Below are 72,089 nucleotides of genomic sequence, written 5' to 3'. Positions count from 1 at the left end.
TATTGTGATAACGAGAAATCTCTTAACTCGCACTCTGTCAAGACTACGCTTAAAAATACTTTCAATATCGACATCGCGAACGCCCCACCACTACACAGTACGTCTAACGGACAGGTAGAGCGATTCCACAGTACACAGCTGGAAATATCGCGCAACTTGCGATGACATTTCTTGTATCATAACGAAGGCATAACATCATACCTATATCACTTTCCCCTGTCACATATGAAGAAACTACTACAGGCAGACATAGCTCAGAAGAGTAGATTAATAAACACAGTAAATACTCATCATAGGCAAGCGAGAAGCATGAATGCGATAGGGACGGTCCTAAAATACATCGCTGGGACCCCGGATCATGACGACTTTGACAGATTAAGAAATACAGCGGAAAACCTAATTGACTCCCAAGACAGACAGATTACTATCAACACTGAAATTAATAGTCTCACTGATACAGTAAATAAAATTTTGAGAACGCAAAAGCAAAAAGAAATGGAAACTGGAAATCGTTAAGACCTTCTTTTAGCTAGAAACAGGGCAATAATAATGGCATAATTACCTCAATTACTTTCGCAAAAATCGGAGTTCTGAACCCTATCCTTTTAGACAACAATGAAATAAATTCTATCATAAAAAAAGAACACTCCACAAACCTCTCTGTATCTGATGGTATGACCATAGCTAAAATTAAAATTTTGCAATGTAATAATGTAATATATTTCCTAATTCGTTATCCTATTCCTAAGTTCAGATGTAAGAAAATTATCATTTTATCAGTAGCTTAGGGATATCAAATGCTTCACCTCAAATGCTTCACCTCGAAGAGTCCACCCTAGCAGTATGCCACAACAATACGTTAGCAGTAAGGAACTGCAGCGACTCAATGCCAAGGTTTTGTTTATCATCCTCAACCACATCATGCGCTCTACAACTAATGACTCGAAGCACTGCAAATTGCAGCACAACATTTAATAACCTAACACCGGTCACAGTGGTAGGTGACGGTTTAATAGCAATTAACGATCAACTGGCCGTTGTGGAAGAAAAGAATGAAATTCCTCTTACAATCAATGGTACGTACCTAGTCATTTTCAAAGATAAATAGTGTAAAAATCAACAATACACTTTATTATAATGAAAATTCGACTACAACCCTCCGACCCGAAACCCCTTGGGCTTCTTCGATTAACTTAACACAACATACCGAGATACTGAATGCACCCTATCTTCATCATGTCAACCAACAGAACCTACAACATATCCGTCATTTGCAGCATGTGGTAAATATGGGTCATTTTGTTAGTTTGTCAACAGTGAGTGTTATAATGGTTATGGGACTGGTTGCATATTTCCTGTGCCGCAGAGTTATCACAAACAAGAAGACACTTATAACGAAATCCGTGGAAGACGCAATAAGGAATACTACCACGAGGACCTAGTACGGTCCCCACTTAGAAGGGAAGGAGTTATCATGAGAAACCCTCGTGTCTCAATATTCTCACAGGCTAATAACACTAAGTAACTTAAAACTCCACACGAGTTACAATATCAGCATATTTCTACCTGTGAATTCTACCAACCAACCATTTCCCACATTCCTATATTCCATCATTTCAAGATAAGCATAATTGACGTTTTGCAATATTCTACACAAGCCGCTGAATCAGCGGTCAAGCAACGCAGGTGGCTTTAGTGTAGGTTTCTTTAGGCTAAGTAGGAAATGTTTTAGTTAGTTTAGTTTCTTGATTGCCAGCATCATCGGCTTGATAATTCTTTAGAATCTTATTATTTTTATTTGAAACCAGCAACACCGGATTGGTTTGTAGTGAGACACGGTTTTATTTAATTTTGCTGTTTGCTTTATTAATATAAAATCCGAACTAACTCTAAAAAGCATAATTCCTCATAGCTAGACTTATTCTTATAAAAGCGCTAAGTCAGCGGTTGGCTGCTGTGTGTTGTTGAATTTGCTGTCAATGTTGAATTTAGTGAGATATTAGGTTACCCATGCAATTTCGCACACAGTATGGTCTTGATTATGTTAATTTGCAATTCCGCGAACAGTTTGCTCTTCTTTCTAGTTGACTGTGTTAACACCTCCCTCGCTTAAATGAGGGACGTCCCCGGACATCTTTAAATGGTCAATAACAACTTCAATATCATGTTGTCGTCGGGTTCTCTGGCGTTTCTGCCAATACTTACAGAGAGCGTAACAAGTGACCAAGAAGGCTATTGTTGTCAATCCTGATATTATAGGCCTTTTTAAAAGTTCATTTTCTATTTCGCCGATATATCGCTAGTTGTTCATGTTAATTTTGTGTAAGTACGGCAAGCTCAACATTTCTTCGTGACCCGTTATGTTAAGGAACGATGACACCGCCGGTGCAGGAGATTTTTTAACGTAGCTCCTTAAATTACGATATACGGAGTCGTTAATCTTTACCTCATCGTCGAATGTTATGAGGAATGTCCCATTTACTGGTCGTCCGTTGACGGTAACCCTTTCATCATTGATTACGATGACACCGTCGTCAATAATTGTTAACGGTTCGAGGTGACTTGGGCGAGTGGTGCAGTGTGCAATGCCTCCAGAATGAAGTTGTTGTGCGCAGGTTGTATTATTCAGTTTTCTACAAAAGATTGTTGTAAGGGTAGCGCTGCAGTCTACTATTGGCATTACTTGATCATCGCAGTCAGCTATATTGTTGTTTTCAGCAAAGTTGAGAATAGTGCCGTTGTGTTCAACTGGGTGCAGGGTTATTCTTTTACAAACTAACGTAATCTTAGGATATTTGATTATAAAATGTAAAAAATTTTTGTTTAACAAAACTTTAATATTAGCCACTTCCATAAGGTTATTAGTAGAGCGTTCGTTGATGTTTTCCAAATCGTCGGAGTCTAAAATTGCGGGATTAATAATTCTCAATTTTGAAAGAGTGACCGATAAAATTAGATTTTCAAGCTCAATGATAACGATTCTATTTCTTGCAAGCAGGTTTTCATATAAATATTCCGTATCAATCTGTTTTGTTTTTTCATTTCTTAAAAAATTATTTATTGCTTCCGTTAATTCGTTTATTTTTTCTTGTGTTTTTGTGTTAATTGTTATCTGCCTGTGTTCTGATTCTATGAGCTCTTTCTGAGTAAATTTTAATTTCTCAAAGTCGTCAAAGTCCGGAGTGCCGGCAACGACCTTTAACGCGGTACCCAGAAAATTTAGGCTTCTAGCATGCCTATGATGAATATTGATTGTTTCCAAGAGGGTCCACATGTGTCGTGCGTCTGAATCTAATAGCTGCTTCATGTGTGACCTGGGAAAATGACTTCTCATTTCTTCTGTTGCTTTTATAATCCCTGAATACATAGTTAAATTTCTTGAGTGTTTAAGGTATTCGAAATCCTCCCAAATTACGGCATATCCGTCCATAATTGGTATGTAGTTCGAGTTTGTGTAGTCTGTCATTTTCGCCGATGTCGACACGGCGAGAAAGAGCATTGTCAAGATCCTAATGAAAAGAAAATAAAATGAACTTAATGTTAATTACCTCAAATTATCTTTATGGACCACCCTCCCTTTTATTAAGACTGTGGTCCCCAAGTTTGCTTCAACTGTTTCTTCTGTATACAGGCTCGTAATTTTATTTCCTAATGTCTTATTTGACCTCACGAGGACTTTGTCACCTACATTGAAAATTCTATTTTGTCGTGCTAAACCAGGCACGCGCCTTTGCAACTGAATATTCTGCGCATTTGTAGTTTTTTTCCTTAATTTCTGTATTTAGTTCAGTGGTTAACAGATGAATTATATCAATGGATCGTTTATCTGTTACTGAATGGATAGTTCTGTTATATTCTATGGCTGCAAGAATTATTAATTCCACTGTGTCTTCTATGTTTCTTTCGATCTTGAGACATCGTGCGATATCTACCAAGGTGCCGTGAAATATCTCTACCTGTCCATTTGAGCAACTATGAAGGGGTGGAGCATTAGAAATTTGTGCATTGAACTGGTTTTGTAAATGTGATTTGATCGTTTCCGAATTAATAGATGGTTCATTGTCTCAATATATTGTCTTTGTTCTCGAGTAGAAATTCATAAGTTGTAAGATTGCAACTTTCACGTCTATTATTGTTCTAGAAGCGATGTTTTGGACGATAGCAAATTTTGAGAATTTATCTATACAGGTGAGAAAGTATATCTTGTCAGTTGAAAATATATCAATATGCAATATTTCACCCGTGTATGAAGGAATGGGCGTTTTACCAAGAATTTGCTTCCGCGGGTGTCGATCATATTTTGCTTTTTGACATATTTTACAGTTTGAAACGACCTCATTTGCAATGGTAGTCATTTTTGGGAAAAAATAGTCCTGCAGAATTTGTTTTACATTTTCTTGTGCGGCTCTATGTGCTCTATTGTGTTCCAGGACTGTAATTTCTTTTTGTTCGTTTCTGTCGTAAATATCAGTTACCATGCGGTCGGTGTAACGGAATGTAGTTGCCGGGAATGCTTCTACCAATTTGTGTTGATTGAGTGCTAGTATTGACAAATCACAAAAAATCGCATTGACTACATCGATTTTGATAACATCAGATACTCTTTGAATAAGTGTCTCTCTATCTGAGAAATTCACGAGATGTCTAGTTTTGTTTCCGAACATAATGATAGTTCTTACCGTGTCACTTCCGCTTTTTTCTATTACTATTTGGTTCCGAAAACAATTTACAGGTTTGTCTGTCTTTTCAATTGTGTAAGTGAGCGACAATTCACTGTGCACCGTAGCAATATCTGACTGTGTGTCCTCTTCTAAGGCATTAATATGCTGTCGGGACAACGCGTCAGCTACGAAGTTTTCTTTTCCGGGTTTGTAAAAAATGTTTACATTAGGTTAGGTTAGGTTAAAGTGGCAGCCCGATTAAATTTCAGGCTCACTTAGACTATTCACTCCATTGTGATACCACATTTAACTAAAAGTACCTATTACATATGGGCACTTCTAGTCTTAACCACTGAACATTCTCTATTATTTACTTTTCTGGAACCAACCAGATTGCTCCAAAAACATTAACAAACTGCTTAAGTTAACGTTTTCCAGGTCAGCCAGTAATCTAAAGCTATATGCTCCTTAAATTCGCTTACGCTTTACACAAAAGCAGCAGGCAGCGACCCGTTATAGCAGATATCAGGAGTGCTATCTGACGCCTTGAGAACACTAGCATATCTAGTGTGCGGGTTAAGTTTAAATGGGGCCATATTTGCTTGGTGTCGCTACAACCCTTGCAATTTTCCCATCGAGCTTTGGCCATCTTAACAGCCCTCTCACGCAGTAAGAGCTTGCAGGTGGCCAGAGGCATACCAACAGATTCTAGTTCCCCTGGAATATGTATGGTAGTTCCTAGCCTTGCTAACACATCTGCTTCGCAGTTCCCCGGTATGTTCCTATGGCCAGGCACCCATATTAGGTGAATATTGTACTGCTCAGCCATCTCGTTGAGAGATTTGCGGCAGTCTATGGCCGTTTTCGAGTTAAGGAACACAGAGTCTAAGGATTTTATTGCAGGTTGACGGTCTGAGTATATATTAATGCCAATATTTGTTGGAACATTACTTCTCAGCCAATTCACCACCTCTCTTATTGCCAATATTTCAGCCTGAAAAACACTACAGTGATTAGGTAGTCTTTTCGCTATTCGAATTTCCAGATCTTTAGAATATACTCCGAACCCCACTTGTCCATTCAATTTGGAGCCATCAGTATAGAAATCTATATATATTTTATTCCCCGGGGTCTGTGTACACCACGCCTCACTGTTGGGAATTAGAGTTTCAAACTTTTTGTCGACAAGCGGTTTTGCTAGGGTGTAATCCACTACGTTAGGCACATCTGGCATTACTTTGAGGACCGAACTATGACCGTACATTTTTCCGACCACAGCGATAGCTCGCGCAACCGCACAGCCGTTGTTGCAGCTGACTGTTTGGCCAAAATGTCTAAAGGCAATAGATGTAGCATGACATTAAGGGAGTCTGTTCCTGTCTTACTAAATGCGCCTGAGATACATAAGCTCGCCATACGCTGAACTTTATCTAAACAAGTCGGTTTCTGAAGTGCCGGCCACCCTACAACACCATATAGCATTATAGGTCTAACTACTGCCGTGTATAGCCAACACACAATTTTTGGTTTTAGTCCCCACTTTTTCCCTATTGCCTTTTTGCAGGAGTACAAATCTACCGTGGCTTTTCTCGCCATCTCTTCAATATTAAGCCTAAAATTCAGCTTCCTGTCCAAAATAACGCCAAGGTATTTTGCACACTCACCAAAGGGAATTTCAGTACCCCCCAAGGAAATGGGCCTAACCGTGGGAGTTTTGCGATCTTTGCAGTACATGACTACTTCTGTCTTTGCTGGATTTACACCAAGACCATTATCTTTCGCCCATTTCTCAGTCATCCGGAGAGCTCTCTGTATAATATCTCTGATTGTGGATGGGAACTTTCCCCTGACTGCTAGCGCCACATCATCTGCGTATGCCACCACTTTTATCCTTTCTTTTTCTAGGGAAACCAGAATGTTGTTTATAGCAACATTCCAAAGAAGAGGTGATAGAACTCCTCCTTGAGGAGTGCCTCTGTTCACATACTTCTGTATGTTTGCTTGTCCTAGTGTGGCTGAAATGCGTCTCTTCCTTAGAATCAGGTCCGGGTGATTTCAATGGTCCAAAGGTATTTAAAGCCCATTTTATTCTAGATTCCGACACAATTTCCTCGATAGGAAATGATCGCTGAGCCTCTGTTACACCGCCGGAACATGGTTCAACCGTCTGATTTCCAGGGAAGTGTGTATCCAAAAGTACCTCCAACGTCTCCTCACTGGACGTTGTCCAATTTCCCTCCGATGTTTTAATGAAACCTGGAGCGGTGTTAGTGCATGCTAGTACCCTCCGTAGTCTGGAAGCCTCTGACGTATTCTCAATGCTGCTACAGTAATCATCCCAAGAGTTTTGTTGAGACCTTCTCAGTTCTCGTTTATATGCTCTCAGATTCATCTTGTAAGTGTCCCAATCCTCCGGAGTTCTTGTGGGCTTTGCTTTGTTAAAGAGCTTCCTGCAGGATTTCCTCATATTACTTAACTCCGTAGTCCACCATGGCGGCCGATTTTTTCCCCTTGGCTTTTCTCTAGGGCAAGCAGCTTTCAGTGAAATGTTGAAGGCCTTAGTAATCCGCTCCACTGCGTGTTCGATATCTTGCACAGTACTCATATTTGTCTCCGGCATTTCCGGTATCATCAAATTGAACGATTCCCTATACCTATTCCAATCAGCTTTCCTAACATTTGGCGGAAATATGGTCTTTGAAGTACGAACAGCCAATCTGAAACTGATGTAGCGATGATCTGAGAAGCTATGTTCCCTCAAAACTTGCCACTCAGATATCTCATCATTCAGTTCCGGAGAGGTCAACGTGACGTCCAAAACCTCTTGTCTGTTCCTGGTAACGAAGGTTGGTGCATCTCCCTTATTGCAAACTACCAGGTTAGTACGCAAAATAAACTCTATTAGCGACTCTCCCCTTGCATTAGTATCACTACTTCCCCAAATACTATGATGTGCATTTGCATCGCATCCCATAATGAGTTTTGTCTTTGTTTTTAGTGACTCCTCAACAAAGGTCTTAACGGCACAGGGTGGCATCTCCCTATCATGTCCCATGTAGACCGAAGATACCCAAATTTTGCATGTGGATATCTAGACTGGCTACGACAGTGTCTGCATTGCTCAATGAAGGAAGCAGAAACAAGTTTAGTTTATATCGTTACCGGTATTATGCAAAAGTTTGAAACCCGGAGTGCTTAATTCACAGATCTTATTCTTATATGTATGGTTCTTGAATAAGAACTATATCTATGTCTCCTTTCATCAGGAGAACTTTTAACCCAGCACAAGCGGCCTTACAATGGTGAAGATTTATCTGGAGGAACCATCCAAATTTTCAACCACCGTCACATCAGCCGCTTCAATTGAGTCATCAAGGCCTTCCTCTTCACAGATCTCGGTGACTCTCGCAACAATCCGCGGTTCAGCTTTGGTGAGGCTTGAGCCTGTAGAAACTTCCCGCATATGATTTTCGCCATAGTCTGCAGGTTTTATGTCTCCTTCGGCTTCGCTAGGAGATTTTTTCACTGCTGACTCTACCGGAGGCTTGTCCGTTTCGGAATCCTTTGGCTGATCGCTTTTATATACCTTCATATGGATATCATGAAAGCCATAACTTACGCGTCCTTGGGTCTGGGCTAGATGTGGCAGCGACTCTATGTTTAATATAAACACCGCATGTCGTCTTGGTCCATCCACCTCATCCAAACGACCAACCTTCCAATCGCCGGTTGGAAGATCTGGGTTACATTCTTTTAGTCTCTCTAGTATTGACTCAGGATCAGGAGGGTTTGCCGGTATCCATGCATGTGCTCTAGGTTTAGCCGGTATGTCTTTTTTATCGACTAACTCCAAAGCGGCTCCTTCCCAAACTTCACCAATTAGCATCAATGCAGCTTTAAAGCAATACATAGACCTCTGGTCCGCAAAAGCTATTAACTTATATCGTCCTTGATACCATCCAGCATCTTGCCGTCGAGGACTTGGTCCGGGAAACTTTTTTCGCACCTCTGAGTAGACACCAGGCATCGCGTTCTCAATTTCCCTCCATTTTTGCCTTGGAATCATACCGTCCAATGCTCCTTTATTAATAATAGCCATCACAAGGCTGTCTTTTGCAACTGAGGCAAACGATCTTTGATCCCGTTTAGAGGATGGCAGCTCATCCGGTGATCGTTCCCTTTTTCCAGCTTCAAGAATTCCTTGAGTCCATTTTAAGGAATCGCTTTGCTTAGCCGACAACGTGCTTGGGTCGACTGATCCTAATTTCTTTAGGATAAACAAAGCATTTCTTCGTTCCTTGAATCTCTTTCGAGAGGGATTGCCTCCTTTTGATGTCGTCACCTTAGAAAAGGTTCGACTTGCCAAAGTGTCACCGCGTGTCGACCCGTCTACAGGTCGACTAATTGGGCCTGACTCTTGGTCGCTGCCCAAATTTATAACTTCAGTCGTTACCTGTCCACTGGGCCCTGAAGTTAGCAACCCAGTGGATGACTTTGAATTTCGCTGCATGGTGGTTTATTATTTCCACCACACGTGAAATTCCTAATAAGTACTTATCACGATGAAATACTCCGCTATTAGAAAACACGTCCGTTCAGTTCGATGGTTGAATAAAGAATGTTTACATTGTGCTCGCCAATGAAAGCCTTCCAACGTTTAATTTTAGCGTTCGAATTGCGATCCGAGATGGCAAATGTCAGAGGCTGGTGATCCGTGAAAATATTCAAATTTTTTTACGCCATATAGATAATTTCTGAGATTCTTTAGGGCCCAAACTATGGCCAATAGCTCTCTTTTGTTGGTTGCAAAAGTTAATTCCCGATCTTTTAGAGCCCTTGAAATCATGGTTATCGGTTTTCCGCCTTGCGACAAGACTGCACCTAAACCTGCGGACGAAGCATCCGTTGTCAAGTCAAATGGTTTTTTTTTAATCTGGGTATTGTAACATCACATTCTCAGATGAAAGTACATCCTTAAGTTTTTCGAACGTCTGACGCTGATTTTCGTCAAACTTGATCTGTATTTTTTTTGATTGCCCAGCGCTTACCTTGCCATTTTCGCCTTTCAGGGTATCAGTTATAGACTTTGCTATAGAAGTAAAGTCCTTAATGAAACACCTATAATAGCTTGCTAGTCCAAGGAATGACCTGACCTTGAATAACGTAGTGGGTAACTCATAGTTACGAATGGCTTTTACCTTATCAGTGCATGTTCTTATGCCTCCACGTGAAACTAAGAACCCTAGATATTCAACGCTTTCCTTGAAAAAATTTGATTTTTCCCGCGATACCCTCATATTGGCTTCATACAACTTATCCAGAACCCATGCTATATGTTTTATGTGGTCATTCATGTTTTCCGAAAATATAATTACGTCATCGACGTAAACGTAACATGATTTCCCTATCTGTTCCCTGAGCACATCGTCGATTGCTCTTTGAAAAATACTGGGTGCATTCTTCAACCAAAAGGCAAGTGTGCAAAATGCATACTTTGCATTTCCCACTGAGAAGGCTGTTTTTTCCCTGTCATTTTCAGAGAGCAATATTTGATGAAAACCTTACTTTAAATCCAATGTAGTAAAGTATTTTGCCTTTCCTAAGTTTGCCAAAATGAAAACAACATTGGGAATGGGGTATTTGTCGTCTATTGTCTTTTGATTGAGCTTTCTAAAGGCTACAACCAATCGTTTTTTTTGTATTGCCCTGTTCATCAATCCCTTTTTTATCGACAACTCATACGGGATTGTTATAAGGTGACCGAGAAGGTCGAATTATACCGGCTCTTAACATAGCTTGTGTTTCCGAATGTACAAAATCCGATACCCCCATTGGGTATGGATACAATTCTGAATATATTGGTTCTTCATTTTCTGTACGAATAGTAGCTATGATATTGGTATTATATGGAAGAGTCTCGTCTGGTTCCGCGAAAACTCCCATTCGGCCTTCCATCATTCCCCTAAATTTTTCTTGGACAACTTGGGGCACCGTAATGTCTTGGATGTTTGTAAAATTTACGTTTGAACACTTAAAAAATTGGATAGCTTCTGAACCACTAGCAGTAATTAATTGTTTGTTTTTCAGGTCGAGTACACCGTCATTTTGTTTTAGTAGTGTTCAAGAACGCAGCTTCATTATATCTTTACGCTGCTATATTATATAGCATAAATATAATTAACATTAAACCCATAGTAAACAGCATTTACGCTGCTATATTATCAAGCATATATATTTAAATATTATTTGCATTGTAAGCAGCAGAAGTCAATAGCCGACCAATTTAAATAAAAATCTAATTTCACCGTCAACAATTGGACAGGTTGTCGACTTCTGCTGCACTAGTTCATTTACACTAATATACTAAGTCAGCATAAATATTACTTAAGTCATTGACATAGCATAGGCTAGATATACGGTACGTGTTAACTTAATATATCGATTAATCATCAGTTATTTAGTGTAAATAACGTGAATGAAATAAAACATTATGCTAGAACATTTTTGCATTCTACATTATTCAAATCAACATACGGTTCAAGTACCCTATGTTCCATCTACAACTGTTCTTGTTTTGTACATGAACAATATTAGGAAAAGAATATTCCCTGAATATTCAAAATTATTCATTGGTGACCCCAAAGATAAAAAATATTAATTGATTTCGAGTTTCCCCCCACCAGTGGTAAGGAACTCAAAGGAATTCATTAATCAGAGCACGCAGTCGATATTGAAGTCTTCCCGTACCAGCGAAATTCACAAATGGAAAACCTTGAGAATTTGATAATCCGTCAAAAGGAAAGGGCCGCAAACATAGAAAAAGCGGTAGCCAACATAAAGAAAACTCCACACGAGCGAAGATCTGTGGAGTATTACACAAAAAAAAGAAGATTTAATTGCTCAATGGAAAGCCTTTGACACAGCGGAAAATATCATACGCAACAATCCGATGTTGAGCGAAGATGACCCGTATATTGTCGAAGACATCCATAAATCAATAGGAATCGTATACAATACAACTATTGAGGAAGTAGAGCAGCTAATTAAAGGTCTGAGCAGGCAAACGAAGCCATTGCCAGCAGAACGAGGAGCAGGGTTTACCGCAGACAACCCATCCACATCCACATCATCATTGCTAGTAGATCAAGGAGCTGGTTCACACCCAGGCAACCAATCTTCATCATGGTCCAGCAGTACAAACAAAATTCATGGATTGATAAGACATCAAGGAGCACTTAAATCGTCATTGAAACGTCTAGTTCTATGTATCGCTACGAAGGAATCACCAGTCCAATCTCTATCTGCTATAGACAGATTATGGCAGAAGATCGAGACTATCCATTTGGACATTTGGGAAATGTGTGCTAACCCGGCGGCTGAGGGTTATGACAATGAAGCCTTAGAAGAGAACGTAGCAATTCAAATAGCGTCTCTTTCTAAAACACAATCAAGCGAAAGCATAACCTCGGAATCAGTGCAGCAAGCAAAGGATAGTTCCAACCTACAGCTACCAAAGATATCCATACCAAGGTTCAATGGAGATTGCCTATCGTGGCAACCATTTTCGGACATATTCTCGAAAATGATACATGAGCAAGATATTCCGGCAATCCAAAAGATGTGGTATCTCAAGGCCAATTTGAGCGGGGAAGCAGAACGATTAATACGTCACCTGGATCTCACTGAAGGGAACTACACAACGGCATGGAACATGTTGAAGGACAGGTACAACAACAAGCGAGTCCTAGTATCCACAATACTTCAAAAATTGTTTGGCTGGGGAAACTTAACGGCCCAGTCCAAATCTCTGAAAGAGTTCCACGACGTCCTCAACGAAAGTCTGTCCGCACTGACGACCATTGGGATCAACATCGATAACTGGGACCCCGTACTTTTACATGTGTTGGTCAAAAAATTGGATCGCCAAACACACATCATGTACGAACAATCGCTGGAAAACCCCACAGAGCTACAGACGTTAAACAATTTCTTGAAGGTTTTACGAAACCGCTTCCAAGCACTTGAATCTGTTGGTGGAAAGGACAAGGCAAAGGCAATATTGCAACAACAACGTACAAATCAAGTGGATGTCCCCTGTGTGCGGAATATATTACTGTAAACAGTGCTTGGCAATGAACATTACGGATCGCCTTAAGTGGGTACAAAAGAAAGGGTTTTGCGTAAACTGTATTAAACCCGATCATCGTTCCAAGGAATGCACATCCAAGACATGCACTAAGTGTTCATGTAAACACAATTCGCTGCTGCATCTTGAAAAACAACAAATTGCCAGCAACAAACCCTCACAATCTAATAGTGAAGCATTACGCTCAACCTCAGTGGCATCAGCGAACGCTCGCCCGGCAAGGATTCTACTCGCAACAGCAGTAATAGAAATAACAGCCAACAATGGACGATCCTGAAAATTCCGAGCATTGTTGGACTCAGGATCCCAAATCAACATAGTCTCCGAAAGACTAATTAAAGCCCTAACCATTCAACCAGAACGAACAACACTAAGTATTCAAGGAATTAGTGGAAGATCTAGAAAAGCTACACAGCGGGTAAACGTTAAATTCGAGTCACTCACAAGCAAGTTTTCATCCAGGCTGGAGGCTTATGTTCTCCCAAACATAATACCACATCAATCTAGTGTATCGTTCGACATTTCATCCTGGTCTATTCCCAAAAACCAAATGCTGGCAGACCCATCGTCCCAAAATTCGGCAAAAATTGATGTGGTACTTGGCGCAGAATTTTACTTTCATCTTCTGCTATCAGGAACATTACACTTAGCAGACAATTTACCCGTCCTGAAGAACACAAAATTTGGGTGGATCGCCAGTGGACGATTAGCCCACGACAGCACAACCGAAGCAACATGTGCAGTTTTTAGTGAAGACGATACAGCAACAAACGAACTACTTGAAAAATTCTGGAAAATCGAGGAAGTTCCTGCAGAAAGCAATCTCACAGTTGCAGAACAGGCGTGTGAAACTCACGTCATTCAAACCACAACCAGAGAACTCAATGGAAGATTTGTTGTTCGTCTACCCCTGTCTGAGGATGCCGCAACACTTGGTGAATCAGAAACATCCGCATATTCCAGGTTCCTTGCCTTGGAACGACGATTCAAACGCGATAACAATCTTGAAAAACAATACAAGGACTTCATGCAGTCATACGAAGATCTTGGTCACATGACTCAAATCGATCCCAAATCCCTGCCAGGCCCTCGGTACTACATTCCGCATCACTGTGTTTTGCGTCCGGAAAGCAGCACAACTAAGCTTCGAGTCCTATTTGATGCTTCAGCAAAAACGTCAACAAATCGGTCACTAAACGACTGGTCCAACAGTGCAAGGGGATATATTTGGAATGCTTCTACGTTTCCGACTACCCAGATTTGTCTTCACCACCGATATTGAAAAAATGTATCGTCAGATTCTCGTGGACGAACGAGACAGGAACCTTCAACTCATTTTATGGAGGGATAATCCAGGGGAGCCTGTACGACATTTTCAACTAAACACCGTCACTTATGGAACATCATCAGCTCCCTATCTGGCGACAAGGTGTCTACAAAGGCTAGCGACTATCCGGATGGACAAATATCCGCTTGGCGCAACGATCCTGAAGCAGGACTTTTACTTCGATGACGGGATGAGCGGTTCAGATAGTTTAGTAACAGCTAAGGAAATGTAATCTCAACTCACCTCCTTACTTAAGGAAGCCGGCTTCAAGTTGCGGAAGTGGTGTGCAAACCATCGCCAACTCCTTCAAGACATACCGCAAGATGATCAAGAAGTCAACCTTGATTTTGAAAACGCGTCAATCAAGGCATTGGGACTAATATGGAGCCCAGCATCGGATCAATTCTGCCTTAGGGCAATTCTTCAGCCAGTCTCAGTGATAGCAAAGCGATCTGTCATATCAGATGTAGCACGAATCTACGATCCATTGGGTATAGCAGGCCCAGTCGTAGTGGCAGCCAAGATATTCATCCAACAACTTTGGGAGGATCAGATATCTTGGGATGATGAACTCCCCGAAGATCGAACAACAAAATGGCACGCCTTTCGTAATGCAGTGAATACGTTAGACAACACCCGCATCCCACGCCACGTTTTCGACGGTCAAACTGCGCAGCACATTCAAATGCATGTCTTTGTGCACGCAACAGAAAAGGCTTATGGAGCCGCAATTTACATTCGATCTAAACTCCCAAATAAAAGGATAATCGTCCGGCTGTTGTGCGCCAAATCCAGAGTTGCGCCTCTCCAAAGGGTATCGCTGCCAAGGCTAGAACTTTGCGCAGCACTTCTAGGAGCAGAACTGGCCAACAAAACAAAAAATAAACTAAGATACGAAGTCAAACAGCTCTTCTTCTGGTCTGATTCCGAAATTGTCTTGCATTGGATAAATTCGGCATCATCATCACTCAAAACTTTTGTGGCTAATCGAATCAGCAAAATACAAGACCTTACCATCAACAGTCAATGGAGACACGTCGACTCCAAAACCAATCCCGCAGACTTAATCTCCAGAGGTTTAAAACCAGAACAATTACCGGAGTGCAACATGTGGTTCTATGGATACCTTTTTTAACATGGAAATGAAGACAGTTGGCCTAAGGAATTCGCGAAGGAATTGCATCCAACAAGTGAATTAGAATTCAAACGAAAGCCTGTTATTGTCACTACAGCCGCGCAAATGTGATTAGAACAAATCATCTACGAAATCAACCACCGCAATTCGTTCGGTTGTCTTCAACGAGTTGTGGCTTATATGCAGCGATTTATCAAAAACAGCAGGACATCGTCTGCCGACCGACTAGCAACCAAGCTACTAAGCCCAATAGAATTAACTTCAGCTTTGCATCTAATAGTCAAAACCATACAATCAGCTGACTTCAAAGATGACATTAACAAGTTAAAGACAACCAAAGAACTCAGCAGATCCAGCCCAATTATCAGTCTATCCCCCTTCCTTGACAAATCAGATATTCTTCGAGTTGGCGGAAGACTAGATGCGTCAAATTTCTCATACGAAATGAAACATCAAATAATATTGCCTTATAATGACCCCATCGTCAAACTAATCCTCGTGATGCTGCACAATGAAAACCATCACTGCGGTCCACAAACGTTGCTAAATACTACAAGAGAAAGGGGATTCTGGATTATAAAGGGCAAAACAATGGCAAGGAACACAGTTCACAATTGCATTCGTTGTACGAAGGCCAAACCAAAAATGTATCAACAGATAATGGGTGATTTACCAGAAGACAGAATAACGCCATGTCGACCCTTCTTAAACACTGGAGTAGATTATTGCGGTCCATTTTGGGTACACTACAAGCTTAGAGGAAAGCGTCCACACAAGGTGTATATCGCAGTATTTTGCTGTTTTGCCACAAAGGCAATCCACATGGAAGTTGTGACAGATCTCACTACAGACGCCTTTATTGGAGCCTTAAAAGATTCATCTCGCGACGCGGGCGATGCCAAACGATATATTCAGACAACGGCACAAACTTTGTTGGGGCTAGAAATCAACTGAAAGAACTGGAGACCTCAATATTCGGGAAGGAATCACAGGAGACTATTGGAAGGGCATGTACCAAAGAAATGATCGAATTTAAATTCATCCCACCCAGAGCCCCCCATTTCGGAGGCCTTTGGGAAGCGGCGGTGAAATCAGCCAAGCATCTTCTTCTGCGTTCGGTTTCCACCGCCTCCCTCACTTATGAAGAACTGGAAACGGTAGTCATAGAAATTGAAGCAATTTTAAATTCAAGACCACCAACTCCCATATCTTCAAACCCTAACGATCTAACCGCACTGACCCCTGACCGCACAAATTGACGCCAGAAAAAACCAGCCACCAACACCACTATCTAAAAGATGGAAACTCGTGTCTGAACTAAGACACAGTTTTTGGAATAGGTGGTCCAGTGAATATTTGTCACAACTCCAACAGAGACACAAATGGAGGACGACCTCAGCAAATATCAAACCCGACCAACTTGTCATCATCAAGGAGGATAACGTACCGGTCATGCAATGTCCACTTGGACGCATCATCGAAACCTACAAAGGACAAGATGGGAACGTGCGTGTAGTCGATGTCAAAACTTCATCAGGTGTAAATAAACGGCCAATACATCGCTTAGCGCCATTATTCAATGATGATATCAAAGAAAAGGAGGATCACAAAAGAACAAGGCCAACACATGAACAGAAGCCAAACACATCAAAACGATCGAGGCCCAATAACTTTAATTTATTGTGCACAACACTACTGGCTCTTCTGATACTACCGGTTGTATTATGCAATCCCATGCGACCACAACCATTTGAAACAAAACCCGGATTATATTTCGAAGGTATTGGTACGGCACGGATAGCCACAGCAGAATGGAAGGTCATGGTCTACTACAATCTTACACCCTTTAGATCAGAAATTGACAACTTCGCTGACGGTATAAAGATGTTCTCCGACCTATGCAAAATGTCTCCTCACGAAACGATGTGTAACAACTTCGCATCTCATCTCAAACAAACTAGAGCAGATTTAATCCAAGATAGAGATATCATCATGCCAAGGAGATTGCGTAGAGGTGCTCTAAATATTGTCGGTAATGTCGCAAGATCTCTGTTTGGAATTCTAGACGCGGACTATGCCACCGAAATGGAAATACGATACAAAGAGCAGAGACGGACAGAAGCCACCTCACATCGCTGTTACACAATCAAACCTCAATTATCGACTCGACCTTGAATATAATAAAGGAAGACGAGTTATCCTTAAAAACTAGAATAAATGAAGTCCAAACCACCATATCGACGATACATAACCAAGTGGTAGAAGACAAAGCTCAGCTAAGGATAGCTCACACAGTAGCTCTTCTTGCCAACGAACTAACTCTAGCAGCAACAAGACTACGCCAAGTTGAAGCGGAAATCGTTAATGTTCTTACAGATTCTCATCACGGTAGGATCAGTCCATCCTTACTAACGCCGCATCAGCTGCAAAGAGAAATTAACGTAATCAAGGCTCCTCTACCGATATCACGAGTTCTACCTTTCGATGATATTGACCTCATTCAATTCTACAAAATCATTCGAGCAAAGGCAGCAGTCACTAAAGACAAGGTTATGTTCGAGATAAGACTTCCTCTAGTTGACCAGCAAACGTTTGAGTTGTTGAAGATATTTGCAGTGCCCGCAAACGAGAACGGCACCCTTGTTGCGATACACCCTCAAACAGAGTACTTGGCGATCAATCTCCATCGAGATGAATACATGCCACTCTCCAGCGATGACATTCGCAACTGTATTCATCCAAGCAGTGACATTTTTATCTGCGATAATAATCACGCAATGTTCTCGAAGGGATCTACGGCGGCTTCGTGCGAAGTAGATATGTTCAGACATAAACCAGCAAACAAATTCAAACATTTACAAGGAGCCTATCATCTGGCAACAACAACATCACAAGAACCAATAGATTTATGCTACCACATGTGAAATTGACGTCAGCACTGTTTGCGGAACAAAAACTCTACAATACACGCTCCAAGGTTCCGGAATCATAAACCTTGAACCAATTTGCACCCTTAAATCCTCGGAAGTCACTCTTCGAGGTCATTATAATGCATCAAGCTTTATTCAAGCATCTTACTCTCGCTTTCCGAAATTTAATCTAACAACGCACTGCACTTCTCAACTCGACTGATCAGCTTTTAATAAACCATACCGAGCAGCTAACAGATCTCCAGAACAAACTACAGGAAGCTGACATTTCAACTTTACGCACCACCGACCGTTCCGACAGACATCACCATATGGCGATAAGTTACACAGCTCTTATCATGTCTTCTATGCTGTTGATGTTCTACCTTGGATGGCGATTTCTGAACAGAGGAGGTGAATCAATCCAACCACCCACTCCACAACCACGTCAAACCGTTCCGGACACGTACACTGCCCAGTCACCCGAAATTTAAATGTATCTTGCTAGTCGAACCTGCAGCGTTCAACGTGGGGGAGAATGTTTAAGAACGCAGCTTCATTATATCATTACGCTGCTATATTATATAGCATAAATATAATTAACATTAAACCCATAGTAAACAGCATTTACGCTGCTATATTATCAAGCATATATATTTAAATATTATTTGCATTGTAAGCAGCAGAAGTCAATAGCCGACCAATTTAAATAAAGAATCTAATTTCACGGTCAACAATTGGACAGGTTGTCGACTTCTGCTGCACTAGTTCATTTACACTAATATACTAAGTCAGCATAAATATTACTTAAGTCATTGATATAGCATAGGCTAGATATATGGTACGTGTTAACTTAATATATCGATTAATCATCAGTTATTTAGTATAAATAACGTGAATGAAATAAAACATTATGCTAGAACATATTTGCATTCTACATCATTCAAATCAACTACGGTTCAAGTACCCTATGTTCCATCTACAACTGTTCTTGTTTTGTACTTGAACAATATTAGGAAAAGAATATTCCCTGAATATTCAAAATTATACAAGTAGGTCGAGTCCAATTATCCCATCAAAGGTTGTCAGGTTCGGCAATAAAAAGAAAATCGCTTTCCTACAAAAATATTAATCGAACACTTTTTATCAATTTTATTAAACCCATGAATTGATTTCACGTTAAAAGGTCTATTCACGCTAATGACACCTTTCAATTCCTTCAATGGCTTAATATAATTTTAGAGGCGCCTGTGTCTATCAAGAGTTTAATTTTTCTCCCTGCGATTTCCCTTTCTATGAACGGTAGCAGGGAGTTATGTCTAAAAAATTAATTACATCGAATTCTGAAACTTCATCGTCAATATTTTCTGTCTCTTCTTCTGTTATTGCTTGGTATTCATAATCTTCTTGATCAGGCGGTGCATTATCTGCGACCAATTGGTTAATTTTTTTATGCTTCGGTCCTGTGTACCTTCCACTACTGTTGTTTGGTCTTTTATTTATTTGACCCTGATTGTTGTAACCTTTAACTTGAGTGCTTGGTTGCTGCATGCGCCACTGATTAGCTTGAGTTTGTACGCCGGAGGGATCATATTGTCGGTTGCCTGGCTGCAAAAAGAACGTCACTTAAAGATTTGTTGATCCCTGAAATGAAAACTCTCAGTGCATCTGCTCTATACTTTTCATTGAGTGACGCAGCAACATTGCTGTCATATGTCATAGCTGTCTTATTTATGAGCAATGTCAATTTTTTTTTCAACTTCATCGTAATATTGTAGGATTGTCATATTCCCTTGACGGAGGGTGGACATTTCTTGCTCTATTGTCCGCGGACGTTTGTCCGCGTACGTGAAATCAAGTCTATTTATTATGGCTTTGAAATTGAGGGGGGTATTAAAGGATGACAGTACCATATCCTCATTATACCTAATGCTTGGTAGTGTTTAGAACTACTCTCATACTTTTCATAGACTTTGTATGCAGTGTGTGCTGCTTTTCTCCATGAGACGTAAGTCTCATGTTTGCCTTCGAATTCCGGCAAGGATTTAACAATATCTAAGGTCTCATTGCACGAAATAGCTAATCTTATCTCGGCATCCTTATATGATTCTACCTCTGGGGTAGTTATTTTTACACTTTGTAATTTTTCTTCAATTTCCTGGAATTTTTGCGTAAAAATTTGTTCTTGTGCGGAAAGAGCGCTTGCTACTGCGCCGTCGACAATAACTTTTAACTGTTTCCCAGTCAGTGCTATTTTGGTCTCTAGTTGGTGTTGCAAACAATCGTTACTTTGAAGTCTTTGAAATTTATTTAATAAATCTTCAAAATCTCTATCACTCATATAATATTTTCGCACAAAAGGAACTCGAAATATCGGATAAAAACAAGAACAAAGGCCTTAAGTTTAACAAACACTTCTTTTTCTTTTAAAATAAAAAGGTCGAAAACACGAAGAAAACCTCTTGCAAAAATAAACTTGAGCCTGAAATTCACTTAAAATTGTTTCATTGTTACAATAAACACTCTACTTACATGTTAATATTTAGTTTTAATAAATAATTAACAAGTTGATTGCTAATTTGTTGATTGTTGATATCCGCTAATTTGTTGGTTGTTGATATCCCTTTGAGGGAAGTGTAGTGGGCCGTTGGGCAGTTTCGTGGGTAACGTTGGGCGCCAGTAATAATATTTTGGTTAGTTAATTATTTTGTTTCTTGATTATCAGCATCATCGGCTTGATAATTCTTGATTATGTTAATTTGCAATTCCGCGAACAGTTTGGTCTTCTTTCTGGTATACTGGTATACTGGACTGTATATATATATATATATATATATATATATATATATATATATATATATATATATATATATATATATATATATATATATATATATATATATATATATATATATATATATATATATATATATATATATATATATATATATATATATATATATATATATATATATATATATATATATATATATATATATATATATATATATATATATATATATATATATATATATATATATATATATATATATATATATATATATATATATATATATATATATATATATATATATATATATATATATATATATATATATATATATATATATTATTTGTTTTTTTTTTTTTTTTTTTTTTCATCTATGGATTAAACCCTTACAGACTAACAGTAATATATTACATTATATACATATTGTTTGTTAATATATCAAGTATTTAATAATAATGTTATCTTTTTCTTTACATTGTATTTCTCTTCTGACAAATCAAGATAATAATAAAATTTATTGAATTCTTTACAAAGACGGCGAAGTGGATCGTTGTTTTCAAAGTTCGTTCGAAATTATTCCCAACCTGCTCAATTTATTCACATTGATAAATGGCTAATTCCCAACAATGTAACGCTGGCAGACCCTACCTTCAACTGTCCGGGCAAAATCGACATCCTATTAGGCGCAGAATATTGTCATCAGCTACTCGCTATCGGACAAATCCAACTAGGAGACAATCTTGCAAAACATAATACTTGGGTGGATAGCATCAGTGAAGGTATCTGATCAACACTTGCAAACATCAATATGTGGGGTACTAACTGATGAAGACAGCATGAACCAGACAATAGAACGATTCTGGAAACTGGAAGAAATCGATTATACGCAGAAACAATTATCGATATATGACGCACAGCGCGAAGCTTACTTTAATCAGCATACTGGACGTGACAAAGAAGGAAGATTCATCGTAAGGTTCCTATTTTGTGCCGAACCAAGTTCTTTAGGAGAGTCACATAGTCTCGCTTTCAACCGTTTTGTCATTGTAACGGCGTCTATCCAAAGACATTATCTTAAAACAACAATACAGAGTTTATGGAGGAGTACGAAGCTGTGACAGGAGCAAAATATTTTATTCCCCACCACTGCGTTCTACGACCTGAAAGCAGCACCACTAAACATCGAGTTGTATTCGATGCTTCAACAAAAACATCATCTGCAAAGTCACTGAACGATGTTTTGCATACTGGCCCAACACTACATAATGATCTGTTTGCTATTCTGCTACGCTTCAGATTGCCACGTTTCGTGTTTACCACCGACATAGAAAAAATGTTTCGTCAAATACTGATGCATCCTAAAGACAGACCATATCAGATTATCCTGTGGAGAAACTATACCACTGAACCTATCAACTACTTCACATTAAATACCGTTACATACGGAACCCGACCAGCCTCCTATCTGGCAATTAGATGCTTGAAAGAAATATGCCCGGAAAACAAGAGCCAGTTTTTTGGAAAAGAACTTCTATGTGGATGTTGGTCTGGGCGGAGCAGACAGCTTGAATACAGAAGAAGTTAGCCTTGACTTCACCACAGAGGACACCAATTATACCAAAACTTTTGGATTGGCCTGGTTACCCAAAGCTGACCAACTTAAAGTAAAAGTCAACCTAGCGCCAATCAGGTCAGTGACCAAAAGGACGGTCACTTCAGATCTTGCACGTATTTCGACCCCCTAGGTTTGCTATCTCCTGTAGTCGTCCGGGCGAAAATATTTGTCCTAGAACTGTGGAATCTAAATCTCTCATGGGATGAAGCTGTACCTTCAAAATTCGACTATCGATGGCGAAACTTTAGAGGTAACCTCAAGTCACATAACGTATTTCTCAAAACACTCAACTTCATATCTTCAGGAAAGGCATACGGGGCAGCAGTATACATTAGAACAATCTTACCGAATAAGATTATACTTGTAAACCTCCTTTATGCGAAATCCCGGGTAGGACCCCTTAAACAACAAACGCTTCCAAGGCTAGAATTGTGCGCTGCACAGCTGGGAGCTAACTTGGCGGTTAAAGTCAAGCGCGATTTAGACATGATGACAGTACCCACGTACTATTGAACTGATTCCACAATAGTGTTAAATTGGATCAACTCAAGATCATCCTCCTTTCACACCTTTGTCGTGTTGTCTTGAATTGAAGTAATACGATTATGCTTCAATTCAAGACAACACGACTCCTGAACAATGGAGACACGCTAGTTCCAAGGATAACCCAGCAGACATCATATCTAGGGGATTAGACCCACATCAGTTACCACAAACAACTCAATGGATGCACGGACCATTCTTTCTTCACGGAGACGAGAAACATTGGCCTCGTGCGTTTCTTCTCTCTCCTGATTCGAATATCACTGAACGAAAGCAGAACCTCCACAACCTAATGTTGGCCGTTCTTCTTGTACAGAATACTTCTTGTACAGAATAAACCACAGGAATTCCTTTAAGACACTCCAACGAATTGTTGCTTTTGTTCTGAGATTTATTAAAAATTCCAAAACCCGTAAAGAAGAACGACAAAACAGGCCAACCCTCACTCCCTTTGAACTTCACGATTCACTTATCGTCATAGTTCGTATAGCACAGCATTCTAACTTCAAAGAAGACATTCTACAACTGGAGAAGCATATAGATTTTAAAGGTTCAAGTCAAATCAAAAGTTTGTCGCAGTTCTTGGACGAACATACAGTTTTAAGAGTTGGAGGCAGACTACAAGAATTAACTTTGAGTTTTAATGCTAAACATCCCATGCTTTTGCCATTCAATGATCCAATGAGTCGATTAATCTTCGAATCGTTACATAAGGAAAATAAGCATTGCGGAAAATAAGACTAGCGCACTCCTTGCTACGGTGAGACAACGCTTCTGGCCCATAAAAGGAGAGCAACAATGTGCAAGATCAAAACCAAAGCTTCTGAAATAAATTATGGGAAATTTGCCAGAAACAAGAGTAACGCCTGCAAGGCCCTTCATAAACGCAGGGGTAGATTATTGCGGACCAATCTGGGTACATTGCAAAACAAGAGGAAAACGACCTCAGAAAGCATACCTTGTGATATTTTGCTGCTTTTCAACAAAGGCGGTTCACCTAGAACTTGTGACGGACCTTACAACCGATGCCTTCATTGGGGCGTTGAAAAGATTCATTGTTCGAAGGGGCCATTGCCAAAACCTATATTGTGATAACGCTACCAACTTCGTGGGAGCAAAAAATCAACTCGCAGAGCTGTCAACCTTGTTATTCTCAACGACAGCTCAAGAAAAAATACAACGAGAATGTGCAACTAGAAGCATTACTTTCCACTTTATACCTCCGTGATCTCCTCATTTCCGTGGACTTTGGGAAGCAGCTGTAAAATCCCCTAAAGGTCTTCTGATAAAGGAAATATCGAGTGCATCCTTGACATATGAAGAAATAGATACCATTGTCATAGAGGTTGAAGCGATACTAAACTCTAGGCCAATAGCACCACTACAGTCCAAGCAACATCATCAACCTTGGCAAAACGATGGGAGTTAGAATCCCGAGTAAAACACCAATTCTGGAAAAGATGTTCCCAGGAATATCTCAATAAACTCCAGCAGCGTAATAAATGGCAAACTAAGGCTCAAAATCTGCAATTGGGTACTATAGTCACAATTAAAGATAACTTGCCTGTCATGAACTGGCGACTTGGTAAAGCATTGAAACTTTTCCAGGGTCAGATGGAACAAACTAATGACGAAAGAAGAGATAATTCGCTTCTGTAACATATACTCCCAAACATATTTTGCTTCAAGCATATACATTTTTGGGTATTGCCCAAACATTTATATGTTTGATCTCTTCCAATATATAATATGTCTGAAAGCATATTGGTCTAAACAATATATGTTTGAGTAGTCTAAGTTCCAAACATTTTGTATATTTGCATCCAAATTCAATAATGTAGTCTTCCAAAAAACAATATGTTATTATGTGACCATATAATATGTTTGGAAGCATTTTGCACCCAAAAATATTATATGCTTAAAAAAATTCTCCCAAACAATATTGTGCTCAAAATTTTATTTATTTATTTATATATTTACAATCATAATGAATTATGAAAATAAACAGGTAATATAGGTGCTAACAACATAGGTTTTCGACCTGAATGCTCAAAATTTTGTTTCTGCCTAATTGTATATTCCCTCACATCTTTCTCACTTCCACGATATTTTTTAGTTCTTAGCACCTTTTTCTGTAATACAAACATTGTAGAAGAAATTATTCAATTTTATGATTTTTTTTATTTTAATTTTACCTTTTGCCGGACGGGGATTCGAACAGCGGACCACACAGTTTGTAAGGATCAAAGAAGTAGCTGATCAATTGCCCAAGGGGAAATAAAATGATAATTTTGTAATAACAAGCAACAACCACCAACTTAATTCAATATCGCTCCCTGTTAAATAGCGCTCCAAGCTACTAAACACATATATGTTTATAGGCTATTTCTAAATTAATATATGTTTGCATCCAAGCATATTATATTTACAAACATTTTATGTCCCAAACATAATATGTTCTAACATATTAACATATATGTCCCAAACATGTTATGCTAGTTTATGAACATTATATGCTTGCACTCAAAAATATTGTGTTTAAAAATTTGTTTTCCAAACATATAATGTTTATAGCCAAACATATGAAAAACAGTCTTTTTCATCCGTGCACAGCGCTGCATCCAGCGACAAAGACAATGGTTCACCACCTCCAAAACGTGTAAACCTGACAACAACCAACATGCGTATATCACCACAACTATCTACGCAACCGGAATTAGCTTATGCAAGCCTATCAAAATTATTCACGACCCCCCTGGCCGCAATATGTTTATTCTCCACGATTTATTTATTTTGTTTGGCAAAATAAAATAAATCTCTAATAGAATAAAAATTAAAATCTGTTGCCCATTTCATTCTCATTCTTTCTATATTACAGCCAATCCAAAGGTGGTAATTCATACGTCAGGTATTGAATGGCACACGCAAGAACATTTACCTTGCGTATGCTATTCAAGCTATTAGCCAAACAATATGAAATTCAACACCGGTCATTGGCTTCATATGGAAAAAGAGTTCAACTGCAGCATAAGCAATTCCGGCAAATAATTCGACTGTTTTCTTTTCATTTACTTATTTTATTTTTGTTGTTATTATTACTTTCTTGTATTAACTATTAGTATATAAGGCAGAATAAATTTAATAAAGATGATCACTACGCTTAAAAACCTTGCTGTTTTAACTAACGTGATTCTTTCTTTTCTTGGTGTATCACCTAGTAAAGAATTTTAAACCCCCTTTAAAAGAAAAGTTCTGGTGTACTACCAGGACTACCAACAAACAATTTATTCTGGCGTACCACCAGAATATACGCTGAGCAAACGAGCTCAAGCACTAACACTAACCAACTTTCGTATAAATTCGTATAAATACTGTCCACATAAAATTCGACGAATTTCTTGAATTTACATTATTTTAAGTTATGTTTGTTTACTTATAAATATGTTTACTTTATAAATTAATCCGAAATGTTTAATAAAAAGTATAAATTATAAAAACAATGGCCTCGTTAAAAAAATACTCGCACATATTTTTCAGTCCACATGTGTATGTGTGACATTTGGAGCAAACCGCTATGTACATGTCTGAAGTACTTAAATAACACAACGTAAAAAACAATAACGTGCATAGTTTTAGCACACCCTTCAACATTCCGCCCTCCCCGTGACCAAGTGTTAAATCCAGATTAAGGGCTGAGATTCCTTATGGGGCCGGAAATGATGTATCCCCGCACTGTTTTGTAGGCATTCACATAGCAAAGTTCGGTGATTGTGGATTCTTCTCGATGGATTGCAGAATAAGTATCTGTACCAAGTTCGATGTCGATGGGTAAATTACTCCTTGGGTCTGGGTCGACAAGGGATCGCTAAAATCTCTTGTACGGTCTTCGGGTAGAGGGTCAGAATAAGGTCTTCGTGGAAGTTAATCTGTTACGAGCGTGGAAGTTAATCAGTTAATTTTGAATTTGGTAAATCGTTGACCTTGGTATAAAAATGATCTGAGTCCCAGGCGTCGAAAAGTGGAATACACGATACGTGACATTGATGACGATTGACATATTAGCGCTCTCACTGTTGCCCAACTGTCAACTTCTTCCAATGCGAAAATCTTATTAAAAAGTCTTCGAATGTCAAAAACTTTCACAACTTTTGCTTCTACTTTTGTATTCAGAATTTCAAAAGCTGGTAATCTATCTTTAGGTAACTGAAGCCATTGTGGTCTATGCCACCACAACGCATGATTCTTCAGATCAGACGGTGAACAACCTGTACTAGCTAGATCGGCTGGTAGACTTTCAGAGTCGACGTGTTGTCATTTACTTTTATTTATTTATATATTTACAATCATAATGAATTATGAAAATAAATAGGTAATATAGGTGCTAACAACATAGGTTTTCGACCTGGTTGCCATTTACGGTTACCAACATTTTCTAAGATTTCTGAAACACGATTACGAACAAAGGGAACGATCACCGGATGAGCTGCAATCCTCCAAAGATCGTTTGCCTCAGTTGCTAAATACAGCCTTGTGATGACTATCATTAATAAAGGGAGCCACCGTGGTGCAATGGTTAGCATGCCCGCCTTGCATACACAAGGACATATGTTTATAGAAACAAAATATGTGAATTAAGTACTCCGGGGTTCAAACTATAGCAGTATACGAGGGCAGTTCGGAAACTTCTTAGCCTAGCACAAAAAGCGCGGTATAAAAAGAAAAAAGTTAAGTGTTCTGGAAACTTCCATCTCTGCTATGAACACATGTTAAATTTTGTTTCGATCTGGCAACTCCTTCATATAGAAACGGGTGTTCAAAAAAGACGCATCAGCAATTTTTTTTACAACGGAAAAAATAGAAATGCGTGCTGTCATTAAATATTTACATAAAAAAGTTTTATCGGGACAAGAAATTCATAATGATATGGTGAATATGTTAGGTGAAAGTGCTCCTTCATATGCAACAGTAAAAAAATGGGTTGCTGAATTTAAACGTGGTCGTACAAGCATTGAAGATGAACCACGTAGTGGTCGCTTAAGAGAAATGAAATGGATTTTAAGCGTCGTTTCATAACTCCTGATGAGACATGGATCCACCACTATCAGTGCTGCCGCTAGTGACAAATTGAGTGAAGTAGATTTTGGAAAAAAGTGGAGTAGATTGAATAAAATTGAAGTAGCATACATTTTTGAAAACAAAACAATAGAATTCATTTTATTATACCCTACACCATAGGATGGGGGTATATTAACTTTGTCATTCCGTTTGTAACACATCGAAATATTGCTCTAAGACCCCATAAAGTATATATATTCTGGGTCGTGGTGAAATTCTGAGTCGATTTGAACAGGTCCGTCCTTCCGTCCGTCTGTTGAAATCACGCTAACTTCCGAACGAAAGAAGCTATCGACTTGAAACTTGGCACAAGTAGTTGTTATTGATGTAGGTCGGATGGTATTGCAAATGGGCCATATCGGTCCACTTTTACGTATAGCCCCCATATAAACGGACCCCCAAATTTGGCTTGCGGGGACTCTAAGAGAAGCAAATTTCATCCGATCCAGCTGAAATTTGGTACATGGTTTCAGCATATGATCTCTAACAACCACGCAAAAATTGGTCCACACCGATCCATAATTATATATAACACCCATATAAACTGATCCCCCGATTTGGCTTGCGGATTTTTGGAAGCAGATATTTGGAAGAAGGAGTGACGAAGTAAATTTTGTGAAAATGAAGGAAAATACTTCGATTGAAGTAGTAGCGGCAGCACTGACCACTATACTCCAGAGACAAAAGAACAATCCAAACAATGGACTGAAGCTGGAGTAAGTGCCCCAAAGAAAGCTGGTAAGGTTATGGCAACGGTTTTTTGGGACTTTAAAGGTATTTTATTGATTGACTATCTGCAAAACAATAAATTCAGAGTACTATTATTACAATTAAATGCACAAATTCGAGAAAAACGTCCTGGCTTACAACACAAAACAAAATAATTTTTCATCAATACAACGCACCTGCGCACAAGAGTGTTTTAACAATGGCTAAAATCAACGAATTAAAGTACGAGTTGCTTAACCACCCACCTTATTCTCCTTTAGCTCCCAGTGACTTTTACCTGTTCCAAAATCTAAAAAAAAATCATGCTGGCAAGCGTTTTACCTTAAATGAAGATGGAATTACTGTTGTAAACCACTATTTTGAAGACCTTGAGGAAAACTATTTTAATCAAGGGATATAATTGCTAGAAAAGCGTAGGACTAAGTGTATTGAAGTTTCAGGAGATTATATTGAAATATAAAAATATTTTTAAAAAACTAACTATTCTTTCACTGATAGGCTAAGAATTTCCGAACCGCCCTCGTACTGGTAATTTTTTTTTTTTTTTTTTATTATTTTCATCTATGGATTAAACCCTTACAGACTAACAGTAATATATTTCATTATATACATATTGTTTGTTAATATATCAAGTATTTAATAATAATGTTATCTTTTTCTTTACATTGTATTTCTCTTCTGACAAATCAAGATAATAATAAAATTTATTGAATTCTTTACAAAGACGGCGAAGTGGATCGTTGTTTTCAAAGTTCGTTCGAAAGTATTCAATGTGGAGCAGTTCAAAGTTGCGGGTAGGTCTAAAGGGTACATTTAATGATATGCTGTTAATAAGGAAGTCAGATTTAAATCTTCCGTTAATTAAATCAACCATAAAACAGATATTCAGCATGGTACGTCTACTTTTCAGTGTAGGTAATTTGATGAGCGATAGTCTTTCTTTGTAAGACGGCAAGGTTTGAGGTGTCCAGTTATTCCGACGTAAACAAAACAGTAAAAATTGTTTCTGAACAGATTCAATACGATTGCAATGAATTTGGTACTGTGGGTCCCAAATTACAGATCCATATTCCAGGATAGGACGCACAAGTGAAGTATATATGTTTCTTGTAACAAATGGGTCAGAAAATTCCTTACTCCAGCGCTTGACAAATCCAAATGATCCATAGGCCTTATTTACAGTCATAGAAATGTGAGATCTAAAATTTAGCATGCGATCCAAAAGTATTCCAAGATCTTTAAAGGATTCAACAGTTTCAAGCGTTGTGCCATTCAAGTTATAATTCGTGTCGATATAATTTAATCTATAAAAAGAGATATGCTTGCATTTCCTTATGTTCAGTTCCATCATATTTGATGAGCACCATCTGTACATGCTATTCAGATCAGATTGGAGTAAGGATTGGTCATCACTATTCCGAATAACCTTTATAATTTTAACATCGTCATACATGAGAGTGTAACCATATTTAATGGCTGATGGAAGGTCGTTTATAAATAAGCAGAACAATAGAGGGCCAAGATGACTTCCTTGTGGAACACCAGAAGGCACATGTATTGATTTTGAAATAATGTTATCAAATACTACAAATTGTGTACGATACTTTAGATAACTTTCAAACCAGGATACCATTAATTCACTGAAGCCCATGCGATGCAGTTTGTACAGTAAAAGTGAATGGTTTACTTTGTCAAACGCCTTACTAAAATCAGTATAAATGACATCAGTCTGTAAACGATCTCTAAAGCCTTCATTAACCATTGTAGTCAATTCCAAGATATTTGTTATGGTCGAACAAGATTTACGGAAGCCGTGTTGTTTAGGCGATAGAAGAGAGGAGACTTGATGATTCAAACTATCAGAAATAATTTTCTCCAACAGTTTTGGAATAGCACTTAATTTAGCAATGCCTCTATAATTCGTAATATCTGACTTGCTTCCATTTTTAAATAGCGGAATGATAAATGAATTCTTCCACAACGTAGGAAAGTGACCTGTGCGCAAAGATTCATTAAACAGAAATGACAGAGCAGTCGAAAGAGAATGAGCACAATATTTGAGGATGTTACTGGGAATCCCATCAGGGCCCGGGCGATATGAACATTTTATCTTTTCCATATAACTCATCACAATATCAGGAGAAATAAATGGAGTAGTGAATGTCGAGTATTCCTGTATCTTATATGGGTACGCATCAGATTGCTTGAAATCCTTATGGCAGTAAGTTGTTGCAAAGAACTTTGAAAACAAATTACATATAGATTCATTATCATCCCCTTCAACAGCACCATAGTGAAGGGTTCTTGGATACACATTTGATTGACGTTTAGAATTAACAAATCTGTAAAATGACTTTGGATTAAGCTTCAGTTCATTTTTAATTTTCGATAAATAATTGTTATAGGATTGTTTATTCCACAGGTTGTATTCTGAACGAGCAATTGAGTAGTTTGCATAGTCAGTCACAGATCCAGATTTTTTATACTTTTTATAAAGTTTATTCTTTCTATTCTTCAAGTTACGTAATTTACTGTAATTCCAAGGTGGACCAGTGTGAGAAGTTATTCGAATTAATGGAACAGATTGGGCTATGAATGAATTCAAAGTTTCATAAAATGTATTTATTGATTCATCAAGATTTCTCGCTGGTAAAATTTTATTCCAATCCACATTTAATAGTAATGAGTTCAGTTTTTCATAATCAGTTCTATTAAAAGAGAATATTTTATCAGTTTTCAATACGAGTTTATTTCGCATAGATCTCGAAAAAGACATATTTATATCCATACAGACAGTGGGATGATGAACATCTTCAGGATTTACAACGGCATTGACGCGTGATAAAAACACATCTTTTAGTTCATTTGTAAAAAATAAATCAAGTAATTTATTATTCGAATTTTGTATGTTGCTAATTTGAAAAAGACCATCTTTTAACAAGTTTTCAACTAATTCCGATTGATATCCATTTCTTAGCATTGGTACGGAGTAATTCATTTCCTCACAATATTTCCATGTAATAGATGGAATGTTAAAATCACCAGACAAAACAATCAAATCAGAGGGTCTCGCAGTAGATAGGACCGATTGGATAGCAGTCAAATGAGCATTATAAACATCGTTACAAGAACCAGGAGGAATATAGGAGCAAGTCACAAACAATGAATTATGGCCGCACCTTATTTTCACTCCTATATATTCAATTTGAAGTTCATTTGGAATATCAATTTTTGATGAAGCAAATTTCGAAGAAACAGCAATTAGGACGCCGCCACCAGATTTCTTCAAACCAGTTGTGCGGTCACATCTATAAATTTGGTACTTGTCGCATAAGATTTCAGTATTTAAGATATTACTTTGAAGCCAGGTTTCAGTAAATATAATCAAATCATAATCAAAGCCACTGATAAATTATTTTATTTAATTCCCCGCCTTTTCATTGGTCCTTCGAACCGGATTAAACCGCCCGAGATTCAAAATAAAATAATTTATCATTGAGCTTCTCTTTTCAGAGCCCGAAAAGCCATTGGATATATTTGGTATTTTTTACCAAAGATTATAGAAGAGGAAGATGGGAGATTGGCTACTGAGCACATCAAACTATTTACCACATTAGTTTAATACTCGAACCAAACGCGTATACGACAAGTATTGACATAGCATTAAAATGCAAATAAAAAGAAATTAAGAAAAAATTTAACATTGTTTCATTAAGAAAATTACATTTTTCATTTAAAAAATAAAAACTAAAAGATTACAAACATGTATTAAACTAATCTAAAGGGTGATTTGTTAAGAGCTTGATAACTTTTTTTTTAAAAAAAACGCATAAAATTTGCAAAATCTCATCGGTTCTTTATTTGAAACGTTAGATTGGTCCATGACATTTACTTTTTGAAGATAATTTCATTTAAATGTCGACCGCGGCTGCGTCTTAGGTGGTCCATTCGGAAAGTCCAATTTTGGGCAACTTTTTCGAGCATTTCGGCCGGAATAGCCCGAATTTCTTCGGAAATGTTGTCTTCCAAAGCTGGAATAGTTGCTGGCTTATTTCTGTAGACTTTAGACTTGACGTAGCCCCACAAAAAATAGTCTAAAGGCGTCAAATCGCATGATCTTGGTGGCCAACTTACCGGTCCATTTCTTGAGATGAATTGTTCTCCGAAGTTTTCCCTCAAAATGGCCATAGAATCGCGAGCTGTGTGGCATGTAGCGCCATCTTGTTGAAACCACATGTCAACCAAGTTCAGTTCTTCCATTTTTGGCAACAAAAAGTTTGTTAGCATCGAACGATAGCGATCGCCATTCACCGTAACGTTGCGTCCAACAGCATCTTTGAAAAAATACGGTCCAATGATTCCACCAGCGTACAAACCACACCAAACAGTGCATTTTTCGGGATGCATGGGCAGTTCTTGAACGGCTTCTGGTTGCTCTTCACTCCAAATGCGGCAATTTTGCTTATTTACGTAGCCATTCAACCAGAAATGAGCCTCATCGCTGAACAAAATTTGTCGATAAAAAAGCGGATTTTCTGCCAACTTTTCTAGGGCCCATTCACTGAAAATTCGACGTTGTGGCAGATCGTAAGTCTATTCATGATGAAATGTCAAAGCATACTGAGCATCTTTCTCTTTGACACCATGTCTGAAATCCCACGTGATCTGTCAAATACTAATGCATGAAAATCCTAACCTCAAAAGAATCACCCTTTATTAAATGCAACATTTGGTATGACGCAAGCCAATCTCCCATCTTCCTCAAATCTATAATCTTTGTTTTTTACCCCCAAAATTATTGGCTATCACCATTGTTTTCCCCTATAATATCCATCACACCAAGGTGAGGTTGTTGATATTTATTAGTGGTGAAAATAAAGTAAACAAAAGTGCAAGAATATCAATAAAATAAAAGAAATAATAAATACAAAGTCACTCTTTCGTTTGCCTGTGTGTTGTTGTTGTATTTTCATTTGCCCATAAGCTTTGGTTTCTAACAACCAAACGAAAAACACAGCTTGCATTATTACCCCCAAAGATCTTCTATAATCTTTGATTACCCCCACTCCCGTCTCTCTAATCTGTAGTGTGTTTGACTGTTATACGTACATACGTGTGTGTGTTGCATTCAATTGTACTACATGTTGCATTGCATGTTCGAGTGAGTTGTAACTGAACATTGCACAGTGGGCCCGATAGGAACAAAAGTTGTTCATTAAATAATTTTGAAAATTATTTTACATTGAAAAATAAATATTAAAATTAATTATTTTAATTGATTAATTATTGAAAAATATTGCAAGTAAAAGGCAATTGTGACTGTTTCGTATAATAAATAATAGTGATATCGAACTAACCCCGTAGTTTCGCCCGTTACGACCTTAGTGGAGGAGTCACTGAAAACAAAGACGAAACCCATTATGGGATGCGATGCGAATGCACATCATAGTATATGGGGAAGTAGTGATACTAATGCAAGGGGAGAGTCGCTAATAGAGTTTATTTTGCGTACTAATCTGGTAGTTTGCAACAAGGGAGATGTCCCAACCTTTGTCACTAAAAACAGGCAAGAGGTTTTGGACATCACCTTGGCCTCGCAAGAACTGAATGAAATGATATCTGAGTGGCAGGTTTTAAGTGAACACAGATTCTCAGTTCATCGCTACATCAGTTTCAAATTTGATGTTCATATCACCAAGATCATATTTCCGCCAAATGTTAGGAAAGCTGACTGGAATAGGTATAGGGAATCGTTCAATATGATGATACCGGAAATAACAGAGACAAATATGAGAAATGTGCAAGATATCGAACACGCAGTGGAGCGGATTACTAAGGCCTTCAACATCTCACTGAAAGCTGCATGCCCTAGAGGAAAGCCAAGGGGGAAACATCGACCACCATGGTGGTCTACGGAATTAAGTAATATGAGGAAATCCTGCAGGAAGCTCTTTAACAAGGCAAAGTCCACCAGAGCCCCTGAGGACTGGGACGCTTACAAGAAGAATCTGAGAGGATACAAGCGAGAACTGAGAAAGGCTCAGCATAACTCTTGGAATGCTTACTGCAGCAGTATTGAGAATACGTCCGAGGCTTCCAGACTACGGAAGGTTCTAGCATCCACCAACTCCGCTCCAGGTTTCATTAAAACATCGGAGGGCAATTGGACAACGTCCAGTGAGGAGACGCTGGAGGTACTATTGGACACACATTTTCCTGGAAATCAGACGGTTGAACCATGTACTGGCGGTGCCACAGTTGCTCAGCGGTCGTTTCCTGTCGAGGAAATTGTATCGGAAACTAGAATAAGATGGGCGCTAAATAGCTTTGGACCATTCAAATCCCCTGGACCTGATGGAATTACTCCGGCGGAGTTACAAGCTGTAACTGACAAAATTATCCCCTGGTTGTCGGTGATATATAAAGGATGTATCAACTTATCATATATCCCAGGAAAGTGGAGGGAAACAAAAGTCGTTTTCATACCTAAAGCGGGAAAAGCCTCTCAATCGAGGGCGAAAGATTTCCGACCAATCAGCTTATCCTCATTCCTACTTAAGACTCTGGAGAGGATGATAGATATTTATCTTAGAACTAGCATCGATTCAAGTTTGTTCTCGAAACGACAGCATGCATACTCGAAGGGCAGGTCTACTGAGACCGCACTACATGAACTAGTCAGCTTTATTGAAAGCTCACTATCTGTCAAAGAATACACAATCGTGGCGTTTCTAGACATCGAAGGGGCGTTCAATAATGTCGATCCGAGCTCGATATTAAATGGACTGACAACTCTGAATGTTGATCCATGTATACTCAGGCTGTTAGACGAACTGCTAATGAAGAGACGTATTTCAGCCACACTAGGACAAGCAAACATACAAAAGTATGTGAACAGAGGCACTCCTCAAGGAGGAGTTCTATCACCTCTTCTTTGGAATGTTGCTATAAACGACCTTCTGGTTTCCCTAGAAAAAGAAAGGATACAAGTGGTGGCATACGCAGATGATGTGGCGCTAGCAGTCAGGGGAAAATTCCCATCAACAATTAGAGATATTATACAGAGAGCCCTCCGGATGACTGAGAAATGGGCGAAAGATAATGGTCTTGGGGTAAATCCTCCAAAGACAGAAATAGTCATGTACTGCAAAGATCGCAAAACTCCCACGGTTAGGCCTATTTCCTTAGGGGGTATTGAAATTCCCTTTAGGGAGTGTGCAAAATACCTTGGCGTTATTTTGGACAGGAAGCTGAACTTTAAGCTTAATATTGAAGAAAGGGCGAGGAAAGCAACGGTAGCTTTATACTCGTGCAAAAAGGCAATAGGGAAAAAGTGGGGACTAAAACCAAAAATTGTACATTGGCTATACACGGCAGTGGTTAGACCTATAATGCTATATGGTGTTGTAGTCTGGTGGACGGCACTTCACCAGCCGACAAGTTTAGACAAAGTTCAGCGTATGGCGTGCTTGTGTATCTCAGGTGCATTCAGCAAGACAGGAACAAACTCCCTTAATGTCATACTGCATCTATTGCCTTTAGACATTTTGGCCAAACAGTCAGCTGCAACAACGGCTGTGCGGTTGCGCGAGCTATCGCTGTGGTCGGAAAAAAGTTACGGTCACAGTTCGGTCCTCAAAATAATGCCAGATGTGCCTAACGTAGTGGATTACACTTTGGCGAGTCCACTTTTCGACAAAAAGTTTGAGACTCTAATTCCCAACAGTGAGGCGTGGTGTACACAGACCCCGGGGAATAAAAGATATATAGATTTCTACACTGATGGCTCCAAATTGGATGGCCAAGTGGGTTTCGGAGTATATTCTAAAGATCTGGAACTTCGAATAGGGAAAAGATTACCTGATCACTGTAGTGTTTTTCAGGCTGAAATATTAGCAATAAGAGAGGTGGCGAATTGGCTGAGAAGTAATGTTCCAAAAAATGTGGGCATATATATATATACTCAGACAGTCAACCTGCAATAAAATCCTTGGACTCTGTGTTCCTCAACTCGAAAACGGCCATCATACCATAGGAACATACCGGGGAACTGCGAAGCGGATGAGTTGGCAAGGCTAGGGACTACCTTACATATTCCAGGGGAACTAGAATTTGTTGGTATGCCCCTAGCTACCTGCAAGCTCATGCTGCGTGAGAAGGCTGTTATGATGGCAAATGTTCGATGGGAGAATTGCAAGGGTTGTAACGACACCAAATATGGCCCCATTTCAACTTAAACCGCACACTAGATATGCTAATGTTCTCGAGACGTCAGATATCACTCCTGATATCTGCTATAACGGGTCGCTGCCTGATAGGAGATTTTGCAAAAACTATTGGCGCGAAGTATAATGACTATTGTATGAGCTGTCATGATGCGGAGGAAAAAGAATCAATTAAACACCTCTTGTGTGAGTGTCCTGCATTTTGTGTAAAGCGCAAGCAACTTTTAGGAGCATATAGCTTCAGATTACTGGCGGATCTGGAAAACGTTAACTTAAGCAGTCTGCTAATATTTTTGGAACAATCTGGTTGGTTCAACAAAGAAAAATAATCAAGAAGGTTCAGCGGTTAAAACTAGAAGTGCCCATATGTAATAGGTACTTTTAGTTAATGTGGTATCACAATGGACTGAATAGTCTAAGTGAGCCTGAATCTTAATCGGGCTGCCACTTTAACCTAACCTAACCTTCGCCCGTTTGAAATATTTTTGATTCTTGCACATTGTATCATATACTAATACGTAGTTTTGTTGCACAGTGGTGTTGGTAAGACCAAAATTGGAATATTTTTTAATTTATGAAAAATATTCAAACACATTAAATATTTGTTTATTGCCAATAAAAAATAAATTTCGTCACTTTTTTGAATCCCATTTACGTCTGTTGGAACCCCGTTTTTTATTCCGAATTAATTATTTTTACTCGAAATTTCAATTTTATTGAAATTAATAATGTCTGATATCAAGAATTTGATTAAAAGCGCAGACCGCTTAATTGATTTGGATATGTTCGTGACTTCTCTCAAAGAGGAGGATCACACCGTCCACAGCCTCAATATTCATAAGCATGCAATTATTCGACTTTTGGAGAATTTCCGCGAAATTTATGAGGAATTGTGTGACGCAATGGGTTCTAGTGACGATATTGCCAAAGTTAAGGCAAAATATATCGCGACATATAAGACGTATGTGCGTGGACTAGCCCTTATTGAGTCTTTAATTGAAAAGCTCAATGCGAAGAAGAAGTCTTCTAGTTCATCCCTTCCAATTCCTTGTGATACTGAGATTTTTTCTGGTGATTATAAATCTTGGCCCACGTTCAGAGATATGTTCTCTGCCCTATATAAAGATAATGAGCACATCAGTGACATTACCTGATGCAAAAGACGGAAGGTGAAGCCCGTGATATTATAAAGACATGTCCGATTACTAATGAGGGTTCTCAGATGGCTTGGCAAAATTTAGTCGACCGTTATGAGAACAAAAGCGTTCTTGTAAACGCCCAACTCAAGGTTTTATTCAATCTTGCACCCGTTTTAAAAGAATCTGGTCCCTCTATTAAGCAATTGCAGCGTACTATGAGCGACAGCATACCTAATTTGTCTCTTTTGGGCATTGATACGAAGAATTGGGACGTTATATTTGTTTTCATATGTTCCACCCGTCTTCCTGAAGTTACCCTAAGACATTGGGAGCAATCTCAAGGGTCGAGTTATGACCTACCTAAATGGGAAACAATGGATAAGTTTTTAACTGCTCGGTATCAGACCCTTGAGTCCGTCTTTGACATTAAAGGCGCCCATAATATTTCGACATCTGGTCCAGATTATGTTAAAAAACCTACTAGCCCAAAGCGAAAGTCAAGTACTAATAGTAATGGTAACAGAAGTTTTAAGAGCTTCGCTACGACTGTACCATCTAATCCTCAGCAGAAATGTCCTCTTTGTTCCGAATCGCATCCCCTTCGATTGTGCGAGGAATTTCTTCGAATGTCGGTTAACAATCGATTGGGAACCGTCAAACGACTCAAATGTTGCACAAATTGTCTAGCATCGTCGCACACTTTTAGCAATTGTAAGAGCTCGAATATATGTTTCTTCTGCAAACAAAGACATCATTCTCACTTGCATAGAAGGGAATCTTCAACACAAGTAAGTCGAGATTCTGGCACACGACCTGGAATGATCCGCGATATGGAAAATCCAGCCAGATCAGCTTCTGACGATGTTCCTTCTACATCAGAGGCTGCCCGTTCGTTGCAAACTTTTGCAACTGCTATGGAAACATCACAGTTTTCTACAGTTCTTTTGGGAACTACTGTGGTAGATTTGTGTTGTCATGGCGTAAAGTGCTCGGCTAGAGCATTGATCGATCCTGCCTCGCAAGCAACTTTCATTTCCCGAAAGTTGCAAAAGAAACTTTCTTTGCCGATATTCCCAGTTACTTCTGCGAATATTGTTGGCCTAAACGGCACGATATCGGCGAAGTCTACTAATGTTTGTAGGATCTCACAGTGCTCCCCTATTGACCCAACTTTTGAGCTGTCGACAGATGCGTATGTTGTTGACAAATTGACTGGTCGTTTGCCAACTTATTCATTGTCACAACTATTAGATGTGAACTTGCCGGAGATCACGATGTGTGATCTAAAATGTTCTCATATGGACCTTTTACTGGGTGGTGACATATATTCGCGGATAATGCATACTGATGCTCATAAGCACCCTAATGGTGATCTTATTGCCCAGAAATAAGTTTTCGGTTGGATCGTGACTGCCAAAGTCACCCAAACAAAGCCCCTATAGTCTGTGGTATCATTTTATAACCACATGGAGTTGAATGATCAACTTGCTAGGTTTTGGGAAATCGAAGATGTACCGAAAGTATGCACTATGTCAGAAGAGGATAGACGGTGTGAGGAATTATACCTACGAACGACTTATCGTAATGATAGTGGTCGGTATGTTGTTTCACTGCCTTTTAAGCGTGAATACTCCAAAGATTTGCAACTTGGTTTGTCCCGGAATAATGCCATTTCTCAATTTAAGCGAAATGAGTCGCGGTTAATGAGAAATCCCGAGCTGAAGATTCAGTATGACAGGGTGCTACAAGAGTACGCTGATTTGGGACATATGACCATGATTGATGGGAATAAGGTAAATTCTTCTAATTCCGTGTATTATTTACCCCATCACGCTGTTTTCAAGCTTGACAGTGCCACCACTAAATTACGTGTGGTGTTTAATGCTTCCAGTCCCACTTCTAATGGCGTTAGTCTTAATAACGTATTGGATACTGAACCCGTTCTACAAGCAAATCTAATTGTTTTGATTCTCCGATGGAGATTATTTAGATTTGTCTTCAATGCTGACATCGAGAAGATGTATAGACAAATTCTGATTCACCCCGATCAAGCGTCATATCAGCGAATTGTTTTCCGTTTAGCCCCTGATGATGTGATTCGAGATTTCGAATTGAACACGGTCACATTTGGTGTGAACTGTGCCCCATATTTAGCTATTCGGACCCTACTTAAACTGGCTGATGACGTTGAGGGTGAGTTCCCGACTGCTGCGGAGATAATAGGTTCGCAGATGTATGTCGATGACATTTTAGATGATGCCATAAAGAGCTGTGATGAACTTATAGAAGTTCTAGGTTCTGCTGGGTTTAATCTACGAAAATGGACTTCTAATGTGCAAGGCCTTTTGTTAGATTTACCCCCCGAATATTTATTGGATAATGATTTTTTTGAATATTTCCAATGAGAGTACCGCCAAGACTCTGGGTTTACGTTGGAACGCTGGAAAAGTTGTTTTCTTTTTCAAGTTGGTTTCAGCCCCTGCTAGATCTTCCGTCACCAAACGAGCTGTTTTGTCTGAGATTGCTAAATTGTTTGATCCAGCAGGTTGGCTGGCCCCTAAGATAATAGTTGCTAAGACTATAATGCAACAAATTTGGAAGGACAAAACAGATTGGGACGAATGTTTGAAACCCATGACTCTGAATAGATGGTTTGCGTTTTTGGACGACTATAGTGAAATCGAACGGATAGAGATCCCCCGATGGGTTGGTTTCAACCCAGACCATGAAGTTCAGCTTCATGCATTTTGTGATGCTTCTGAGAAAGCATATGCGGCTTCACTATACGTCCGGATTAAAAACGCCCCTGGTGATTATGTCACGCATCTACTCGCAGCACGAACTAAGGTAGCGCCAATCAAGGTTGAATCCTTGTCCCGTTAAAGCTCTGCGGTGCAACTCCATTGGCTGATATGGTTGAGACTATACGCTCCGAGCTGAGTCTCCCAGAAATTGAGACATTCTATTGGACTGATTCGAAAATAGTTTTGTCGTGGCTTCAGAAGCCCCCGTGCCACTGGCCTACGTTTGTTGCTAATCGAGTAGCTAACATCTCTACTAAGATCGGTACTAATAATTGACATCATGTTCTATCACACGATAATCCCGCTGATATAGCCTCGGGAGGTTCGTCAGCGCGCGATCTTCTAACGAATAACCTATGGTGGAAAGGTCCAGCTTGGTTATGTCGCCCTCGCTCCGAATGGCCAAAATCTACGTTTAGAATCATGACGAATCTTGAGACTAAACCGATTCGAGTCAATTTGAACCAATTATCCCCTCCTGAAGATATTTTGGCCCGTTTCTCTGATGTATCCAGAGCCCTGAGAGTTTTGGCATATGTATTCAGATTCTTTAATCGAATACACCCGAAGTTTAAATCGACACAGACGCATTCATCCTTCAATTTGGAACAGGGTGAGATCAACTTTGTGAAAGGTCGTCTTGTTGTCCTCTGCCAACGTCGACATTTCCCTGAATATGTGGCGCTGGAGAACAATGCACAGTTATCTCGAAAGACTCCTCTGTTGAATTTCAATCCGTTTATAGATTCTGTTGGATTTATGAGGATGAATGGTAGACTTGCGCGTTGCCCTACTCTCACCTATGACGAGAGATTCCCCAAAATTCTACCCTATGATGCCCGGTTTACCAAATTGTACCTGGAGTATATTCACAGGAATACGGTACATGGTGAAAATTCATTAATGTTGAGATTGATGAGATTAGAATTTTGGGTTCCCAGACTGAAGAATCTCGTCAGAACAATCATCCATAATTGCCGTGCATGCGTATTGTTTCGGAAGAAAACTGTCGACCAAATTATGGCCGCTCTTCCCCCGCTCTTCACCCGTTTACATGCACTGGAGTCGACTTTGCAGGCCCCTTTGATATTAAGACCTACATTGGTAGAGGTTGCCGTATCACTAAAGGATATGTGCTTGTGTTTGCCTGCTTTGCGACTAAGGCAATTCATTTGGAAGCGACAAATAATATGTCGACTGATTGTTCACCCGGTTTTTTTTCCGAAGAGGTTGTCCTTCTAAGATGTTTTCTGATAATGGGACATCTTTTGTAGGAGCTCCTAATGTTCTTGGTAGAGACCAAGCCCGATTTATTGCTGAAGTGAAGCACAATCTTATTTCGCTTAACGCCTTCCAATTATTAGAATGGAAATTTATTCATATATATATATATATATATATATATATATATATATATATATATATATATATATATATATATATATATATATATATATATATATATATATATATATATATATATATATATATATATATATATATATATATATATATATATATATATATATATATATATATATATATATATATATATATATATATATATATATATATATATATATATATATATATATATATATATATGTGTGTGTGTGTGTGTGGTTGCAGACATACTTTGCATCTCACCTCACCACGCTTCTTCTTTGGTTGGGCGACGTCCACTTCTACCTCAGGGCGCTCGTTTTTGAGACGACGAGATGGGCCAGGCATGTCTGGAAATACGAAAAATGGGGAGAGCACACACACAAAGAAAATGAAATGTTATTAATTTTGTCCATCAACAGTTAGAAGTACGAGTTTGACAACGGGCCTTGTAATAGTACAATTTCCAACCCTGATGTCAACAACTCGCACTTTGTTGTCGGGGCCTAAGTAGATCTTTTCGATTCTACCTACTTTCCTACTTTCTTTCCTGATTACTACCAGGTCACCAACGGCCAAATCTCTTTGAGGAAATTTCCACTTCCCGAGTAAAAATTGAGAGATCTAATTTGATACAATTAGATATGAGTAGATCCGAAAAATGGTAAGATCTAATCATATCTAATTACTATGGGATTAGATCTGATCAGATCTCAATATTGGCCTAGATCTAATGTATTAGATATGATTATATCTATCCCTGTATATAGTTGGATCTAAAGTTAGATCTCGTCATATGTGAAATTATATATAATTATATCTAATTCTGTCTCATTATATCAAGGTGAATCTGCTTAGATCTAAAGTGGCCAATTTTGAGATCTAATAATATCTAATTAGATCTGCCAATTTTTACACGGGTTATTTCGCTTATGGAGTTCAACGAGATATTCCTCTTTCCACCTTTTGGCGAAAGAGTGAGAAAGGACCTTAAGTTTCTGCCATCTATTCACATAACTTAACGACTCAATTGCCGTGTCGGGCTCCGATGGGGAGAGAAGGGCAGAACCTATAAGGAAGTGTCCTGGGGTTAAAGAGGCCAAATCGGTAGTATTGTCGCTCATAGGACTAAGGGGCCTAGAATTAAGGCATGCCTCGATTCTGGCTAGCATTGTGCTGAACTCTTCAAAAGTAAACTTCTGAGAGTGAGACACTTTCTTAAGATGAGTCTTGAAACTCTTAACTCCTGCCTCTCAAAGACCACCCATATGTGGCGCACCAGGGGGAATAAATTTCCATTCTAATAATTGGAAGGCGTTAAGCGAAATAAGATTGTGCTTCACTTCAGCAATAAATCGGGCTTGGTCTCTACCAAGAACATTAGGAGCTCCTACAAAAGATGTCCCATTATCAGAAAACATCTTAGAAGGACAACCTCTTCGGAAAAAAAACCGGGTGAACGCAGCAATAAAACAATCAGTCGACATATTATTTGTCGCTTCCAAATGAATTGCCTTAGTCGCAAAGCAGGCAAACACAAGCACATATCCTTTAGTGATACGGCAACCTCTACCAATGTAGGTCTTAATATCAAAGGGGCCTGCAAAGTCGACTCCAGTGCATGTAAACGGGTGAAGAGCGGGGGAAGAGCGGCCATAATTTGGTCGACAGTTTTCTTCCGAAACAATACGCATGCACGGCAATTATGGATGATTGTTCTGACGAGATTCTTCAGTCTGGGAACCCAAAATTCTAATCTCATCAATCTCAACATTAATGAATTTTCACCATGTACCGTATTCCTGTGAATATACTCCAGGTACAATTTGGTAAACCGGGCATCATAGGGTAGAATTTTGGGGAATCTCTCGTCATAGGTGAGAGTAGGGCAACGCGCAAGTCTACCATTCATCCTCATAAATCCAACAGAATCTATAAACGGATTGAAATTCAACAGAGGAGTCTTTCGAGATAACTGCGCATTGTTCTCCAGCGCCACATATTCAGGGAAATGTCGACGTTGGCAGAGGACAACAAGACGACCTTTCACAAAGTTGATCTCACCCTGTTCCAAATTGAAGGATGAATGCGTCTGTGTCGATTTAAACTTCGGGTGTATTCGATTAAAGAATCTGAATACATATGCCAAAACTCTCAGGGCTCTGGATACATCAGAGAAACGGGCCAAAATATCTTCAGGAGGGGATAATTGGTTCAAATTGACTCGAATCGGTTTAGTCTCAAGATTCGTCATGATTCTAAACGTAGATTTTGGCCATTCGGAGCGAGGGCGACATAACCAAGCTGGACCTTTCCACCATAGTTTATTCGTTAGAAGATCGCGCGCTGACGAACCTCCCGAGGCTATATCAGCGGGATTATCGTGTGATAGAACATGATGTCAATTATTAGTACCGATCTTAGTAGAGATGTTAGCTACTCGATTAGCAACAAACGTAGGCCAGTGGCACGGGGGCTTCTGAAGCCACGACAAAACTATTTTCGAATCAGTCCAATAGAATGTCTCAATTTCTGGGAGACTCAGCTCGGAGCGTATAGTCTCAACCATATCAGCCAATGGAGTTGCACCGCAGAGCTTTAACGGGACAAGGATTCAACCTTGATTGGCGCTACCTTAGTTCGTGCTGCGAGTAGATGCGTGACATAATCACCAGGGGCGTTTTTAATCCGGACGTATAGTGAAGCCGCATATGCTTTCTCAGAAGCATCACAAAATGCATGAAGCTGAACTTCATGGTCTGGGTTGAAACCAACCCATCGGGGGGATCTCTATCCGTTCGATTTCACTATAGTCGTCCAAAAACGCAAACCATCTATTCAGAGTCATGGGTTTCAAACATTCGTCCCAATCTGTTTTGTCCTTCCAAATTTGTTGCATTATAGTCTTAGCAACTATTATCTTAGGGGCCAGCCAACCTGCTGGATCAAACAATTTAGCAATCTCAGACAAAACAGCTCGTTTGGTGACGGAAGATCTAGCAGGGGCTGAAACCAACTTGAAAAAGAAAACAACTTTTCCAGCGTTCCAACGTAAACCCAGAGTCTTGGCGGTACTCTCATTGGAAATATTCAAAAAATCATTATCCAATAAATATTCGGGGGGTAAATCTAACAAAAGGCCTTGCACATTAGAAGTCCATTTTCGTAGATTAAACCCAGCAGAACCTAGAACTTCTATAAGTTCATCACAGCTCTTTATGGCATCATCTAAAATGTCATCGACATACATCTGCGAACCTATTATCTCCGCAGCAGTCGGGAACTCACCCTCAACGTCATCAGCCAGTTTAAGTAGGGTCCGAATAGCTAAATATGGGGCACAGTTCACACCAAATGTGACCGTGTTCAATTCGAAATCTCGAATCACATCATCAGGGGCTAAACGGAAAACAATTCGCTGATATGACGCTTGATCGGGGTGAATCAGAATTTGTCTATACATCTTCTCGATGTCAGCATTGAAGACAAATCTAAATAATCTCCATCGGAGAATCAAAACAATTAGATTTGCTTGTAGAACGGGTTCAGTATCCAATACGTTATTAAGACTAACGCCATTAGAAGTGGGACTGGAAGCATTAAACACCACACGTAATTTAGTGGTGGCACTGTCAAGCTTGAAAACAGCGTGATGGGGTAAATAATACACGGAATTAGAAGAATTTACCTTATTCCCATCAATCATGGTCATATGTCCCAAATCAGCGTACTCTTGTAGCACCCTGTCATACTGAATCTTCAGCTCGGGATTTCTCATTAACCGCGACTCATTTCGCTTAAATTGAGAAATGGCATTATTCCGGGACAAACCAAGTTGCAAATCTTTGGAGTATTCACGCTTAAAAGGCAGTGAAACAACATACCGACCATTATCATTACGATAAGTCGTTCGTAGGTATAATTCCTCACACCGTCTATCCTCTTCTGACATAGTGCATACTTTCGGTACATCTTCGATTTCCCAAAACCTAGCAAGTTGATCATTCAACTCCATGTGGTTATAAAATGATACGACAGACTATAGGGGCTTTGTTTGGGTGACTTTGGCAGTCACGATCCAAACGAAAACTTATTTCTGGGCAATAAGATCACCATTAGGGTGCTTATGAGCATCAGTATGCATTATCCGCGAATATATGTCACCACCCAGTAAAAGGTCCATATGAGAACATTTTAGATCACACATCGTGATCTCCGGCAAGTTCACATTTAATAGTTGTGACAATGAATAAGTTACAAACATTAGTAGACTTCGCCGATATCGTGCCGTTTAGGCCAACAATATTCGCAGAAGTAACTGGGAATATCGGCAAAGAAAGTTTCTTTTGCAACTTTCGGGAAATGAAAGTTGCTTGCGAGGCAGGATCGATCAATGCTCTAGCCGAGCACTTTACGCCATGACAACACAATTCTACCACAGTAGTATATATATATATATATATATATATATATATATATATATTTAAAATTTAAAATTTAAAATTGTAACGATAAAATTTCGCTATCACTTGTTGGAATCATCTATTCATTTTCTAGTATTTTCCTGAATTTCTTTTATGTTCTTTTGTTTGCTTACCGAAATGTTAGTTCTTACTCTCTCATAGAATAACAACCCCTTTGCTTTGTTATTTTGCTTTCTCATTTCATCTCATTGTCTATTGTCATTGTTGTTGTAGTAATGCGAGCATATATCTATGTGAGTGTGTATGTGTTTGGCAGCCACCAGACGAATTACTTAATGGTCGTAGATCCTTCTAGCATTGTCTAAGAATGTTCTGGCGTTGCCAGAATATTGTAGTGCTACCAGAATGTTCTCGTATTGCCACACCGGCATATATAAAAGCGCTCGCATGCTGCTTGCGAGTCAGTCTTAATTAAAGCGTCAAACGAATAACTTCAGTGTGAACGAATTGTAAAGTGTGAAGTCATAGTAAATAAATTGTAGATTGTCGTTATTTAAAAGAACTGTGTTTTAATTGTCGGGTAATTAAAAACGCCTAAATATAAAAACGTAACAATTGGTGTCAGAAGTGGAATAACGGAAAAAAAAATCTACAATGAAGTTTAATGAGCTTCGAGTGGAAGACTTAAAAAAGGAATTGAGCAAACTGGAGCTGCCGACAACAGGCAATAAGGCCCAGCTTCAAAAGCGTCTACTGGAAGAGTTTGAACGGCGTAATATGGACATTGCGACGCATGAGTTTGATTATAAGGAAGACATTGATGAATCAATACTCGTCAATACAAGCAGTGTAGAAACTCCATCTGTGGCTTCGAATGTTGTGGATTACACATCAATGCTCAATGCTTTGAGCAAAATGATGGAAGAAAATTCTAGAAAAATGGAAGAAAATTCTAGAAAAATGGAAGAAAATTCTAGAAAATTGCTGAAAGAAAATGCCCTACAAATGGAAGCAAATTCTAGAAAAATGGAAGAAAATTCTAGAAAATTGGAAGAAAAATTCGACGAAAATTCTAGAATGGTCAACGAAAAATTACAACAAATTTCTGAAGGCATGGAGAAACGTGTGGACCATATAGAAAATCAAATTGTGGAATTGGATAAGAAAGTTCTTTCCGTGGATGAGAAAATTATGGTTCATGATGAGAAGTTTCTGCACATCGAGAAAAAAATGTCAGAGCTGGAAATTAAAGGTGGTCCAGTGCGCGTCATCGAGGGCTCAAAAATCAAAACTCCTGTTTTCGATGGCTCAACGTCATTTGATGTCTTCAAATTCCAATTCGAAATGGTTGCTTCTAGAAATTTGTGGAATGACGATGATAAAGCAATTGAACTTCTATTGGCATTAAAGGGCAATGCTGCTGATGTGATACAAAGCATTCCCGCTGTTTCTAGAAATAACTATAATGAAGTAATAGCGGCGCTTCAACGCAAGTATGGTGGAGAGCACAAGCAAGACATCTTTAGAATGGAATTAAGAGGTAGAGTCCAGAAATCAAACGAGACTCTACAAGACTTTGCAACAGAAGTTGAGCGGTTGGTGCTACTGACATACCCAGGAGAGAGTCACCCACTTGTGGACCGCATCAAAATTGAGACCTTTGTGAATGGCATTCGAGACCCAGACATAAAATGTGCAACATATGCGTCACAAAAGGCTACATTCGCAGAAACAGTAACATTTGCACTTGCGCAAGAAACTGCGAGATTGCTGGCACGGCCTCAAATTCACAAAGTACGCAGAGTAGAGACCGAGTGTGAAGAATCGAAATCTATCATTGACTCGATGAAAGAGGCAATGAAGCAGGTAATGCAAGAATTGAAACAGGATGCAACTAAATCCCGAATCAAATGCTATAACTGTGATAAGACGGGACATCTAGCTCGAGAATGCAAAGCACGACGCAAACGGTCAAGATCCACATCACCATCTCCATTAAACAATAACCATAAGAAGGTGACCCCACAGTCAAGTGAGTCACCTTTAAACTAAATCGAGCTAGTTCAGCGGGGCAAGAGCTGGCTCCCACAGACGATGGCCCCACCATCTCCATAGCAATAGTTCAACAGAAAAATAGCAATTTAACTATTGCGGGTGTTATTAATGGCGACAAGCGTACTTTGACGTTGGATACTGGTGCATCAAAGTCTATCATTAGATCTGATTTAGTAAAAGGAAAAGTTACACCACTGATTGGAGTCAAGCTACGCACGGCTACAGGGGAACCCGCAACCGTATATGGAAAGGTCACCGTAAAATTAACTATTGCTAACAAATCCGTTACTTATGATTTCATTGTGGCCGATATAGTAGACGAAGTTATAATTGGAGCGGATTTCATGATTGCTTTTGGTCTCAATTTGGATATGAAGCGTCGTGTAATGACATGGCGCGATGCCGAAATAACGGTAAACGTGGGATACGACGGGAATACACCTGTCAGACGTTTGACAACGAGCCAGTCAGAGTCTATACCACCGAATACCGAAGCAATTATATGGGTTTCTATGAATGGAGATTGTGAAGTCGGCCAATTGTGGGTTGTTGAACCAGCAGAAAACAAAAGCAACAACATCTTGATAGCAAATGCCGTGGTAACAACGAACGAAGAGAGACTAATACCAGTTCGTGTCTTGAACTTGTCTGACAATCACGAGCAAATTGTAAAATTTTCTGACATTGGCAAATGTACACCAGCCGAGGCAATAGTCAATTTGGAAGGCAACTCATCAAAGACACATGGAGCAGTGAGAAAACATCTAGAAGCGTATGTCGAGGCGTGGACACGTCATCTATCGCCGTCAGAGAGAAATAAAGCCAAGCAATTGTTGTGGAAAAACGCCTGTGCTTTTGCTTCTGAAAAGGGAAATCAAGGAAGAACATCTGTAGTGAAACATGAAATTAAAACCGCAGAAGAAAGGCCCATAAAACAGGCACCACGAAGTGTTCCCCTGGCAAAAAGAGACGAAGTTCAAAAGCTCATAAAGGAAATGGCGGAGAGTGGAGTGATCGAGCCATCATCAAGTCCTTGGTGTTCCCCAGTTGTGCTGGTCAAAAAGAAAGATGGAAGTACCCGATTCTGCGTGGACTACAGAAAACTGAATGATGTCACCAAAAAGGACAGTTATCCGCTTCCACGCATTGATGACACGTTGGACACACTAGCCGGAACAACATGGTTTTCTACGCTTGATTTGCAGAGTGGATATTGGCAAGTAGAGATCGCCGAGAAAGACAAGGAAAAGACGGCTTTTGGCGTTAATGGCGGTCTCTGGCAATTCAATGTAATGCCGTTCGGGCTCTGCAACGCTCCGGCTACCTTCGAAAGATTGATGGAGCGGGTACTGAAGGGGTTGCACTGGAAGTCGTGCTTGATATACTTGGACGACATCATAGTGATGGGCAAAACATTTGACGAGCACCTTAAGAACTTGAAAGACGTTATCCAGCAATTGTCAGCCGCTGGTCTACGCCTTAACGCAAAGAAATGCTCCCTTTTCCAGCGGGAAGTTAAATACCTGGGTCATCATGTGACTGCAGAGGGCATATCCACCGATGAAGACAAAATCCAAGCTGTCAGAGATTGGCCACGACCCCGAAATCTCCACGAATTAAGAAGTTTCCTTGGGTTATGTACATATTACCGACGATTCGTCCCAAACTTCGCCAGCATCGCCGCTAGTCTCCACAAATTGACGCAAAAAGGTCAGAAGTTCCAGTGGAGCGACGAACAGGAGGATTCATTCCAACATTTAAAAGAACTTTTATGTTCAGCTCCTGTTCTAGCGTATCCTATTCCGGGCGAAAAATTTGTTTTGGATACAGATGCTAGCGCGCATGGTATTGGAGGTGTGCTATCCCAACAGATAGACGGCAAGGAGAAGGTCATCGGATATTTCAGCCGAACGTTGTCCAAGCCCGAAAAGAACTACTGTGTAACGCGACGAGAGCTGCTAGCCGTCATAGAGAGTGTAAAACATTATCATAAATATTTGTATGGACAACACTTCTTGCTCAGGACTGATCACTCAGCTCTACGATGGTTGCTCCAATTCAAGAATCCGGAAGCTCAACTGGCACGTTGGATCGAGAGGCTCCAAAGCTATGATTTCAGTGTCGAGCATAGAAAAGGTGGAAAACACGGTAACGCTGACGCTTTGTCACGTCGACCTTGCAGTATAGAATGCAAGCACTGCTCGAAGGCTGAACACAAGGAGGAGATTGTTGATATTCGGCTGTTACACGTCGAATCTGGAGTGGACTGGCCAACAGAACAGCGTAAAGATCCCATTTTGAACAAAATTATTTCGGCAAAGGAAGAGAACAAGAAGCCCAGTAAGAAAGACATCGCAGCCGAAAGTCCACTTATGAAATCATACTGGGCTCAATGGGATAGTTTAGTTCTAGTCAATGGATCCCTGCAACGTAAATGGGAACGCGAAGATGGCAAGAGCAGCCGAAATTTGATCATCGTTCCAGATTCCAAAATAAGAGATGTTTTGGCGGAGTTCCATAATGGTCCCAGTGGAGGTCATCTGGGAATAACCAAAACCGCCGAGAAAGTGAAGCAACGATTCTACTGGGTTGGATGCCAGAAATCAATTGCTGAATGGGTAGCCAATTGCGAGAAGTGCATGAAGGCGAAAGGTCCAACAAGGAAAAGTCGAGGTCCTATGCAAGAATATAGACCAGGAGCCCCGTTTGAAAGAATAGCAATGGACGTGGCAGGCCCTTTCCCAGTAAGTGATTCTGGAAACCGTTATGTCCTTGTGGTCATGGATTACTTCAGCAAATGGCCGGAGGTGTATGCAATTCCAAACCAAGAAGCAAAAACGATTGTGGATGTTGTCAACAAAAACTGGATATGTCGCTACGGTGTGCCGTCCGAGATTCACTCAGACCAGGGAAGAAATTTTGAATCGGCCATATTCAAAGAGATGTGTGAATCCCTTGGTATCAAGAAAACGAGGACTACACCATTACATCCACAATCCGATGGCATGGTAGAAAGGTTTAATCGCACTCTGGAGGAACATCTTCGAAAAGTAGTGGACAACGGCCAGAGGGACTGGGACGAGCATATACCAAAGTTTTTGCTGTCGTATAGATCTGCCATTCATGATTCCACCTCTCGAACACCTGCCAATGTTCTATTCGGAACTGAGTTGAAGTTGCCTGGTGATCTGATATTCGGTGCTAAACCTAATGAGCTCGCCATGGAAGAAAACAGAAACGACATCCCAAACACTTTCGGTGAAGTTCACGAATCAGTGCGCAACAAAATAAAAATGGTCAGCAACAGAATGAAGGCGAGATACGATCGTGCTGTAAATACTGAAGGCTTCCAAGAAGAAGATTTGGTTCTGCTATTTAACCCGCAACGAAAGAAAGGATTGTGTCCTAAACTGCAAACACAGTGGGAAGGCCCATACAAAGTCATCAAGAAGATCAATGATGTTGTATACCGGATTCAGAAGGACGACAGCCCTAGATCAAAGATGAAAGTTGTACATCTGGAACGATTGGCTCCTTACGGAACAGGTTCTGTGCCTGTTCGGGACGAACAGGCTTAAGCGGGAGGCAGTGTTACGAATTTGATAATTATAGATATAAGTTTATTTAAATTAGTTTCCGTTAATTTAAAATTTAAAATTGTAACGATAAAATTTCGCTATCACTTGTTGGAATCATCTATTCATTTTCTAGTATTTTCCTGAATTTCTTTTATGTTCTTTTGTTTGCTTACCGAAATGTTAGTTCTTACTCTCTCATAGAATAACAACCCCTTTGCTTTGTTATTTTGCTTTCTCATTTCATCTCATTGTCTATTGTCATTGTTGTTGTAGTAATGCGAGCATATATCTATGTGAGTGTGTATGTGTTTGGCAGCCACCAGACGAATTACTTAATGGTCGTAGATCCTTCTAGCATTGTCTAAGAATGTTCTGGCGTTGCCAGAATATTGTAGTGCTACCAGAATGTTCTCGTATTGCCACACCGGCATATATAAAAGCGCTCGCATGCTGCTTGCGAGTCAGTCTTAATTAAAGCGTCAAACGAATAACTTCAGTGTGAACGAATTGTAAAGTGTGAAGTCATAGTAAATAAATTGTAGATTGTCGTTATTTAAAAGAACTGTGTTTTAATTGTCGGGTAATTAAAAACGCCTAAATATAAAAACGTAACAATATATATATATATATATATATATATATATATATATATATATATATATATATATATATATATATATATATATATATATATATATATATATATATATATATATATATATATATATATATATATATATATATATATATATATATATATATATATATATATATATATATATATATATATATATATATATATATATATATATATATATAAGGTCGTGCAAATCATTTGTACTTCAAGTTGTTCTTTCAAATTTAGATCTTGATGAAAAGAAGAATGCTTTTTGATATTCCAGGGAGGATCCTTCTACCACAAATGTAGATGGCCTTTATGACAAAATTCAGATTTGTATGTAGGTGAATCGGACTTGCGTTCAAGTATCGCTAGGTCGATTTTTAAAAGTTGTTTATATTTTGTTGTTTCGATCCTGATTATGAAGTCTTGATGTTTGATGTTGCAAACTTTGACTTTTGCGCTGGGGCCTGATTTTTTGTAGATCATAAAAATTCTAGTGCAAATAAATTTTTGAATTGAAGTCGATGGGCAATTTGAAATACATATTCTGAAGCTGATGAGAGGTAAGTAGTTCCTTAGGAAGTCGTGTGTATCCGCTTGAGGGATTGTTCTGGCTAATTGAAGATCCAGATATGAATTGTTTAAGTCAATGTCAGCAAAGGTGTTCAACATCTTTCCCAGTTTGGTGAATGGCAATAAGTCAGAATACTTTGAAGAAGAAAGTTTACTCAAAATTCGATGCCATGGGGTAATTAATTTAATTCCGTAGTGGCTGTTGTATTGATTTGACCTCAAAAGGTGTTTTGAGGTCGCCTCCGCCCCAAAAAATGGACGAAGTTGATATCTAACTGATACGCATTAGACATCGCTTTAGCTGGACGTGATGTCAGTCTCCCCACAATCAAGGTCATGGTTGTATTTTGTGTCAAAAGAGACGCTGACGATGTGCTAACTACCAAAAAGTTCGATTGCTCCATCAGTTCTCCCACAATCAAGTCTTGAACTGTTTTTTGTGGTGAAGGAAGCGCAAATGGACACATCGGGGCTTTAAGATCTAGAAATTGTTCTGCAAAGTCTGGTCCAATGAATAGGTCGACTGGCTGACTGGAACCACAAGGTAAATTCTCGATTCTGCTGTAAAGGTCAAAGTACTTGTTTAAAGATGAAAATGTGTATGATGAAGAAAGAAAGGTCGATGATGCATTTGCAGCTTGCATTAGGCTCAATGGTGATGAGTGAACTTCTGCTCGACTTGATGGAGGTATAAGTTCATAGTTGAAATGAATAAAATTACAAGTCAGGTTTGTAATTTTATATTGTAATAGGTCGTAGGTTGAGGAATGAACTTCTGCTCGGCTTGGTGGAGGACTGAGTTCATTGTTGGAACGAATAAGATTACAAATAGGTTTTGCAATGCCTTGATCTAGATTTGCTGTAAAGGGTGATTCTTTTGAGGTTAGGATTTTCATGCATTAGTATTTGACAGATCACGTGGGATTTCAGACATGGTGTCAAAGAGAAAGATGCTCAGTATGCTTTGACATTTCATCATGAATAGACTTACTAACGAGCAACGCTTGCAAATCATTGAATTTTATTACCAAAATCAGTGTTCGGTTCGAAATGTGTTTCGCGCTTTACGTCCGATTTATGGTCTACATAATCGACCAAGTGAGCAAACAATTAATGCGATTGTGACCAAGTTTCGCACTCAGTTTACTTTATTGGACATTAAACCAACCACACGAATGCGTACAGTGCGTACAGAAGAGAATATTGCGTCTGTTTCTGAGAGTGTTCTGAAGACCGTGAAATGTCGATTCGTCGCCGTTCGCAGCAATTGGGTTTGTGTTATTCGACCACATGGAAGATTTTACGCAAAGATCTTGGTGTAAAACCGTATAAAATACAGCTCGTGCAAGAACTGAAGCCGAACGATCTGCCACAACGTCGAATTTTCAGTGAATGGGCCCTAGAAAAGTTGGCAGAAAATCCGCTTTTTTATCGACAAATTTTGTTCAGCAATGAGGCTCATTTCTGGTTGAATGGCTACGTAAATAAGCAAAATTGCCGCATTTGGAGTGAAGAGCAACCAGAAGCCGTTCAAGAACTGCCCATGCATCCCGAAAAATGCACTGTTTGGTGTGGTTTGTACGCTGGTGGAATCAGAGGCAACGTTACGGTGAATGGCGATCGCTATCGTTCGATGCTAACAAACTTTTTGTTGCCAAAAATGGAAGAACTGAACTTGGTTGACATGTGGTTTCAACAAGATGGCGCTACATGCCACACAGCTCGCGATTCTATGGCCATTTTGAGGGAAAACTTCGGAGAACAATTCATCTCAAGAAATGGACCGGTAAGTTGGCCACCAAGATCATGCGATTTGACGCCTTTAGACTATTTTTTGTGGGGCTACGTCAAGTCTAAAGTCTACAGAAATAAGCCAGCAACTATTCCAGCTTTGGAAGACAACATTTCCGAAGAAATTCGGGCTATTCCGGCCGAAATGCTCGAAAAAGTTGCCCAAAATTGGACTTTCCGAATGGACCACCTAAGACGCAGCCGCGGTCAACATTTAAATGAAATTATCTTCAAAAAGTAAATGTCATGGACCAATCTAACGTTTCAAATAAAGAACCGATGAGATTTTGCAAATTTTATGCGTTTTTTTTTAAAAAAAAGTTATCAAGCTCTTAACAAATCACCCTTTAGAATGAAAGCCAAGCAGAGCTTGGAGGGCTTAGTTCATGTTTTGAATTAATAAAATTACAAGTCGGTGTTGCAATTTTATCTGTAACTAGGTTTGTGATTGATGAATGAACTTCTGCTCGGCTTGATGGAGGTCTAAGTTCACATCCTAAATAATGTCTTATGAAGATTTGAGTAGGTCGTCGGTCGGTCGGGTTTGATTCTGGTTTTTGGTGACTAGAATCCCGAACTAGGCTAATTTGCGGATGATGTATGGACGAATGTCGGCTATCATCGCATAAACTTGACGATGTGATGTCTTCTTGATCACGATGTCGATTGTATTTTACTTTGTTGACTGTTGAAGTCGGAACTGCGAGTTTCTGCTGTGAGAAATTTTTTATAGGCAAAGTCATAGGTCGTGGTAGGACGGTGATATTTGTGGACTGTATTTTTTGTTTTGGTTGTGGTGTGGACTGTATTTTATTTTGAAATGTGGACTGTAAAATTGTATTAGAAAATGTGTCCTGTGTTTCTTTAGGTCGATAAAGAGGTCCAGGAATTAACTGGATTACGTTGTGATCCAAGAGGTCTGATGAATTGATATATGTACTTTTTACTATGGGTCTATTTTCAGTACATTAGATTTGATTTGGACGTGGTTTTGAAGAAATATATCTATTGTGAGATGGGCAGGAAGTTTTGGAGTTGAAATTGTGTGAAGTCTGGGACGTTTTTGATTGTATTGTTGATTTTATATTTTTCGAAAATATTTTGTATTTGTTGAAAGTCTTCCAATATTTTACCCTTAGTTGCTTTGGATTTATTGGATTTGCATTTTGGTGAATGAGGTCTTGACATTTGTCTAATTCATCTTGTATTTGAAACCATAAGTCTTCTGAATGATTTAGAAGAAATTCTAAGGTCGCGATGTGGTAATCGATTCGACTGCTGTCGTCGGTTTCTACAAGATCAATTAAATCATCACATAAATTATGAAATTTTTGTACGACATCCATTTTTATTTGTATTGTTCAGAATAATTCGAAATTGGAATTTTATGAGGTCGAAAAAATGTCCCCGCAAGTAGTCAAAAAATGTAAAATCTGGCAACTCTCATTGAAGATACACCAGAAATAAGGAGAGCCAAGTTTGATGTAGCAAGGAGAGAATGTCACTTGTATTCACATCACATAAATTTCTCTAGAAGTTTTGTGTACTATTTGTTGTGTACTTACTGCTTGCTTTGTTTTTTTTTTTTTTACTTGCGTGATATAGATTTCGTTGTTGCTGCTTTCATGTCGATGATGACGGTAAACATTGATGACGTCACTAATCGTTGTTACACGATGATTTTGATGTCTCAGTAATTTTGTACATCATATTGTTGTTGTACAATTGGTTTTGTAAAAATGTCCAAGGATTTACACTGAATTTGTTTTTGCCGATTTTGGCCTTGAATATAATATACCGTTTTGTTTGGAAAATATTTCACTTTTTGAAAAGCAACCTTCTTTTTGTGAAATGTCACAAGCACCATGATTTTGGATGATCTTATTTTTGAAAATGTCACTCAAATCATACAAACAATGAAATCGAAAAATTTTGGTTATTTTTGGAGTAACTATTCCCCAAAAATCTTGAAATAATTTCTTTTTTTTTTCCACGAACAAAAAATGTTTTTAATTATTTCCCAAATGTTAATAAATGTCACGATAACACATGCTGGTTTTGATATTGGTTTCTTTTTTTTTGAAATTTTGTAATACGCATTTTTTACTGATTAGCACAATGTGAGTTAAGTCAGTTTTCGTTTTAGTGAAACGAAAAATTTCCAAAATTTTGCACAAATCAATTGCTAACAAATAGTGGTTTTACTTGGAAAGTTTTCCAATTATGAAAGTATAATTGTATTTAAGTTTATTGTTTTTTAAAAATGTCACTTAAGTTGTTTTGAAACTGGTAAACAAATTAAATTAAAAAACTTTCACAAAAAGTACCTTGATTTTGTTTTTATAATTTGTGCACAAACGATTTGTTAATAATTTAACTTTTTCGTCCATAGGCCAAAGTTCACTTTTTAGTAATATGTCACTGAACGTTTTTAATAAATTTTATTTTCCATTAAATACACACTTATCCGGTTCGAAGATGACCAAATGTTTAGTGGGGGCGTAAATTCCCACTAAATTTATATGGGGTTTTGATGGGGGTGAATTCTTAGGTCGATATAGACCTTCCAATTTTTCACTGTATATTTGAGGTCGACTTTGACCTCTAGAAATGTCATCATGTCCGTCCGATTTTACCACACTTTGCCTTTTTTATCTTTGACTTAAAACACTTGTTTGTTTGATTTTGAGTTTTTAATATGTTTTATTTTCTATTAAATAAGTTCACAATTCACGTTTTAATATTATCTGTTTTGACTTTGATTTGTTACACTTTGATTTAATATGATAATGTTTGATCTCTATCTTTTTTTCTACTTGTATATTGTAATGTTACCCGTGCCGAATTTAACGAAAGTCAACGACCAACTGACTTCTTGCTTTCCTTTATGTTGGTCAAGGGCAAAGCAAAGAAGAATTGATCTTTTGCAACAACAACAATTACAACACTCACTCTCTACACTGGCTGTAGATGACGTTGAGTGTTGTTATTGTTGTTGATGTTTATAACAGTTATTTTAATATATATATTAATATATATATTTATGCTTGGTATATATATGCTTGGTATATATTTTGTTTGATCGTCTCTGATAAAAGATCGTAAAGCCGCATTGATAGATCGATTTACCCTTTCACTGGCATTCGACTGAGGACTATATACTGCTGTAAGCTGGTGCTTAATTCCATATTTAGAAATGAGTTTTTTCCCCTGCTGGTAAATTGAGAGCCATTGTCTGTGACGATAGTTTCGGGTGCCTTTGACGTTTTACACAATTCACAATTTCCCACATAATTCTTAACATCTTTTGTCATCTTCGGACACCAGAAAAACCGCCGAATTCTTTCCATGGTTTTCGATATACCTCCATGAGCTGCATTAGGTAAATTATGTGCAGTATAAATAACCTTCTCTCTGAGTTCGTTCGGGAAAATTAATTTCCATGAAATTTCATATTCTAAACCGTCGGGTGAATGTTTACACTTTCTGTATATATATTTTCCTTCGACTTTAAAATCGTGAAACATAGTTTCTAAGACTTCTGATCTCCAACTCGAATACTCTTCCGTATCGAATGAAGGCGAGTTAAGATCAACTGAGGGAGAAATTTCCAAATTTAATTCACAAATAGTATTTTCAAATGCCCGAGATAACGTATCTGGCACAACATTGTCTCTGCCTCGTCTATGATCTATAGTGAAATTGAAACCTTGCAACTTCAAAGCCCATCTGGCCAACCTTCCAGACAGATCAGACTGCTGCATCAGCCACTTGAGGCTGGCATGATCAGTTACAACCTTAAATTCGTGGCCATCAATGTAAGGTCTAAATTTCTTCACCGCCCGTACCACAGCTAGACATTCTAGCTCTGTAGTCGTATAATTCCTCTGTTCTTTGCTCAATTTTTGTGACATGAATGATATTGGACGCTCGTTACCAGATTCATCTAATTGCGCTAAAACTGCAGCAATCCCTACCGAACTGGCATCGCAGTTTACTATAAACGGTTTTGAAAAATCGGCGTTCACAAATACCGGTACTGAAGTTAATTTCTGTTTAAGCCAGTCAAACGATTCTTGCGCTGCTTCTGTCCATACAAACGATTTCTGTTTCTGCAAAAGTTTGGTCAACGCAAATGTATGAGTAGCAAAGTCGTCAACAAATCTGCGGTACCACCGCACCGGAAATTCCGCTACTGCTCTTACTTTTTCTGGATCTACCCCTATATGACCGTCTCCTACTATATATCCGAGATATTTCACCCGCCTTATAGCGAAGCAGCTTTTCTTAACATTGATTTTTAAGCCTGCCTTTTGAAATTGTATGGCTATTTCTTGTAAGTGCTGTAAATGTTCTTCAAAGTTGCTTGAGGCGACCAGCAAATCATCTAAGTAAACGAAAACATGGCTCTTCATTTGATATGGTATAACGATATCCATCAACCTACACAGCGTTTGTGGCGCATTACATAAGCCGAATGGCATTCGTGTAAATTGATATAATGGCCTATTTGGGATGATAAAAGCGGTTTTTTTGTTTTGATAACTCTTCAAGCTTTATTTGCCAAAAGGCGTCTTTTAAATCGATCTTTGAGATACAATGGACTGCGGGTAGTCGAGATAGGATCGATCGATTTCCTCACACAAAAGCTTTTCCTTAGCTGGTGAAATAGGATAATATCTCTGTTTAATTGGTTTCGCATTACCAGTGTCAATGACATGTTCCACCAATTTTGTGCAGCCTAAACCTTCACGCTCTGAATTTGGAAATAAATTTATTATCGAATCAAGTTTCCGCTGTTGGACGTCTGATAGAACCAACTTTTCAGAATCAATTTCTTCACTTACTATTTCCGAAATGCTATTTCCAATGGAAATTGAGATATTATATCTTTTCCAGAAATCAATCCCACATATTACGTCCTGTTTAATAGATGGCACTAGTAGAAACTCAAATTGGCAAGCCTGGCCCCGAAATGTAAAATCCAACAATTTCTTCCCTGCAATAACTTGCCTTTGGCCATCAGCCGTATTTACACTGTCTTTATATTTTTCGTAGTCATTTCCGTTTTGAATATCTAGAGCAAGTTGCCCCCCTATCACACTTTTATTAGCGCCACTGTCCATCAGACCAAAGTATAACTTGTTTCTGATATTAATATGTATATATGGGCGTGTATCATTTTTTATATTTGTAATGGCTGAAATCGTATACTTTCTTAATAATTTTAAATTTTTCCAAAATATTCTCATTCTATTTGCAATTCTATTTGATCTAGGTTTAATTATTTTTTTATTTTCTGGTATATTTTTAAAATTAGTATATGAATTTACTTTTTGAGACTGTTCATTGGATGTCTTTTCTTTTGTCGAAGGACATCCTTTCGCAAGTTTCCCTGTTCCTTACAATTTTGGCAATTAGGTCGGTATTTGTCTTTTTCTCCACACCCGTAACAGAATATGGTTTTTTCCTTACAACAATCTTTATATCCATGTCCATCTTCTCTGCAGTTCCAACATATTAAAGATTTCTTTAACTCATTTATTTCCAATTCTTCCTGATTATCATTTGTCCTTATATTCTGTTCACTTATTTCAGCTACTTGATATCCATCCCATTATTTCTAGATCTATGCGACCATTGAGTATCACTAATAAAATTGTCATGTTTTCTAACTGCCTTTCGCAGATCAGATACATGAGATATATCCATATGCAGAAGTTCGTAACGTATTTCCGGTCTGAGATTCCGCATTCGGGATTCACAAAGCTCCTCGTCCGCCATTGGTTCACGAAGTTTATCCGATAAGATCATATCTGCATCGCAATAGTCATCAATAGATTCATTGTTTCTTTGTTTCCGGCGTCTAATATCCTTTATATCGTAATCGTTATAAAAACCTTTTTATTGTTTCCTCAAGGATTGGCATAGTTGCAACCAATTAATTGTGTCGTTATGTCTGTGATAGCGCCAGAACCATTCTAGAGCTTTCCCTTCGAATAGTACATGAACAAATTTACACAGTAACTCAAAATTTCCGTTAAGGGTGTTACTCGTCATGACATTCACTCTATATAAAAATTCATCAATATCTATGTCACTATTTCCACCGTTAAATGTAAGTTTCCAGTTTCGGATTACGCTCAATGTCTTTTCTGTAGAGTCAGATGACTGAGGCGAAAGAGTCTCTACTTCTACTCTTCTATTTGGGGTATCTGAAGTATTGTTTTGGAATCCTACGTTTAGATTCCTCATGGCTGTCCCCATTTGCGAAGATATTATATACGAAATTTCATCCCTTAAATGACCTATCGATAAGGATATTATTTGGTGAACGCGATCTTCTGTAATCGTATTAGAAGGATTCATTTCATCATTTCGATTATTATTATCGCCTGCGCCGTGTTCTGCCAACCTTCTCGTTTCGGATCTAGTTCTTTGACGATTCCCGTCCGCTACGCTTGCATGATATAAATTTTCCCTGCTTCTCGTGAGAGGCATTATTCCGTATTATAGTTCAAATTTAAAAACTTATAACTTAAAATTGGACAAACTAACGAAATTACTTTACCAAAGAAGAATACCGAACTACACTACTCAATAAAGGATTTGGGCTAAGGACACTGCAATTATTTAACTTTTCTTTTGCCATTTAACGTGGAGGTCGGAATTTACTGGAGTATAACATCGATATTTTACCAGTATTAAAATTCTCCAGGATTAATCCCACTTCCATAAAAAAAAACTGAGATCAATGAAGTAGTACAAAATTGACCAAATTATCAATTTCGAAAGTCTAATCTCCTCTGATCTTCAGTGAAAAAATTTGAATCTTAAGGTACGCATTAGAGATTTTCAAAAAAAATAACGAAAATCCATTTAGATTCAGAAAAAAATTAGATTACTTTAAGGAAAATCCGGTGCTTATATCAAACCAACCACATTAGTAATAAAAGAGTCCAGGATATCCTAAAAGTAAATGTGAAAATCTTGTGTAACCTCAGCATATGCAAATGATGTTAATAATTTCGAGCCATTTCAAGTGAATGCTCCGAAGATGTTTGCTGAGGCCCCACGTTGGGCGCCATTTATTTATGTAACGAAATTTCTCCACCAGGTCTATTTCTCCCGGGAGTGCTACCTATAGTCCCCGGCCGTGCTCAGTCATGGGGAGTTCTTTCCCTGAGAAATAATTTGGCTTCGTTAACATAAATGAAATTTTAATCTATTAATCTAAAAGTCCCAATATTAACATAATTTCCGAATAAAATAATGGTATTGAATGTAAAAGAGACTAATGGACAAATCGTATATTGATGAAAATGTAGTTGAAATTAATAATGGATCTTAAAATATTAAGTTTATAATGTAATCGAGTGGTGCAATAAGTATCGAGCTTATACAAAACGGGATGCAACGAAAAATGGACTCACCTCTCAATCCCTCGAAGTCATCTGGCCAGTTGACGGACGATTTGGGTTGTGGTCATCTGAATAATTAACAATTGTATAGAGCTCGATGGACATAAATGGATAGAGTAAATATTAGATAAATATGGTAGTGTAACTTAAGATCTAAAACTTCTCATCTTGAAACGATCCGATAGAATAATAAGGTAGAAGAAATCCACACGTGATTGCTCGCAATATTAAGGATACATTAGACGTAGTGCAGAACTTCGGGAATTATAACGGACTGATATTTAGAACGTGAAATCGGTATCTTTTGTGTCACAATATTTCGTATTCGCTTATCTCCAACTGATTGTCCAATATATCAGATTGGCCTCTCTTCAACCGATTGTATTCGCCAAGTCCGATAAATTTATTACGTTTTTCACACAAGATATGCTCTCCACGAGGTATGGGATAAAGTTAGCTCATCCAAATTCGTATATAAAGGCAATTTATTTTCAATTTTCGTCAACGTTTCCGGCTTCTTTATACTTTTCCTCAATATTTTCTAATTTCTTCAAGCGAAATTCTTATTATATTCTTATTAATTTACAAATATTAATTCTTTCAAGATTTACATATATCTTTTTTTTTAAGGAAAAATTATTTCCGTATACTTCAATTTTCAAGATCAAAATTCATTTTTTTTTGTTATTTTTTTCAAACAATTTTCCTTAGTAACCCTGAACAGACTACTTTTTTAAACTAAAAATAAATATAAAATGATATAAAGTGAAATTATAATGAAAATAATTTCACCCCAATATTGACCTCACAGTACACCACGCCTCACTGTTGGGAATTAGAGTCTCAAACTTTTTGTCGAAAAGTGGTTTCGCCAAAGTGTAATCCACTACGTTAGGCACATCTGGCTTTTTTTGAAGACCGAACTGTGACCGTAACTTTTTTCCGACCACAGCGATAGCTCGCGCAACCGCACAACCGTTGTTGCAGCTGACTGTTTGGCCAAAATGTCTAAAGGCAATAGATGCAGCATGACATTAAGGGAATTTGTTGCTGTCATGCTGAATACACCTGATATACACAAGCACGCCATTCGCTGAACTTTGTCTAAACTTGTCGGCTGGTGAAGTGCCGGTCAACAGACTACAACACCATATAGCATTATAGGTCTAACCACTGCCGTGTATAGCCAATGCACAATTTTTGGTTTTAGTCCCCACTCTTTCCCTATTGCCTTTTTGCACGAGTATAAAGCTACCGTTGCTTTCCTCGCCCTTTCTTCAATATTAAGCTTAAAGTTCAGCTTCCTGTCCAAAATAACGCCAAGGTATTTTGCACACTCACCAAATGGAATTTCAATACCCCCTCAGGAAATGGGCCTAACCGTCGGTGTTTTGCGATCCTTGGAGTACATGACTAGTTCTGTCTTTGCAGGATTTACCCCAAGACCATTATCTTTCGCCCATTTCTCAGTCATCCGGAGGGCTCTCTGTATAATATCTCTAACTGTTGATGGGAATTTTCCCCTGACTGTTAGCGCCACATCATCTCCGTATGCCACCACTTTTATCCTTTCTTTTTCTAGAGAAACCAGAAGGTTGTTTATAGCAACATTCCAAAGAAGAGGTGATAGAACTCCTCCTTGAGGAGTGCCTCTTTTCACATACCTTTGTATGTTTGCTTGTCCTAGTGTGGCTGAAATGCGTCTCTTCCTTAGAAGTTCGTCGAACAGCCTAAGTATACCTGGATCAACTTTCAGAGTTGTCAGTCCATTTAATATCGAGCTCGGATGGATGTTATTGAACGCCCCTTCGATGTCTAGAAATGTCACGATTGTGTATTCTTTGACAGATTTCAATAAAGCTGAATAGTTCATGTAATGCGGTCTCAGTAGACCTCCCCTTCGAGGATGCATGTTGTCGTTTTGAGAGCAAACTTGAATCGACGCTAGTTCTAAGATAAATATCTATCATCCTCTCCAGAGTCTTAAGTAGGAATGATGATAAGCTGATTGGTCGGAAATCCTTCGCATTCGAGTGAGAGGCTTTTCCCGCTTTAGGTATGAAAACGACTTTTGATTCCCTCCACTTTCGTGGAATATATGCTAAGTTGATACATCCTATATATATCGCCGACAACAAGGGGATAATTCTGTCAGCCACCGCTTGTAACTCCTAACGTTGTCCAATTGCCATCCGATGTGTTTAATGTTGAACGACATTAAACCAAAAAAAAAAAATCATTTTATTTTTTCATTTCATTTTTATTATATTGTAAATTTTTCATTTCATCAATTTCTTTAAAATTTTTGTTGCCTAGTGTTAATTCTATTTTTCGTATATTTACAATCGTCAACAGTTCATCAAATTATTCATTTCATTTAATGCTTGACGTTTGTTTTCATTCCTTATTAGAATAACTGTTACAAACAACAACAACAATAACAACACTCAACGTCATCTACAGCCAGTGTAGAGAGTGAGTGTTGCAATTGTTGTTGTTGCAAAAGATCATTTCTTCTTTGCTTTGCCCTTGACCAACATAAAGGAAAGCAAGAAGTTTTTAGTAGTCGTCAACTCGTTACACCGGTCGCGTCATTCTAATCAAACATTAAACAAACATAACGATTCATCGTGAAACAAATACACATTTACATATAAAATAGAATAACTTGAAATTATACTAAAATAAAGTAAAATCTTTTGGTGAAATAAAACATACAAAATCAAACAAATTAATTTGTACATATATAGTGGAATTATAAATAAAGCTTATTAAACACAAAATTAAATAGACATAAAAGTGTTATAAATTTGATAAGGCAAAGAGTGGTAAAAATCGGACGGACATACATGACATTTTTAGAGGTCAAAGTCGACCTCAATTTTATAGTGAAATATTGAAAGGTATATACCGACCTACATTACACCCCCATCAAAACCCCATATAAATTTAGTGGGAATTTACGCCCCCACTAAACATTTGGTCCTAATCGAACCGAATAAGTGTTTTAGTTAAATGTTCAAGTGACCTTTGTGAACAATAGCTATTGAAGTTTGTTTGTGCAACAGGTGACTTTTGGTGAAAGGCAGATTGACCTAACTCCATAAATGAGATATTGAGTGAAATAGTTTAAACTAAACTCAAAAAGTGTGTGATATTGACATTTATGTAATTTTATAACAAAGAATAAAAACTGTGGTGAAAGACATACTTTAACAGAAAATAATAATAACAAAAAAAATAATACATTGGTGACTGAAAATTATTTGTGAAACAAATTATTTAATATTTTTGAAATCTTGAAAAGAGAAGTGAGAGAAAACAACTTGTGCAAATTCCAGTGACATCTTTTTGGGAAAATTGTAAATTTTTCTAAAAAAAAAAAAAAATTTTTTGACCTGTGAAATAAAATGCATAAATGCAATTAAAGCAAATAAAGTTGTGTGACATTAAACAAGTGAAAATCAAGATTTCAAAAAAGTGACGTTTTGTGAAAAGCAACTGTAAATTCTAACGGAAAAAAATCTAAAACTAAATTTTCAAAAGTGTTGACCTCAAAGTGATTTTCTCTTTTTCTTGAAAGACCTCCGTTTATTTATCAACATCCATACGATTACAACAAAGAGACTTCACTTCTTTACACTCGCAAAAAAGCAACGGAGTAAGTACAATCACTTTTGCTTTCCTCTTCATCCCGATTTATTCCCTCTCATCGACTCATTTGTTTACATATTGGCGAATCGGTAAATTGAGTTGCCATATCCGACATTTTTTAACTACTTGCGGGGACATTTTTTTGACCTCACACAATTTCAATCTCGAATTATCTTGACCTTTTGAATCATTTACACAAAAAAAAAATGGACGTCGTACAAAAGTTTCATAATTTGTGTGATGATTTAATTGATCTTGTAGAAACCGACGACAGCAGTCAAATCGATTATCACATCGCGACCTTGGAATTTCTTCTAAATCATTCAGAAGACTTATGGTTTCAAATACAAGATGCATCCGACAAATGTCAAGACCTAATTCAGCAAAATGCTAATCCAATAAACCCAAAGCAACTCAGGGTAAAATATTGGAAGACTTTCAACAAATACAAAATATTTTCGAAAAATATAAAATCAACAATACAATCAAAAACGTCCCAGACTTCACACAATTTCAACTCAGAATCTTCCTGCGCATCTCAAAACAAATTTATTTCTCCAAAACCACGTCCAACTCAAATCTCATGTTCTGAAAATCTACCCATAGCACAAAGAACATATTTGAAATCATCAGACCTCTTGATCGACAATGCAATTCAATTAGTTCCTGGACTTCTTTATCGACCTAAAGAAACACAGGCCACTTTTTCTGATACAATTGTACAGTCCACATATCAACCTAATTTACACAACAACAAAATACAGTCCACACAACAGCAAATGCAAAATATCCTGTTTACAAATAACACCGTCCTACCACAACCTGAGACTTTGCCTTTACGAAACTTCTCACAGCAGAAACTCGCAGTTCCGACTTCAACTGTCAACAAAGATAATTCCAATCGACATCGCGATCACGAAGACATCACATCGTCAACTTTATGCGATGATAGCCGACCTTCGTCCATACATCATCCGCAAATTAGCCTAGTTCCAGATTCTACTTATCAAAAACTAGAATCTAAACCGACCGACCGACGACCTACTCAAATTTTCATCACAGATTCTCCAGGACATGAACTCAGACCTCATTCAAACCGAGCAGAAGTTCATTCCTCAATCGTAAACCTAGTTCCAGCTAAAATTGCTACACCGACATGCAATTTTATTCATTCGTACAATGAACTCAGCCCTCCAAGCCGAGCAGAAGTTCATTCAACAACAAATCTAGTTCGAGACATTGTTGCAAAACCTTATTGCAATTCTATTAATTCGTTCAATGAACTCAGCCCTCCAAGTCGAGCAGAAGTTCATTCTACAACAAATCTAGTACAAGACATTACAAATCCTATTTGTAATATTATTCGTTCAACCAATGAACTCAGTCCTCTACATAGCCGAGCAGAAGTTCATTTCTCAACCAACTACCTATTACAATATAAAATTACAAACCTGACTTGTACTTTTATTCATTGCAACTATGAACTTAGACCTCCACCTAGTCGAGCAGAAGTTCACTCATTACCATTGAGCCTAATGCAAGCTGCAATTACATCATCGACCTTTTTTACTTCATCATATATATTTTCATCTTTAAATGAGTACTTCGACTTTTACAACAGAATCGAAAACTTACCTTGTGGTTCCAGTCAGCCAATCGACCTATTCATTGGACTTGACTTTGCAGAACAGTTTCCAGACCTTAAAGCCTCGATGCGTCCATTTGCGCTTCCTTCGCCACAAAAAACTGTTCCAGACTTGATTGTGGGAGAACCGATGGAGCAATCGAACTTTTTGGTAGTTGGCACGTCGTCAGCGTCTCTTTTGACACAAAATACAGCCATGACCTTGATTGTGGGGAGATTGACAGCACGTCCAGCTAAAGTGATATCTAATGCGTATCAGTTAGATATCAACTTCGCCCATTTTTTGGGGGCGAGGCGACCTCAAAACACCTTTTGAGGTCAAATCAACACAACAACCACTACGGAATTAAATTAATTACCCCATCGCATCGAATTTTGAGTAAACTTTCTTCTTCAAAGTATTCTGACTTATTGTCATTCACCAAACTGGGAAGGATGTTCAACACCTTTGCTGACATTGACCTAAACAATTCATATCTGGATCTTCAATTAGCCAGAACAATCCCAAAAGCGGATACAAACGACCTTTCAAAGAACTACTTACCTCACATCTGGTTCAAAAAATTTACTTCAAGTCGACCATGGACTTTCATTCAAAACTTTATGTACACCAGAATAATACACAAGAAATCTGCCTCCAGCGTCAAAGTCAACATTTGCAACATCAAACCACAAGACATCACAATCTGGTTCGAAACAGCAATTTTTAACCAATTTTCAAAAATCGACCTAGCGAAACTTGGACGCAAATCCAAATCACATGCATACAACTCCGCATTTCGTAGAACTCCGCATTTCGTACATGTGAGGTGGCACGATCCCCCTTGGACTATCAAAAGACATCCATCATCTCATCAAGATAAAAATTTGCAAGATCAACTTCATGTACAAACGAGCCGAACGACCTTTGCAACAAAGAAATGCGCAGCTTAGTCATTTTTGACTCCAGTCAATCAGTTTTGACTTTTCGTCGTCAGAGCTTTCTACATGCAATTTCAACGATAATTTACCTGGAGAACTATCAACTTCTAGAGCCATGTCAAAAATTACAAATTCCCAAACAACAAATATCAATGAGAAAACTGGCTGACTTAAATAGGAAACATCGCTATCAACATGCAGACATTAGGATTCACAACATCTACCCACCATACGACCTTGATATCAGATCAAAAAATCACTACCAATATCGACTTTCAACGCATAATGCAACTCATAGACATCCAAAATCAACATGTTTTACACTACGGCACAAGAACCTGACATCACCCGGAGTTCACCACGGAGAGGCCGGCATGTTTAATGTTGAACGACATTAAACCAAAAAAATTCATTTTATTTTTTCATTTCACTTTTATTATATTGTAAATTTTTCATTTCATCAATTTCTTTAAAATTTTTGTTGCCTAGTGTAAATTCTATTTTTCGTATATTTACAATCGTCAACAGTTCATCCAATTATTCATTTCATTTAATGCTTGACGTTTGTTTTCATTCCTTATTAGAATAACTGTTACAAACAACAACAACAATAACAACACTCAACGTCATCTACAGCCAGTGTAGAGAGTGAGTGTTGCAATTGTTGTTGTTGCAAAAGATCATTTCTTCTTTGCTTTGCCCTTGACCAACATAAAGGAAAGCAAGAAGTTTTTAGTAGTCGTCAACTCGTTACACCGGTCGCGTCATTCTCATCAAACATTAAACAAACATAACGATTCATCGTGAAACAAATATACATTTACATATAAAATAGAATAACTTGAAATTATACTAAAATAAAGTAAAATCTTTTGGTGAAATAAAACATACAAAATCAAACAAATTAATTTGTACATATATAGTGGAATTATAAATAAAGCTTATTAAACACAAAATTAAATAGACATAAAAGTGTTATAAATTTGATAAGGCAAAGAGTGGTAAAAATCGGACGGACATACATGACATTTTTAGAGGTCAAAGTCGACCTCAATTTTATAGTGAAATATTGAAAGGTCTATACCGACCTACATTACACCCCCATCAAAACCCCATATAAATTTAGTGGGAATTTACGCCCCCACTAAACACGATGTTTTAATGAAACCTGGAGCGGAGTTCGTGGATTCTAGCACCTTCCGTAGTCTGGAAGCCTCGAGTTATGCTGAGCCTTTCTCAGATCTCGCTTCTATCCTCTCAGATTCTTCTTGTAAGCGTCCCAATCCACAGGAGCTCTGGTGGACTTTGCTTTGTTAAAGAGCTTCCTGCACGATTTCCTCATATTACCTAGCTCCGTAGACCACCATGGTGGTCGATTTTTCGCCCTTGGCTTCCCTCTAGGGCATGCAGCTTTCAGTGAAATGTTGAAGGCCTTAGTAACCTCCTCCACTGCGTGTTCGATAACTTGCACAGTTCTCATATTTGTCTCTGTTATTTCCGGTATCATCATATTGAACGATTCCCTATACCTATTCCAGTCAGCTTTCCTAACATTTGGCGGAAATATGATCTTGGTGATATGAACATCAAATTTAAAACTGATGTAGCGATGATCTGAGAAGCTATGTTCACTTAAAACAATCAGATATCATTTCATTCAGTTCTTGCGAGGCCAAGGTGACATCCAAAACCTCTTGCCTGTTTTTAGTGACAAAGGTTGGGGCATCTCCCTTATTGCAAACTAGCAACTTAGTACGCAAAATAAACTCTAGGAGTGACTCTCCTCTTGTATTAATGTCACTACTTCCCCATATACTATGATGTGCATTTGCATCGCATCCCATAATGAGTTTTGTCTTTGTTTTCAATGACTCCTCAACTAAGGTGTTAACGGCACATGGAGGTCATGTAGACCGAAGATAACCAATATTTGCATTTGGCTATTTCTAAACTGGCAACGACAGTGTCTGTATTGCACATTGAAGGAAGTTGAGCTCGTTTTTAGCAATTATACAGGCTCGATTTTCATCATAACCTGTATACTGCAATAGTTTGAACCCCGGAGTACTTAATTCACATATTTTGTTTCTATAAACATATGGCTCTTGAATAAGAACTATATCTATGTCCCCTTTCATCAGGAGAACTTTTAAGGCAGCACATGCAGCCTTACAATGGAGAAGATTTATCTGGAGGATCCGTAGTACCATCGAGATTTTCAACAACCGCCACATCAGCCGTTTCAATCGAGTCATCAAGAATGTCCTCTTCAGAGATCTCGGTGACTCTCGCAATAACGATAGATTCAACTTTGGTGAGTTTTGAGGCAGTAAAAACCTCCTCTCGCATACGGTGTCTATCCATGTCTGCATCTTTGGTATCTCCCTCAACTTCGCAAGAGGATCCGCTTACTTTTGATTCAGAGAGAGGTTTGTCCATTTCTGAATCCTTCATTTGGATATAATGAAAGCCATAACATACACGGCCCTGAGACTTTGCTAGATGTGGCAAAGACTGAGTGTTCAATATAAACACTGCATGCCGTCTTGGTCCATCCACTTCATCCAAACGGCCAACCTTCCAATCAGCTGTTGGAAGATCTGGATTGCATTGTTTCAGTCTATTTAAAATAGATTCAGGGTCAGGAGGGTTTGCAGGTATCCACGCATATGCTCTTGGTCTAGCCGGTATGTCTTTCTTCTCGACTAACCCTAGAGCAGCTCCTTCCCAAACTTCACCAATTAGTATCAGAGCAGGTTTAAAACATTCTATAGACCTCTGCTCCTCAAATGCGACTAGCTTAAATCGTCCTTGATACCAACCAGTCTCTTGGTGTCGAGGATCTGGGCCGGGAAACTTTTCCAGCACCTGTGAGTAGACGCC

At 38.5% G+C, this 72,089-nt stretch overlaps 7 protein-coding genes across 7 annotated transcripts; 5 read left to right on the top strand and 2 right to left on the bottom strand.

Moving 5' to 3' along the window:
* The first annotated feature begins 13,357 nt into the window (after positions 1-13,357).
* On the top strand, positions 13,358-15,269 carry LOC142239825 (uncharacterized). Its single transcript, XM_075311588.1, has 2 exons — positions 13,358-14,020; positions 14,391-15,269. The coding sequence occupies exons 1-2, from the start codon at positions 13,358-13,360 to the stop codon at positions 15,267-15,269; spliced, it is 1,542 nt and encodes a 513-aa protein (XP_075167703.1).
* Positions 15,270-15,449: 180 nt separating this feature from the next.
* LOC142239824 (uncharacterized) lies at positions 15,450-16,223 on the top strand. Its single transcript, XM_075311587.1, has one exon. It carries the CDS (start codon positions 15,450-15,452, stop codon positions 16,221-16,223), a length of 774 nt encoding a protein of 257 aa, XP_075167702.1.
* A 22,126-nt stretch (positions 16,224-38,349) lies between these two features.
* LOC142239823 (uncharacterized) lies at positions 38,350-39,726 on the top strand. Its single transcript, XM_075311586.1, has one exon. The coding sequence runs from the start codon at positions 38,350-38,352 to the stop codon at positions 39,724-39,726; it is 1,377 nt and encodes a 458-aa protein (XP_075167701.1).
* A 75-nt stretch (positions 39,727-39,801) lies between these two features.
* On the top strand, positions 39,802-41,218 carry LOC142239822 (uncharacterized). Its single transcript, XM_075311585.1, has 2 exons — positions 39,802-40,668; positions 40,742-41,218. The coding sequence occupies exons 1-2, from the start codon at positions 39,802-39,804 to the stop codon at positions 41,216-41,218; spliced, it is 1,344 nt and encodes a 447-aa protein (XP_075167700.1).
* A 29-nt stretch (positions 41,219-41,247) lies between these two features.
* LOC142239821 (uncharacterized) lies at positions 41,248-42,381 on the top strand. Its single transcript, XM_075311584.1, has 2 exons — positions 41,248-41,401; positions 41,453-42,381. Exons 1-2 carry the CDS (start codon positions 41,248-41,250, stop codon positions 42,379-42,381), a joined length of 1,083 nt encoding a protein of 360 aa, XP_075167699.1.
* Positions 42,382-43,912: 1,531 nt separating this feature from the next.
* LOC142239819 (uncharacterized) lies at positions 43,913-45,233 on the bottom strand. The gene is made up of 3 exons (XM_075311583.1): positions 45,195-45,233; positions 44,938-45,118; positions 43,913-44,886 (listed from the first exon to the last, which is right to left on the bottom strand). The coding sequence occupies exons 1-3, from the start codon at positions 45,231-45,233 to the stop codon at positions 43,913-43,915; spliced, it is 1,194 nt and encodes a 397-aa protein (XP_075167698.1).
* Positions 45,234-45,274: 41 nt separating this feature from the next.
* LOC142239818 (uncharacterized) lies at positions 45,275-46,537 on the bottom strand. The gene has a single exon (XM_075311582.1). It carries the CDS (start codon positions 46,535-46,537, stop codon positions 45,275-45,277), a length of 1,263 nt encoding a protein of 420 aa, XP_075167697.1.
* Between the last annotated feature and the right edge of the window lie 25,552 nt (positions 46,538-72,089).

This window comes from Haematobia irritans, chromosome 5, assembly GCF_050003625.1.
Source record: "Haematobia irritans isolate KBUSLIRL chromosome 5, ASM5000362v1, whole genome shotgun sequence".
NCBI classification, from domain to species: Eukaryota; Metazoa; Arthropoda; class Insecta; order Diptera; family Muscidae; genus Haematobia; species Haematobia irritans.
This window is presented reverse-complemented; position numbering and strand designations above follow the sequence as displayed.

Excerpts from the sequence above, each read along its gene's own strand:
- LOC142239824 (XM_075311587.1), top strand. The coding sequence starts at position 15,450 with ATGCAGCGATTTATCAAAAACAGCAGGACATCGTCTGCCGACCGACTA.
- LOC142239819 (XM_075311583.1), bottom strand. The coding sequence starts at position 45,233 with ATGCGGCTTCACTATACGTCCGGATTAAAAACGCCCCTG. Across the intron at positions 45,119-45,194 it reads CCGGATTAAAAACGCCCCTG|CTCTGCGGTGCAACTCCATT; the intron begins GTGATTATGTCA and ends GTCCCGTTAAAG. Across the intron at positions 44,887-44,937 it reads TAACATCTCTACTAAGATCG|CCTCGGGAGGTTCGTCAGCG; the intron begins GTACTAATAATT and ends CCGCTGATATAG.
- LOC142239825 (XM_075311588.1), top strand. The coding sequence starts at position 13,358 with ATGCTGGCAGACCCATCGTCCCAAAATTCGGCAAAAATTGATGTGGTA. Across the intron at positions 14,021-14,390 it reads TAAACGACTGGTCCAACAGT|GAAGCCGGCTTCAAGTTGCG; the intron begins GCAAGGGGATAT and ends TCCTTACTTAAG.
- LOC142239818 (XM_075311582.1), bottom strand. The coding sequence starts at position 46,537 with ATGGAGTTGAATGATCAACTTGCTAGGTTTTGGGAAATCGAAGATGTA.
- LOC142239821 (XM_075311584.1), top strand. The coding sequence starts at position 41,248 with ATGGTTGAGACTATACGCTCCGAGCTGAGTCTCCCAGAAATTGAGACA. Across the intron at positions 41,402-41,452 it reads TAACATCTCTACTAAGATCG|CCTCGGGAGGTTCGTCAGCG; the intron begins GTACTAATAATT and ends CCGCTGATATAG.
- LOC142239822 (XM_075311585.1), top strand. The coding sequence starts at position 39,802 with ATGGAGTTGAATGATCAACTTGCTAGGTTTTGGGAAATCGAAGATGTA. Across the intron at positions 40,669-40,741 it reads TACGAAAATGGACTTCTAAT|AGTACCGCCAAGACTCTGGG; the intron begins GTGCAAGGCCTT and ends ATTTCCAATGAG.
- LOC142239823 (XM_075311586.1), top strand. The coding sequence starts at position 38,350 with ATGCAAAAGACGGAAGGTGAAGCCCGTGATATTATAAAGACATGTCCG.